The 71,577-nt window shown below is 49.2% G+C and overlaps 1 protein-coding gene, 1 long non-coding RNA gene and 2 pseudogenes across 9 annotated transcripts; 1 reads left to right on the plus strand and 3 right to left on the minus strand.

Moving 5' to 3' along the window:
• The first annotated feature begins 29,827 nt into the window (after positions 1-29,827).
• On the plus strand, positions 29,828-34,820 carry LOC103648060 (uncharacterized). Of its 3 annotated transcripts, none has more exons than XR_563215.4 (3): positions 29,828-30,633; positions 34,287-34,407; positions 34,500-34,820. It is a non-coding gene; the product is annotated as an uncharacterized lncRNA (long non-coding RNA). The 3 variants fall into 3 exon arrangements; XR_563214.4 differs by having other exon boundaries at positions 34,287-34,402; XR_002267451.2 differs by lacking the exon at positions 29,828-30,633 and adding an exon at positions 33,543-34,183.
• Positions 30,716-34,486, minus strand: LOC109939332 (disease resistance protein RGA5). Of its 6 annotated transcripts, none has more exons than XR_004856515.1 (5): positions 33,538-34,486; positions 31,493-33,233; positions 31,304-31,409; positions 31,073-31,130; positions 30,716-30,979 (listed from the first exon to the last, which is right to left on the minus strand). XR_004856515.1 is itself a non-coding variant. In XM_020548670.2 (4 exons), the coding sequence occupies exons 1-3, from the start codon at positions 34,359-34,361 to the stop codon at positions 31,080-31,082; spliced, it is 2,616 nt and encodes an 871-aa protein (XP_020404259.1). In that variant the 5' UTR covers positions 34,362-34,486; the 3' UTR covers positions 30,716-30,979; positions 31,073-31,079. The 6 variants fall into 6 exon arrangements, 4 of the variants coding, with proteins under 4 accessions (XP_020404259.1, XP_020404258.1, XP_020404257.1 ...); XR_004856514.1 differs by having other exon boundaries at positions 31,073-31,188; XM_020548670.2 differs by lacking the exon at positions 31,304-31,409.
• Positions 35,769-36,273, minus strand: LOC103649396 (uncharacterized; annotated as a pseudogene).
• On the minus strand, positions 36,515-38,919 carry LOC109944622 (nudix hydrolase pseudogene; annotated as a pseudogene).
• Between the last annotated feature and the right edge of the window lie 32,658 nt (positions 38,920-71,577).

Raw genomic sequence — 71,577 nt, forward strand, 5'->3', positions numbered from 1 at the left:
TCCCTTGAATAAACTAGAGTAATCAATTTCATCCTCACTAGATTCATCATCACTAGAAGAATCATAAGTATTAGCATTACGAGTGATTACCTTCTTTTCCCTTGCCATGAGGCAAGTGTGATGCTCGTTGGGGAAGAGAGCCGATTTGTTGAAGGCGGTGGTGGCGAGTCCCTCATTGTCGGAGTCGGAGGAGGAGCAATCCGAATCCCACTCCTTGCCTATATGCGCCTCGCCCTTGGCTTTCTTGTAGTGCTTCTTCTTCTCCCTTTTGTTCCCCTTTTCCTGGTCACTTTCATTATCAGGACAGTTAGCAATAAAATGACCAAGCTTACCGCATTTGAAGCATGATCGCTTCCCCTTGGTCTTAGTCTTGCTCGGCTGTCCATTGCGACCCTTTAGCATCGTCTTGAATCTCTTGATAATGAGGGCCATTTCTTCTTCATTAAGACCGGCCGCCTCAATTTGCGCCACCTTGCTGGGTAGCGCCTCCTTGTTCCTTGTGGCTTTGAGAGCAAAAGGTTGCGGCTCGTTGATCGGTCCATTCAAGGCGTCGTCCACATACCTTGCCTCCTTGATCATCATTCGCCCGCTGACGAATTTTCCTAGGACTTCTTCGGGCGACATTTTGGTGTACCTGGGATTCTCACGAATATTATTCACCAAATGAGGATCAAGAACGGTAAAGGACCTGAGCATTAGTCGGACGACGTCGTGGTCCGTCCATCGCGTGCTTCCGTAGCTCCTTATTTTGTTGATAAGGGTCTTGAGCCGGTTGTATGTCTGAGTTGGCTCCTCGCCCCTTATCATCGCGAACCGTCCAAGCTCGCCTTCCACCAACTCCGTTTTGGTGAGCAAGGTAATGTCATTCCCTTCATGAGAGATCTTGAGGGTGTCCCAGATCTGCTTGGCGTTATCCAAGCCGCTCACTTTGTTATATTCATCCCTGCACAATGAAGCTAGAAGAACAGTGGTAGCTTGTGCATTCTTATGGATTTGCTCATTAATGAATGAAGGGCTATCCGAGCTATCAAATTTCATTCCATTTTCCACAATCTCCCAAATGCTTGGATGGAGAGAAAATAGGTGAGTACGCATTTTGTGACTCCAAAATCCGTAGTCCTCTCCATCAAAGTGAGGAGGCTTGCCAAGTGGAATGGGGAGCAAATGAGCATTTGAGCTATATGGAATGCGCGAATAATCAAAAGAAAAGTTTGAGTTAACCGTCTTTTGTTTGTCGTGGTCGTCGTCCTTTTGGGAAGAAGAGGACTCATCGCTGTCGTAGTAGACGATCTCCTTGATGCGTCTTGTCTTCTTCTTCTTCCCATCTTTTCGTCTATGACCCGAGCCGGAGTCGGTAGGCTTGTCATCTTTGGGCTCGTTGACGAAGGACTCCTTCTCCTTGTCGTTGATCACGATTCCCTTCCCCTTAGGATCCATCTCTTCGGGCGGTTAGTCCCTTTCTTGAAGAGAACGCCTCTGATACCAATTGAGAGCACCTAGAGGGGGGGGGTGAATAGGTGATCCTGTAAAAACTTAAACTTATAGCCACAAAAACTTGTTAAGTGTTAGCACAATTATGGCCAAGTGGCTAGAGAGGAGTCAAAACACAATAATCACAAGAAATCAATCACAGAGATGACACGGTGGTTATCCCGTGGTTCGGCCAAGTACAAAACTTGCCTACTCCACGTTGTGGCGTCCCAACGGACGAGAGTTGCACTCAACTCCTCTCAAGTGATCCAATGATCAACTTGAATACCACGGTGTTCTTGCTTTTCTTTTCTCAATCCCGTTTGCGAGGAATCTCCACAACTTGGAGCCTCTCGCCCTTACAAAAGATGTTCACAGAGAATCACGGAGCAAGGGAGGGATTAGCAACTCACACACGACACAAAGATCACAGCGAATACGCACACACAAGGCCCAGACTTGAGCTCAAAAGACTAGCACACTAGAACGGAGCTCAAATCACTAGAATGTCGAACAAGTGCGCGAGATTGATGTGTGAGTGATCAAGAGTGCTCAAGGAATGCTTGTTTTACTCCTCCATGCGCCTAGGGGTCCCTTTTATAGCCCCAAGGCAGCTAGGAGCCGTTGAGAACACATCTGGAAGGCTATCCTTGCCTTCTGTCATCGGGCGCACCGGACAGTCCGGTGCACACCGGACACTGTCCGGTGCCCGATTTGTTTCCATAAACAGCACATCCGACCGTTGCTGTCTGTTGCAGATCTGGGCGCCGTTGGCGCACCGGACATGTCCGGTGCACACCGGACAGTCCGGTGCCCCATTCCGACCGTTGGCTCGGCCACGTGTCGCGCGCCGATCGCGCGGCCGACCGTTGGCCCGGCCGACCGTTGGCTCACCGGACAGTCCGGTGTACACCGGACAGTCCGGTGAATTTTAGCCGAAGTCGCCGGAGAAAAACCCGAGAGCGGCTGGTTTGCTCCGCGCTGGTCTGACGCACCGGACACTGTCCGGTGCACACCGGACAGTCCGGTGCCCCAGCCCGAAGCAGCCCTCCACTCCTCTTCTTCTTCCTGTTTCTAACACTTAGACAAGAATATTAGTACACAAACCAATGTACTAAGGCTTAGAAACATACCTTAACTTGTGATTTGCACTTTGTTCATCCTTGGGCATATTTTCACATTTAAGCACTTGTGTTTGCATTCAATCACCAAAATACTTAGAAATGGCCCAAAGGCACATTTCCCTTTCAGACACCCACTACTGGTCAGGGGTTCGAAGGCCAGCCCCCCGAAGGGTTCCATGGCCGCCTCAGGCTACTCGGGCTCCGCGCCCATTACTGATCAGGGGTTCGAAGGCTGGCCCCCGAAGGGTTCACAGTCGCCTCAGACACCGAGCGAGGGATGACCAGGGGTACGTTCGATACATAACCGAGGCTCGGGCTGCGCTCCCGAGGTACCCTAGGACATTTCCGAGACCAGCGGGAACGATCTTGTAACGGAATCCCATTGGAGGGAGGCATCGAGCCCTCGGACCCCGTCGCCAGGGGACCGGGTCCGACAAATCACCCGCAGGTACTTTTGGGCGTGCCTCTGGGCCCCTAGCCGACCCCCAACGAACGGGGCACGGACGTCCACTCGGATTACCCGCTTGCAGCTCATCGGAGACACCATGTTCGGTGCCCATCGAGGGTAACATGGCGCACTCCCCCCCTCCTCCTTGCGGAAAGGCGACGTAGGGGCGTATGTAAAAAGTCGAGTCTGTCCCTGATCGTCCTCTCGCCCTGTGCAGAGGCTCGGGGGCTGCTCTCGCAAAAACCGGCTCCGGCCAAACCGTTGACAGCGTCAACATACCAGCCCGAGAGCTTGGGCCCCGACCGTGCACCCGGGCTACGGCCAGTTCGCATGAGGGAACGACCAGACCAGCCGAAGCATTACGGAAGGTATTAAGACCTCGAAGGAGTGTAACCACTCCTCCGAGGCCTCGGGGGCTACACCCGGCGGGTGCGCTCGCGCACACCCACCGGAACAAAATGCAACCGAGAAAGGCTGGTCCCCTTGCAAAAAAGTGCGACGAAAGCCTCCAAGCGAGTGCTAACACTCCCTTCGAGGTTCGGGGGCTACTGTCGGGGACCATAATTAGGGGTATCCTCAAGACGCCTAATTCTCAGCTGGTAACCCCCGTCAGCATAAAGCTGCAAAGGCCTGATGGGTACGATTAAGCCAGGGATCAGTCCACACGAGTGACTCGATCACGCTTCACCCGAGCCTAGCCTCGGCCAAGGGCAGCCGACCTCGAGAGACTTCCGTCTCGCCCGAGGCCCCCCTTTTTACGGCGGACATACCACCGGCTCGCCCGAGGCCTTGGCTTCGCTCAGAAGCAACCCTGACTAATCGCCACACCGACTGACCAAGTTGCAGGAGCATTTAACGCAAAGGTGACCTGACACCTTTATCCTGACACGCGCCCCCCCGGCAGAGCCGAAGTGACCGCCGTCACTCCATCGCTCCACTGACCAGTCTGACAGAAGGACAGCACCGCCTGCGCTACTCCGACTGCGGTGCCACTCGACAGAGTGAGTCTGACAGGCAGTCAGGCCTTGCCAAAGGCGCCACGGCGAACTCCGCTCCGCCCGACCCCAGGGCTCGGACTCGGGCTAAGACCCGGAAGACGGCGAACTCCGCTCCGCCCGACCCCAGGGCTCGGACTCGGGCTAAGACCCGGAAGACGGCGAACTCCGCTCCGCCCGACCCCAGGGCTCGGACTCGGGCTAAGACCCGGAAGACGGCGAACTCCGCTCCGCCCGACCCCAGGGCTCGGACTCGGGCTAAGACCCGGAAGACGGTGAACTCCGCTCCGCCCGACCCCAGGGCTCGGACTCGGGCTAAGACCCGGAAGACGGCGAACTCCGCTCCGCCCAACCCCAGGGCTCGGACTCGGGCTAAGACCCGGAAGACGGCGAACTCCGCTCCGCCCGACCCCAGGGCTCAGACTCGGGCTAAGACCCGGAAGACGACGGAACTCCGCCTCGCCCGACCCCAGGGCTCGGACTCCACCCTGGCCTCGGCCGAACGACCTCCGCCTCGCCCGACCCCATGGCTCGGACTCGGCCTTGGCAACAGAAGACAGACTCAACCTCAGCTTCGGAGGAGCCCCCACGTCACCCTGCCTAGGGCACAGACCCGCCACGTCAACAGGAAGCGCCATCATCGTTCTACCCCGAATCGACTCGGGTCACGGAGAACAAGACCGGCGTCCCATCCGGCCAGCTCCGCCGGATGGGCAATGATGGCGCTCCACAAGCTCTGTGACGACGGCGGCCCCCAGCTCTCTTACGGAAGCAGGGCGACGTCAGCAAGGACTCGACCGCTCCAACAGCTGTCCCTCCGCCAGGCTCCGTCGCACCTCCGACAACCACGACATCACGCCAGCAAGGTGCCAAGACCTCTCCGGCTGCCACATTGGCATGTACCTAGGGCGCTAGCTCTCTCTCCGCTAGACACGTAGCACTCTGCTACACCCCCCATTGTACACCTGGATCCTCTCCTTACGACTATAAAAGGGAGGACCAGGGCCTTCTTAGAGAAGGTTGGCCGCGCTGGACCGAGGACGGGACAAGCGCTCTCTTGGGGCCGCTCGCTTCCCTCACCCGCGTGGACGCTTGTAACCCCCCTACTGCAAGCGCACCCGACCTGGGCACGGGACGAACACGAAGGCCGCGGGACTTCCACCCCTCTCACGCCCGACTCCGGCCACCTCGCCTCTCCCCCCTTCGCGCTCGCCCACGCGCTCGACCCATCTGGGCTGGGGCACGCAGCACACTCACTCGTCGGCTTAGGGACCCCCCTGTCTCGAAACGCCGACAAGCACTGTAATTGCCAAGTGGCTAGAGAGAAGTCTTAGCAAAACACAATAACCACACGAGAATAATCACAGAGATGACACTGTGGTTTATCCCGTGGTTCGGCCAAGACCAACGCTTGCCTACTCCACGTTGTGGCGTCCCAACGGACGAGGGTTGCAATCAACCCCTCTCAAGCGGTCCAAAGACCTACTTGAATACCACGGTGTTTTGCTTTGCTTTTCTTAATCCCGTTCGCGAGGAATCTCCACAACTTGGAGTCTCTCGCCCTTACACTTGAAGTTCACAAAGAAGCATGGAGCAAGGGAGGGATTAGCAACTCACACAAGACACAAAGATCACAGCAAATACGCACACACATGACCCAGACTTGAGCTCAAGAGACTAGCACACTAGAACGGAGCTCAAATCACTAGAATGTCGAACAAGTGCGTAGGAATGGAGTGTGAGTGATCAAGAGTTCTCTAGGAATGCTTGGTCTCCTCCTCCATGCGCCTAGGTGTCCCTTTTATAGCCCCAAGGCAGCTAGGAGCCGTTGAGAGCAATTTGGGAAGGCAATTCTTGCCTTCTGTCGCGTGGCGCACCGGACAGTCCGGTGCACACCGGACACTGTCCGGTGCCCGATTTCTTTCCTTAACTGGCGCAGCCGACCGTTGGCAGCCAGAGAGCCGTTGGCGCACCGGACATGTCCGGTGCACACCGGACAGTCCGGTGCCCCTTTCTAGCCGTTGGCTCGGCCACGTGTCCCGCGCAGATCGCGCGGCCGACCGTTGGTCCGGCCGACCGTTGGTTCACCGGACAGTCCGGTGCACACCGGACAGTCCGGTGAATTATAGCCGTACGTCGCCGGTGAATTCCCGAGAGCGGCCAGTTCGCTCGAGCCAGTCTGGCGCACCGGACACTGTCCGGTGCACCACCGGACAGTCCGGTGCTCCCAGACTGAGCAGACTTTGGCTGAACTAAGCCATCTTATTTCCAATTCGATTTTTCCTGTTTCCAGCACTTAGACACAACACATTAGTCCATAAAATAATGTACTAAGTCTAGAAACATACCTTTTGACATGATTTGCACTTTTTCCACCATATTGCATAGATCAACAAAAAAGCACTTGTGTTGGCACTCAATCACCAAAATAATTAGAAATGGCCCAAGGGCACATTTCCCTTTCAATGTGTTGTGGCCCTTGGACCGCAATGGAATCTGTTTACTAGGTGAGTGCCATAGAGTTAAGTAGTTGGGTTCTCCCCCTGCTCTCTCTAATCTGTCTATACTTACCTTTTCTCGTTATTCTTTCCTCTTACACCTGTCCTTTTGACAATCTCCAACTCCTCCAAATCAGTCAAGATCAGAGTCGGCAACATATTCATCAAGTGTGTATCAATGCTCTTGTTAAGGGGGTTAGCCGCTAACCCTGATGAAGACAATGCGATCAACATCAACCAACAAGATCAGAGTGGCGCAGCGAAAGCATGTGTGGGTCCTAACCCACAGGTCCAGGAGATCCTCAAGAATTGCATCAATCGGTCTCAAGCATCTGATGGTCAAAGCAACCAATTCACAAGTCAAGCCGGCGGAGGAAAAGTTGAGTTAGAAAAAGCTATGAAAGACTAATGAACCAATCTCATTTTCTTGCTAGCCTCTTCTTGAATCTCGAGGACGAGATTCTGTTAAGGGGGTTAGGTTTGTAACACCCTGAATTTGGGGGTATAAAATTTCTTTTCTAATATCCACCAAATTCAGGTGTTACTCTCTCAGTTCTTCGCTTTCCTTTCTCTTTTTCCTAAAAATGGAGAATTATTTTGTTTTATATTAGCGTAAACCTAGTGGAATGAGCCCTAGAGGCACTTTGGTTGCTGCATTCATGCTGTTGCATGGTGTTTCTAAGTGCAAAATGTGTTTGAAACATGTTAGCATATCTTATAGAAGCGCTCGGTAAATTTTCATAATTTTCGGAATATTTTTCTATTTTCCGGAAACCAAAATCTATTTATTTGTGGAACTTAAAAATGTTTTTAGAAATTCTAATTATGTTTTTGAGTTCATTAGGTGCCAAAACATTTATAGGATTTTTTCTGGAATTTTTGAAAGTATCTATAATATTTTGAGCACAAAATATGGGTTTCTAGGCTTTTTCGAATTTTAAAAATAGTAAAATCCGAATTTTAATCGAATTTTTATCTCGTTCAAACCCTAGGTATATACATGTCCGGCTTCATCTCGTCGAGACCGTTCCAGAACACGAAACATTTTCTCCAAATCTAATCCCTAGCTCCCGGTATTGCTCGCCGAAGTTCGGGGTGGTTCCAACTCCGGCGAGCAGTTACTCCCAATCCGTGCATCGTCTGCGGAATTCGAGGGTACCGCTGCGTTCGTCTCGTCGAAGGCTTCGTCGCAGCGCGTTCGGTTCGTCGATTGGATCCCCGAATCTCCGGCAATCGACGGATTTCTCCTCGGCTCCAGCGAGAGTCTTCTTCCCCGGTGAAAACCTCCATTGTTAGGCTTAGGGTTTCTTCGTTTCTTCGTTTTCCCGTCCGTGCAGTGCCTCCCCCACTCTCTCCTCACCTTCCCCGGCGGTGGCGCCCCTCCCCCCTCCGTTTCCCCTCCCATGGCGCCCCTTTCCCCCTCCCGGCGGCGGCGGCGGTGGCCGGCGGCGGCTCCCGTGCCCCGCGCCCGCGCTCCCTCCCTCCGAGGCGCGGCCCCCGCCCGCGGGCGAGCGTGCCCTGTGTGGCGTGGCCGGCCCCTTGGCGGAGGTCGAGCTCCTCCCTCCCCCTGCGCAGCCCCCTCTCCTTCCCCTCCTCTCTCTTCAATGGATGGGAGGAGGAAGATGAGAGGAAGAAGACGATGGCAATTCTGTAAATTTAGTCCGCGCGAATTACAGTATGGTTTAAAACATTCATAACTTTTGCGTTTTAAATCCGATTCGATCCATTCAAGTTGCGTTAGATTCGTATTAAAATTATCTTAATTTAGAAATATTTATCCTAATTTTTGCACATTTTATTTAATTTAGTTAAACGTTTGTTTAACAGTGGCTACTAGAACGATGTTTCAATTTAAAAACCTAATTTAGGAATTCGATTTGCGCATTTATAATTAGTCACCAATATGATTAACCTTAACCAAAATGTTACTTATTAATAATTATTTAGTGTAATCACGTTGTCATTTATTTATTAGTTTCGCATGTCGGTCCGCGCGTACCGTGCGCGTGCCGCGGTGCTGTTTCGCGCATGTCGTAGCGTGTCGTCCGCAAGTATCGCGCGTGTTGTTCGTACGCATTGTCGCGTGCTGTTCGCGTGTGTCGCGCGCATTGCCGCGTGCCGTTCGCGCGTATCGCGTGTTGTCCGCGTGCTAAGTTGTTTGTGTCCGCGCGTTGCGCACATCGTGTTTGCACGTCGTGCGTCGTTAATTCGTCTCACTTAGAATCGCTCATATTCATTAAGTTACTTGCTTAACTGCCAACTATTTAAATAGTAAGTTAGTCAAAACTAAGTAGTAGTATTAATTTACATTTGATTAATATCCATTAATATAGAAATGTCGAATTAAATGTTCTAATTAAGTACTTGTTTAACGTAAACGCGCTAACCCCTCGACCGTAGCTTCGACTATCGTGGTTCTTTTCCTCGCGTAACCGTAGAGACGCTCTCTATTTTATATTGCTCGCTTTTATAACATTTTATCTTGTATGGTGTAATGTTCTTATGCATATGTATATGTTTGTTTGCTTGTGCCTGTTCGTCTTCGCTTCGCGTTGCGATTAGATCGCGATTCGCTTCTGAGCTTCGAGGAATCGACGATCAAGCATGGCGACCAAGTGATCGAACTCTTCGAGTTCTACGAGATCGAAGACCCTGAGCATCTGTTTGGTGAAGGCAAGTGTCCTCTGACCTATTATGTCCCATTTACTTTATAATTCATCAACCCGCATACCATGATCAACCTAAGGATTGACTAGCTTTGTATTTACCTTGTCCTTGATTACCTTTTGGGTTACTATGGTTAGCTTCATGTTATTGCTTTACTTTAATCAATGAACATGATGTGAACACTTATGATACGATGTTGTCTCTATGATTATGATGTTGGACTGGTGATACTTTACGGGGCTCGAGCGGTTTCTCGAGTGCCTCTCCGTAAGGACCTGTTCGTTGGATGACTGCCCGGGAAAACAGTGCAACCATGAGGGTGGAATGGGATGTCCTTAGCTGAATAATTAGAGGAACTGGGGTGTAGTTCGCTTCGCCGTCGTGCCGTTAATGGGGCTCGGTGTATGCGGCTCGCTCTGCCAAGGTTGGTTCGCCCCTTGGGGAGGAGTGCGGTGCATTTAGGAAACCTAGCGGGCGGCTACAGCCTCAGGGAATCTTTATAAAGGCTTCGTAGTGAATCCCTGGCCATTCACCTTGGGAGTGAATAAGGGTCTTGCAAGCCCGGGCTAGAGAGGGAATCACGACTTGTGGGTAAAGTGCGCAACCTCTGCAGAGTGTTATGAAATTGATATATCAGCCGTGCTCGCGGTTATGAGCGGCCAAGGGAGCTCCATTGATTAGAGACACATTGATTAGTGGTACTTGATCAGAGATAGTTGGATTAAAGGTGGTGACGAGGATGATGTTTATGACTATGGTAATGGTAAGTTGTATTCTTTCCGTTTGGAAAGGGTACTTTGGGTTAATAACTTGGGTTAATGCTAAAACCTGGCTTTCTACTAGTAATAATAACCTGACCAACTAAAAGCAATTCTTTGACTTAACCCCACATAAAGCTAGTCCACTACAGCCAAACGGGACATTTGCTGAGTACGTTGATGTGTACTCACCCTTGCTTTCACAAAACACCAGGTTGCCTTTGGTGCAATCTATGCTCAGGTAAAGAAGGCGTCGAGGCGGATCTCTAGGAGTTCCAGGACGTCGATGAGTTCGAGGATTAGGCTAGCGACCCCCCCAGTCAGCTGCCTGTGGTGGGTTGTTTACGTTGGCTACGTTTCGATTCTGTGTACTTTGATTTATATTATGTAAATGGCTCTAGTCTGTAATATTATTACTTACTCTTTATTGTAATTCGAAGCATTGTGCTATGATGAGTCATTTATGTAATCGCTGTGTACGTGAATTATTGATCCTGGCACGTACATGGTTCGCATTCGGTTTACCTTCAAAAACCGGGTGTGACACCAAGTCTTCGCCGTGGAAAAGACAATAGAACATTCGCTGTTGTGGGCCTCGGCGTCTGCCCCTGCCTCTGGTTGCATTACCGCCACGACCTTGCCGTGGAGGGTATTCGTGACGACAAGCGGTGTCCCCAGTCGACTGCTGAATGATGATGTTGTGCACCTGGGACTGGGTGTGGTTTTGCCGACCTGAGTCTGATTACATGGTCCTGACCATGTCCTACTGGACTGCGGAGTGTCCTTGGGCTTTCACTGTGACTCGATTTTCCTTTGGTGGAGCTCTTCTGTCTAGGAGTACTTTTCGAACTGTTGATACAACTCTTGCAAGTTTTTGGGTGGGTCTCTTATGCAGTGGCTATATAAAACACCTGTGCGAAGGCCGTTGATTGCATAGTGAATAGCTATGTGGTCATCAGCCGAAGGCAATTGCGACTTCAACATGAGGAATTTCTTATAGTACTCTCTAAGGGTATCTTTTTCTTGCTGCTTGTAGAGTGATAATTCTGCCAGGGCATCTGTGTCTGCCCTGTACCCTTGGAAATTTAACGAAAACTTATCGCAAAGTGCTTTCCATGAGTCAATTGATAATGGCTGCAGTCTTGTATACCATGTGAGGTCTGGGCCTTCGAGTGCTATGATGAAGGATTTGGCCATGGTAGCGTCGTCTCCTCTAGATGATGCGACCACAACTTGGTAGCTCATAGTGTACTATGCTAGGTCAGTATTGTCGTTGTACTTGGTGTAGGTACCTGCCCTGAAGTTGTTGGGCCAAGGTGAGGCTTGGAGCTGTGGAGCGAGAGGGCTTCACTCATCAAGATAGTTTAGTCCTTGGAAAGTAGCTGGGGACATGACTGGTATGTGGAGGGGGTTTTTTATGTAGGTCTTCGCCTTGCATATATGCGATTTGTTGTTCTAGCTCTTTGGCCTTCTATTCCTCGTCTAGTATTATCTGCCTGACCTTGGCCTGCATGGTGATGCGCTGGAGCTTGGCTATGAGTATTTCCTTTTGCTTCTATAGGTGATTGTTCTTGATTGTCACACCTGGTTTTGGAAGGTAAACCGAATGAGAACCATGTACGTACCAGGATCAGAAACTCACGTACACAGTGATTACATAGTTGGACATCATCACACATTGCTCAAAATAAATAGCGGAAAAGGTACTTTATTACATCAAGATGTCCAAGACATCCATAGAGTCATTAACTTAACATTGTCATAAACATAATCAAAGTGCGGAATACGAAACGTAGAGATAAGGCCTTCACAGGCAGCTGACTGGGGGTTTGCCACTAACCCAACTAGAACTCATCATAGTCCTGAAACTCTTCAAAGTCCTTCATGTTGCCTGCATCTCCTCCTGAGCACTGATTGCAATGGGGACAACCTGGTGTGGGGTGATTTTTAAAGCAAAGGTGAGTACACATCAACGTACTCAACAAATGTCCCGTTTGGCTAAAGTGGACTAGCTGTATGTGGAGTTAGGGTTAAAGCAGATGCTTTTAGTTGGTCAGGTATTTATTACTAGAAGTAAGCCAAGTTTTACTAATAAACCCAGTTATTACCCAAAAGTATTCCCTCCAAGAGAAAAATACCAGTAACCAGAGTTATAACCATCCATGCGAACGGGTATCGGACGATCTAGACCGCACGATCACGAATCAACGATCAGGATTAGATATGAGCGCAGGCACGCACGTGGGCGCGCAGGTGAGTGTTGACAAGCGGGTCAGGGATGTCAGCGACTGGGGAGAGGGAACAGGCTGATCAGCCAGGCCCAGCGCTAGGGGGCGCAGGCATCAACAGGCGGGGCCCAGGGGTGGAGCGCGCAGACGCAGCCAATATCTGCAGATCCGATCCGTTGGATCGGTGGGCGGACGGTTGCGATGGGGTGCACGAGGTTTTACAGCTCGGTGACCGGCGTTGTTCCCTCCGCAGCGGCGAAGTCGCAAGAGATGGGGTAGACGCGGTCGCTGGGGGTTTGGGGTCATCGGTGAGGGCTGGAACGGGTGAAGAAGGTCCGACGAATCACTGGCAGGGCTCCGGCCGCGAGAATGAGACCGGAGACGGGAGAACGGCGAAGGGGAGGTGCCTCGAGCGGGTCGGGCAACTTTGGCGAGGAATACCGGTTGCGGGGAGGGGGTTTCGGGCACGCTAAGGCCTGGACTGGCTTCGACAGGGTAAGGGGAACACTACAGACCAACACAGGGGCACAGAGCGAGGCTAAATCGGCCAGGCACCGCGAGGACGCGGCGAACCGGTGCTACCGAACTCCGGCGAGGCCAAATTGGCTAAGACCAGGCGGAAATAAGGTAAACCAAGCACATGAACGAGTTCCTCACCTCGGGACGGAGCTCGGGCGGCTAGGCGCGGCTTGTGGCGGGTTGGATGGCCGACAGCGTGGCTGCGGATCTCCGGCGAGCACGGGCGGCGACGACAGCGCGTGAGAGAGAGCGAGAGTGTGCGAAATGAGGCAGGGGAGAGAGAGTGGGTGCGGGCGGGGCTCAAAGAGAGTTGGGACGCTTGGGAGAGCGACGTGGGCGGTGTACATGGAGCGCGCGGACGTGAGTCATTGGCGGTTGCGGGGAAGACAGACCTGACAGGGCTGGTCCACCGCGCAACGGGAGAGAGCGAGCGCGCGGGCGAACGGTCCACGGCACTGATGAGGCGGGCCCGCGGCGCAGAGAGAGAGAGAGAGTAGGCGCGCGCGAGGGAAGTGGCGTTGACAGATCGGTCCCATCGGGTAGGAGAGGGGGAGCGAGAGTGCACGGACGCTGGCTGTCGCTGACAGGTGGGACCCACCTGTCAGGCAAAGCGGGCGCGCACGCGCGTCCTGGCTAGGCTCGACTGGGCTTAACGGCCCGAATTCGCTTTTCTTTTTTCCTAGGATTTTCCAAATGCTTTTCTTTATTATTTTCTCTATGGATTTCAAATCAAATTCTAACCCAATTCAAATTCAAACTAATTCAAACATGTGCATCAACCAAAAGAATAATTTAGGCTCAACATGATTCAACATTTCATGACTCACATAGGTTTTGCTATATTAAATAAATAGTTAATCCCCTATAAACTAGACATAGTTCTAATAAAAAAGAGAGAGAAGAAGTCTAGAGAGAGAAACAAGTGGTAACACCTGAATTTGGTAGGCATTAGAGAAGAAATTTTATATACCCCCAAATTCAGGGTATTACATTGATGCGAAGTGCTCGCAACTTGAGCTGGTCCTCAGCTGAGATGCCTAGGACTTCACCGTCTTCGATGATGTCGTCAGCCTCTAGGGGGTGAAACCTGGCGGAGGTCCCCGAGGTAGTCCCACAGAGCTGCATGTGCAAACGGTGCCCTCTGGGGTGGGCACGTTCTCTTGGCGATGTCACTTACAATTGACTATGCCATCCTCGATGGCCTCATGAGGGATGTCGCCAACAAGGGCTGCCTTGCCCTTCTTCTCAGCGAGAAGGACTGCCTTCGCTGCGTCGTCGATGGAGGTAGTGGTCTTCGAAGTTGCTTTCTTGGGATCCATCGCGGGAATGATTTTTCGGGGCACGAACGGTGGCCGCCAAATGTTGGAACTCACTGGCACGTGACCGAGCGATTCCAAACAGTGGGAGAATGGGAATGATTAGATGCTTAACAACATGGTGGATTAGAGCAACATTGTTTTTAGCCTGTCCCATCATGACGTAGTGCAGGGGTATTTATAGGTAACCAGGGGACAGTATCACCCTGTTAAGTACAATTATGCCCCTGGTTACCTACGTCATTCCCGGAATATTCGCCCCTCAAGGGTTGTTACAGGTCAATATAGTGTAGTTAAGTACAACGCAAACAGACACACCATCAGTCCTACCCCGTGCTGTGTCTTACAAGTGGGGCCTTGGCGACCCAGGGCGGTCCCACACGAGCCTGCTTTAACAATGCGTGGGTAGTGACAGTAGCCTTCGCCTTAGGGCGCTCGGTCTTCGGGAATCGGCAAGACCTTCGCCTTTCCTAGCCGAACCGGGAGCCTGTAAAGCCCTCGCTTGTCGGGGTCAGTCCCTCCATCCTGAAGCCTTCGCTTGGTTAGAGTAGACTTCACTTTCCCTCCGTTATGATTTATTCTGTTCGCGGTCCCTCCGTCCTGAAGCCTTTGCTTGGTTAGAGTATACTTCGCTTTCCCTCCGTCATGATTTATCCTGTTCGCGTTATAAATGAGTCGAGCGAGAGGGGCAGTCAGCCTTTGCTCCAATAGTCAGTGTGTTGGTGTTGTAGTGGCCTCTGGTGGTGCTCAGGGAGTGTGTAGCCAAGAGGCACGGAAGACATGTTTCTTGCGAGATTGGGCCAGACTTTGACATGTTAGGGTGACTTTAGGGGGTGAATGGAGCGTGATATGGAGTTTTCGAGCTGCAAGTGTGGGCGCTCCCCTTAGGGGTGGGTAGCCTATGGTGTTTTGGTGGAGACAGGTTGTCTTCATGATGATCATTGATGGTTAACGAGGCTACCTTGGCGGGTGATGATTGGGTTGGGTCAGTGAAGGTAACTTTGGCCTTCTTAGTTTTGTCTCAATCGATTATCTTCGCTGCTTCATCTTGGGGAGAGGAGTTGGATCTGGTGTTTGCTTTCTTGGAAGCCATTGTGGAGTTGGCCTTCGAAGCACAAATGATGTGCACCAGATGTTGGCACCTAACACATGGGCCCAAGCACTAGGGAGTAGGTGAGACAAACGATGCATGACAAAACGGTAGGCTAGGAAGGTGGGATGTCTTGTCAATCTTGTCCCATCCACGGGTTGGATGGAGGTATTTATAGGGTAACCAAGGTCCTGGGGCCTAAAATATGCTCATGCCCTTATTTACCTATTACATTCACAGAATATATTGTAGAACAGAGTAATTATGGAACATTACAACACTATTCCCTATGACACCACATATTACACCCTTGCAGGAGGCTGATAGGCAGTCCGGCATGACCCATCCCGTAACAGGGGCAGACCCGTCCCGGGGCAAGTCATGAGCCCTTTGTCTTGATAGTCTTCGCTCTGATCCCCGTAAGCCACCACTGAAGACAAAAGGTACTCCCGTGCCTAGACTCTGTCACAAGGGGATGGTCATCAGTCTCTGCAATTCCTCAATGCTCCCTCACAATGGGTGGGTGCACCTTTGCTTGGTGCTGAGGGCCTTCGCGATGACCCAGCCCCCGATTGTCCTCGGCTGGACATGTCTCTCGTTGAGGGCCCCATTCGAATCATGTGTGTGTGATTAAGTTTCTTTATTGTTAAGATTGATTGAGGTATGGTTTAGTCCTCGTCCCAACACTCCCCACATTTGATGTGGGGTGTATTGTGTGGATGGATAAGGAAGTGGATAAGCGTGTGGATGAGCATGTGGATAGGTGGGTTTGTAAGTGGGTGGGGCACCCACGATATATGTGGTGTGCTTCTAAATAATTATATATGTTTACCTTGCTATTTGTTATGCTTTTGTTTATTTATTTACAATTATTAATCACCCAATGGATGCGCGACACCCAACGGGTGCCCAGTGAGTGCAGGTGAAGTTGTAAAAATCTACAATTAGTTGTTATAGATGCGGGTGTGGCTTGATGTACCAAATATTAACATGGGTGGGTGTTTTCTCCACCCCCTCTACACCCACCCATCGCCATTCCTATCGGAGAGGTCAAACATCGAGAAATGTTTGTCCAGTCATGAACGAGCTCGCTAAGGTCGTCTCCAACAAAGGCCCCTCAATGGTTCTTGTCGGGGACCATAATTAGGGGTACCCTCAAGACGCCTAATTCTCAGCTGGTAACCCCCATCAGCATAAAGCTGCAAAGGCCTGATGGGCATGATTAAGTCAGGGATCAGTCCACACGAGTGACTCGATCACGCTTCACCCGAGCCTAGCCTCGGCCGAAGGCAGCCGACCTCGAGAGACTTCCGTCTCGCCCGAGGCCCCCTTTTTATGGCGGACACATCACCGGCTCGCCCAAGGCCTTGGCTTCGCTCAGAAGCAACCTTGACTAAATCACCACACCGACTGACCAAATTGCAGGGGCATTTAACGCACAGGAGGCCTGACACCTCTATCCTGACACGCGCCTCCGGCAGAGCCGAGGTGACCGTCGTCACTCCACCGCTCCACTGGCCAGTCTGATAGAAGGACAGCGCCGCCTGCGCCACTCCGACTGCAGCGCCACTCGACAGAGTAAGTCTGACAGGCAGTCAGGCCTCGCCAAAGGCGCTACGGCGAACTCCGCTCCGCCCGACCCTAGGGCTCGGACTCGGGCTAAGACCCGGAAGACGGCGAACTCCGCTCCGCCCGACCCCAGGGCTCGGACTCGGGCTAAGACCCGGAAGACGGCGAACTCCGTTCCGCCCGACCCCAGGGCTCGGACTCGGGCTAAGACCCGGAAGACGGCGAACTCCGCTCCGCCCGACCCCAGGGCTCGGACTCGGGCTAAGACCCGGAAGACGGCGAACTCCGCTCCGCCCGACCCCAGGGCTCGGACTCAGGCTAAGACCCGGAAGACGGCGAACTCCGCTCCGCCCGACCCCAGGGCTCGGACTCGGGCTAAGACCCGGAAGACGACGAAACTCCGCCTCGCCCGACCCCAGGGCTCGGACTCCGCCCTGGCCTCGCCCGAACGACTTCCGCCTCGACTGACCCCTTGGCTCGGGCTCGGCCACGGCAACAGAAGGCAGACTCAACCTCGGCTTCGGAGGAAACCCCACGTCGCCCTGCCTAGGGCACAGACCGCCACGTCAACAGGAGGCGCCATCATCATCCCACCCCGAATCGACTCGGGTCACGAAGAACAAGACCGGCATCTCATCCGGCCAGCTCCGCCAGAGAGGCAATGATGGCGCTCCACAAGCTCTATGACGACGGCGGCCCCTAGCTCTCTTACGGAAGCTGGACAACGTCAGCAGGGACTCGACCGCTCCAACAGCTGTCCCTCCATCAGGCTCCGCCGCACCTCCAACAGCCACGACATCACGCCAGCAGGGTGCCCAGATCTCTCCGGCTGCCACATTGGCATGTACCTAGGGCGCTAGCTCTCCCTCCGCTAGACACGTAGCACTCTGCTACATCCCATTGTACACCTGGATCCTCTCCTTACGACTATAAAAGGAAGGACCAGGGCCTTCTCAGAGAAGGTTGGCCGCGCGGGACCGAGGACGGGACAGGCGCTCTCTTGGGGCCGCTCGCTTCCCTCACCCGCGTGGACGCTTGTAACCCCCCTACTGCAAGCGCACCTGACCTGGGCGCGGGACGAACACGAAGGCCGCGGGACTTCCACCTCTCTCACGCTCGGCTCCGGCCGCCTCGCCTCTCCCCCCTTCGCGCTCGCCCACGCGCTCGACCCATCTGGGCTGGGGCACGCAGCACACTCACTCGTCGGCTTAGGGACCCCCCTGTCTCGAAACGCCGACAGTTGGCGCGCCAGGTAGGGGCCTGCTGCGTGCTGACGAACGGCTCCCCGTCAAGCTCCAGATGGGCAGTCTCCAGCAACCTCTCCGGCCCGGGACGGTGCTTCGTTTCGGGACTCTTGAGTTCATGTCCTTCGACGGCAGCTACGACATGACACTTCTTCCACCGCCGCGCGACTACGACAATGGCGGCCGACAACCCGCCCGCCGGCGGCGGAATCGACGACGTCTACCCCGCGTGGTGGAAGAGCAACATTCGGGCTCGCTCCGTTCTCTCCCCCGCCAACGGAGGAGGAGGCGGGGCCGTCAAGGCCAGACGGGAGGCCACGCTTCGCCGGCCGTCGAGCGAATCGACGCCCCCGACGCCCCGACGGAAGGCACGCCGGACGTCGACCTCGCGTTCGAGACGGAGGCAAGCGCCGTCCCCCCGCGGCACGCTGACCCCGAGCAAGAAGACGACGCCGGCGCGCTCGCGGAAAGCCTGCAGGACGTCGCCCTCGAACCAGAGATGACGGCGCAACCAGTCCCCGATGTGACTACGTCGCTCCACGTCGACCAAAAGGTAACGACTAACTCCCATCTTGCGTCATTTCGACTCGGCCTCAACCCGCCAAACGACCTCGTTTTGGCGGGCGCTCTCATTGAGGCGAGTGCAACCCCACTGAGGTTCTGTATGCGGTCGCCTTGGGACCAACTGATGGACGTCTCGACCTACGGGCCCTCCGGGTCCGAGGAAGATGACGATCCCAGCATCGGTTGGGATTTCTCCGGACATGGCAACCCCAGTGCCATGCGGGACTTCATGACCGCATGTGACTACTGTCTATCCGACCGTTCCGACGGAAGCCGCAGCCTCGGTGACGAGAGCTGCGGCCCAAGCCGCGAATGTTTCCACATCGAGCTAGGGGATCCCACCGAAGGCAACCATCTTGGCATGCCGGAGGATGGTGATCTCCCTAGGCCGGTGCCTCGCGCCGACATCCCACGGGAGCTAGCTGTGGTCCCCGCTCCGGCGGGGGGTTACGACCCACAACTCGAGCAAGTCCGCGAGGCGCAGGCCAGGCTCAATGAGGGAACAGGGGCGCTTGAGCCGATCCGTCGGGACGCCGGACAGGCATGGGTGGGCCAACCCCTGGCCGGAGAAATACGTCATCTGCCCCAAGGTCTCCAGCACCGCGTCGCCAACGACGTCAGGATCAGGCCGCCGCCCGCATCCAGCGGGGTCGGTCAGAACCTGGCGACCGCAGCGATGCTCATCCGCGCGATGCCGGAGCCGTCAACCACCGAGGGGCGGCGAATACAGGGAGAACTCAAGAATCTCCTGGAAGGCGCTGCGGCCCGGCGGGCCGAGAGCACTGCATCCCGGAGGCAAGGATATCCCTCGGAACCTCATGCCGCGACTTCCCGATTCATGCGGGAGGCCTCGGTCTACACCGGGCGCACGCGCAACACCGCGCCTGCGGCCCCGGGCCACCTCGGCAACGAGCACCATCGACGCGACCGTCGGGCTCACCTCGACGAAAGGGTGCGCCGAGGCTACCACCCCAGGCGTGGGGGGCGCTACGACAGCGGGGAGGATCGGAGTCCTTCGCCCGAACCACCCGGTCCGCAGGCCTTCAGTCGAGCCATCCGACGGGCGCCATTCCCGACCCGGTTCCGACCCCCGACTACTATCACAAAGTACTCGGGGGAAACGAGACCGGAACTGTGGCTCGCGGACTACCGCCTTGCCTGCCAACTGGGCGGAACGGACGACGACAACCTCGTCATCCGCAACCTCCCCCTGTTCCTCTCCGACACTGCTCGCGCCTGGTTGGAGCACCTGCCTCCGGGGCAGATTTCCAACTGGGGCGACTTGGTCCAAGCCTTCGCTGGCAATTTCCAGGGCACATACGTGCGCCCCGGGAACTCCTGGGACCTTCGAAGCTGCCGGCAACAGCCGGGGGAGTCGCTCCGGGACTACATCCGGCGATTCTCGAAGCAGCGCACCGAGCTGCCCAACATCACCGACTCGGATGTCATCGGCGCGTTCCTCGCCGGCACCACTTGCCGCGACCTGGTGAGCAAGCTGGGTCGCAAAACCCCCACCAGGGCGAGCGAGCTGATGGACATCGCCACCAAGTTCACCTCCGGCCAGGAGGCGGTCGAGGCTATCTTCCGAAAGGACAAGCAGCCCCAGGGCCGCCCGTCGGAAGAAGCTCCCGAGGCGTCTGCTCCGCGCGGCGCCAAGAAGAAAGGCAAGAAGAAGTCGCAATCGAAACGCGACGCCGCAGACGCGGACCTTGTCGCCGCCGCCGAGTATAAGAACCCTCGGAAGCCCCCCGGAGGTGCAAACCTCTTCGACAAGATGCTCAAGGAGCCGTGCCCCTACCATCAGGGGCCCGTCAAGCACACCCTCAAGGAGTGCGTTATGCTTCGGCGTCATTTCCACAGGGCCGGGCCACCCGCCGAGGGTGGCAGGGCCCACGACGACGACAAGAACGAAGAACACCCAGCAGGGGGGTTCCCCGAGGTCCGCGACTGCTTCATGATCTATGGAGGGCATGCGGCGAATACCTCGGCTCGGCACCGCAAGCAAGAGCGCCGGGAGGTCTGCTCGGTGAAGGTGGCGGCGCCAGTCTACCTAGACTGGTCCGACAAGCCCATCACTTTCGACCGGGCCGAACACCCCGACCATGTGCCGAGCCCGGGGAAATACCCGCTCGTCGTCGACCCCGTTGTCGGCGATGTCAGGCTCACCAAGGTCCTGATGGACGGGGGCAGCTGCCTCAACATCATCTACGCCGAGACCCTCAAGCTTCTGCGCGTCGATCCGTCCTCCGTCCGAGCAGGTGCTGCGCCCTTCCACGGGATCATCCCTGGGAAGCGCGTCCAGCCCCTCGGGCGACTCGACCTCCCAGTCTGCTTCGGGACACCCTCCAACTTCCGAAGGGAGACCCTGACGTTCGAAGTGGTCGGGTTCCGAGGAACCTACCACGCCGTGTTAGGGAGGCCATGCTACGCGAAGTTCATGGCCGTCCCCAACTACACCTACCTGAAGCTCAAGATGCCGGGCCCCAACGGGATCATCACCGTCGGCCCCACGTACAAACACGCGTTCGAATGCGACGTGGAGTGCGTGGAGTATGCCGAGGCCCTCGCCGAGTCCGAGGCCCTCATCGCCGACCTGGAGAACCTCTCCAAGGAGGTCCCAGACGTGAAGCGCCATGCCGGCAACTTCGAGCCAGCGGAGACGGTCAAGGCCGTCCCCCTCGACCCCAGCGGCGACACCACCAAGCAGATCCGGATCGGTTCCGGGCTCGACCCCAAATAGGAAGCAGTGCTCGTCGACTTTCTCCGCGCAAACGCCGACGTCTTTGCGTGGAGTCCCTCGGACATGCCCGGCATACCGAGGGATGTCGCCGAGCACTCGCTGGATATTCGGGCCGGAGCCCGACCCGTCAGGCAGCCTCTGCGCCGATTCGACGAGGAGAAGCGCAGAGCGATTGGCGAAGAGATCCACAAGCTAATGGCGGCAGGGTTCATCAAAGAGGTATTCCATCCCGAATGGCTTGCCAACCCTGTGCTTGTGAGGAAGAAAGGGGGGAAATGGCGGATGTGTGTAGACTACACTGGTCTCAACAAAGCATGTCCGAAGGTTCCCTACCCTCTGCCTCGCATCGACCAAATCGTGGATTCCACTGCTGGGTGCGAAACCCTGTCCTTCCTCGATGCCTACTCGGGGTATCACCAGATCCGGATGAAAGAGTCCGACCAGCTCGCGACTTCTTTCATCACGCCGTTCGGCATGTACTGCTACATCACCATGCCGTTCGGCCTGAGGAATGCAGGCGCGACGTACCAGCGGTGCATGAACCATGTGTTCGGCGAACACATCGGTCGCACAGTCGAGGCCTACGTCGATGACATCGTGGTCAAGACACGGAAGGCTCCCTACCTCCTCTCCGACCTTGAAGTGACATTCCGGTGTCTCAAGGCGAAAGGAGTCAAGCTTAATCCTGAGAAGTGTGTCTTCGGGGTGCCCCGAGGCATGCTCCTAGGGTTCATCGTCTCTGAGCGAGGCATCGAGGCCAACCCGGAGAAGATTGCGGCCATCACCAGCATGGGGCCCATCAAGGACTTAAAAGGGGTACAGAGGGTCATGGGATGCCTCGCGGCCCTGAGCCGCTTCATCTCACGCCTCGGCGAAAGAGGTCTGCCTCTGTACCGCCTCTTAAGGAAGGTCGAGTGTTTCGTTTGGACCCCTGAGGCCGAGGAAGCCCTCGGCATCCTGAAGGCGCTCCTTACAAAGGCGCCAGTCTTGGTGCCGCCGGCGGACGGAGAAACCCTCTTGGTCTACGTCGCCGCGACCACTCAGGTGGTTAGCGCCGCGATTGTGGTCGAAAGGCAGGAGGAAGGGCATACATTGCCCGTTCAGAGGCCGGTCTACTTCATCAGCGAAGTGCTGTCCGAGACTAAGATCCGCTACCCACAAGTTCAAAAGCTGCTGTATGCTGTGATCCTGACGAGGCGGAAGCTACGACACTACTTCGAGTCCCATCCGGTAACTGTGGTGTCATCCTTCCCCCTGGGGGAGATCATCCAGTGCCGAGAGGCCTCGGGCAGGATCGCAAAGTGGGCAGTGGAGATCATGGGCGAAACGATCTCGTTCGCCCCTCGGAAGGCCATCAAGTCCCAAGTGTTGGCGGATTTCGTGGCTGAATGGGTCGACACCCAACTACCAACGACTCCGATCCAACCGGAGCTCTGGACCATGTTTTTCGACGGGTCGCTGATGAAGACGGGGGCCGGTGCGGGCCTTCTCTTCATCTCGCCCCTCGGAAAGCACTTGCGCTACGTGCTGCGCCTCCACTTCCCGGCGTCCAACAATGTGGCCGAGTACGAAGCTCTAGTCAACGGATTGCGGATCGCCATCGAGCTAGGGGTCAGACGCCTCGACGCCCGCGGTGACTCGCGGCTCATCATCGACCAAGTCATGAAGAACTCCCACTGCCGCGACCCGAAGATGGAGGCCTACTGCGACGAGGTTCGGCGCCTGGAAGACAAGTTCTTCGGGCTCGAGCTCAACCACATCGCTCGGCGCTACAACGAAACCGCAGACGAGCTGCCAAGATAGCCTCGGGGCGAACGACAGTCCCCCCGGACGTCTTCTCCCGGGATCTACATCAACCCTCCGTCAAGCTCGACGACGCGCCCGAGCTTGAGGTACCCTCGGCTCAGCCCGAGGTACCCTCGGCTCAGCCCGAGGTACCCTCGGCTCAGCCCGAGGTACCCTCGGCCCCCGAGGGCGAGGCGTTGAACGTCGAGGAAGGGCAGAGCGGGGCTACGCCAGACCAAGATTGGCAGGCCCCATACCTGCAATATCTCCGTCGAGGAGAGCTACCCCTCGACCAAGTCGAGGCTCGGCGGGTAGCGCGACGCGCCAAGTCATTCGTCTTGCTGGGCGACGAAGAGGAACTCTACCATCGCAGCCCCTCGGGCATCCTCCAGCGATGCATCCCCATCGCCGAAGGTCGGGAACTGCTGCAAGAAGTACACTCGGGGGCTTGCGGCCACCACGCAGCACCCCGAGCCCTTGTTGGAAATGCCTTCCGGCAAGGCTTCTACTGGCCAACGGCGGTGGCTGACGCCACTAGAATTGTCCGCACCTGCGAAGGGTGCCAATTCTATGCGAAGCGGACACACCTGCCCGCTCAGGCTCTACAGACAATACCCATCACCTGGCCCTTCGCTGTATGGGGTCTGGACCTCGTCGGTCCCTTGCAGAAGGCGCCCGGGGGCTACACGCACCTGCTGGTCGCCATCGACAAATTCTCCAAGTGGATCGAGGTCCGACCCCTGAACAGCATCAGGTCCGAGCAGGCGGTGGCATTCTTCACCAACATCATCCATCGCTTCGGGGTCCCGAACTCCATCATCACCGACAACGGCACCCAGTTCACCGGCAAAAAATTCTTGGATTTTTGCGAAGATCACCATATCCGGGTGGACTGGGCCGCCGTGGCTCATCCCATGTCGAATGGGCAGGTAGAGCGTGCCAACGGCATGATTCTACAAGGGCTCAAGCCTCGGATCTACAACGACCTCAACAAGTTCGGCAGGCGATGGATGAAGGAACTCCCCTCGGTGGTCTGGAGCCTAAGGACGACGCCGAGTCGTGCCACGGGCTTCACGCCGTTTTTCCTGGTCTACGGGGCTGAAGCTATCTTGCCCACTGACCTGGAATACGGCTCCCCAAAGGCGAGGGCCTACACCGAACAAAGCAACCAAGCCAGCCGAGAGGAATCGCTGGACCAGTTGGAGGAAGCTCGGGACAGGGCCTTACTACACTCGGCGCGGTACCAACAGTCCCTGCGACGCTACCACGCCCGAGGGGTCCGGTCCCGAGAACTCCAGGTGGGCGACCTGGTGCTTCGGCTGCGACAAGACGCCCGAGGGAGGCACAAGCTCACGCCCCCCAGGGAAGGGCCATTCGTCATCGCCAAAGTTCTGAAGCCCGGAACATACAAGCTGGCCAGCAATCAAGGCGAGATCTACGGCAACGCTTGGAACATCAAACAGCTACGTCGCTTCTATCCTTAAGATGTTTTCAAGTTGTTCATATACCTCGCACCTACGCAAAGTTTAGTTGTCAAGGAAGGGTCGGCCTAGCCTCGGCAAAACCCGACCCTCCCTCGGGGGCTAAAAAGGGGGAGACCCCCTCTGCGTCGAATTTTTCCTCGAAAAAGGATCTCTTTTTAGCAGGATTTCTTTCGTGCTTCTTGACTACTTCGGAAAGCGGATCCTGGAAACGACGAGGTACACGTAAGCAGCCAAGGCTGACCGAGCCGAGGGACTCCTACGCCTCCGGGATACGGATACCTCACTCGTCCCCTTCTGCGATAAGTAACTTGCGCTCGGATAAAGCGACTCCGTGGACCGAACGAGTCATCACGTTCGGAAGCTCTCCTGCCGAAGCAGTCCTTCAAGCTTTCTCGACTAAGTCGGGGACATGGCCTCATGGACGGGTGAAAGTACGCGTAAGCGGCAAGGCCGACCGAGCCGAGGGATTCCCACGCCTCTGGGATACGGATACCTCACTCGTCCCTTCCGCGAAAAGCAGCTCTTGCTCACACAAACATCCCTGTTACCGGCGAAGTCCAGATGCTCGAAACAGGAGGAAAAAAGGCGCAGCTTCGCAAGTGCAGCGAGGGTGTTTTCTTCTGGCCTCGGCGGCCGCAGGAAGCACACGCTACAAGATGATCGGATCCTGCAGGCTCGGGTCTTCACGCCGAAGGGAGCTGTAGCACCCTCGGCATCAATGACGTCTTCAGCAAAGCCCGACCCAGCCTCGGGCGGCGCCGCGGCCCAGGGGCTCCTCCGGGAATCCGGCCCGAGCAGGCGGCTCAACCGGTTACCCCTGGGGCCTCGGTCAACCGGCTCCCAAGGGCGCCAGCCCGATCCGAGGCCTCGACTGATCGACTTTGGCGTCGGCCCCGCTGACGGACAACACGGCTAGGCTCCGGCCAACCAGGTTCCCATTCTCGAGCCAACTCCGCCTCTGTTCATACTGATATCGCAACCCCCGGCCTCGGTCCACCGAAGGGCGGCCGAGGGGTCTCTTCAACTAAGCTAGAGGAACCCCAGGCAACAAGGCCGAGCGGGCCGAGGGATTCCTACGCCTCCGGGATACGGATACCTCACCCGTCACTTTGGCACGGGGCAACTCATGCTTGGTAAAGCGGTTCAGATAATCAAATAGGCGAGACCTAGTGCTCGAAAATGAGGAAAGAACACGGCTCAGTGCCGAAATTACATACACGTTCAGGCCTCGACAGCCACAATGAACGAACAACCCCCCTCCGAAGGGGAAGGCCTGCGGAGTAGCTGAAGAACGATGGGCGGCTCGCTGCCGCCCGTTCCAACCGCGACGGCCACCCCCCCTGCCCAAGACAGCGAAGCAGCGTAAGCAGCAGCCTTGGGGGAGGTGTCACGGCAGAAGGGCTCCCCCCCCGCTGAGGACGAGAACCAGCCATTCAGGCAGGGAGATGGGGACCCAGGGCCCCTAGCGCCCTGCATATCCTGGCATGGCTGGAGGAAGTCTCCGTGGGGCTCAAGGACGCCCTTCACCCCCGGGCGCAGGGGGAAGAAAGGGGCAGCCGACCCACGCGGAGGCGGCCCCCCGACTCGCCTCGTCTTCCATCTTGGCCTGGATGACGAAAATCCTTGAGGCCGGGAGAGGGGTAGAAGCCGCGGCCTGGCCCATTTTCCCCACCGTCGAACTAGAGGTCACCATCTTGGGTGACCGCCGGTGGCGGGGTATGGCCAGGCTGCGTGATGAAAATCCTTGAAGCCGAACGATGGCTGAGAGGTACCAACTCCCATGGAGTTGCGTTCCTCCAACGAGGAGGCGGAAAGGCGGCGGATACCCCCCATCCGGGGGCTTGGAAGACGGGAAGACCCGACGCTTAAGGGAGGAAGAAGACATGGTTGCCTTACGAAGGGAGCCTCCCTCCTTTTAAAGACAACTCCCCCTACGTGCGCCCCCAAGCGCCGCGGGCCGAGTCTTCTCCAACACGCTCCAAGGCCCTCCCCTGCGACTCGGGGGCTGGGTCCCGCATGTCATGCAAGCCGGCTCAGGGCAGAAGAAGCCAAACCGCCGCGCATGGTGCGCACGACCGTCCAGCGGTTACAGGCGACCCCCCATTTTCGCCCAGACCAACGGGCGGAAGGGGCGGGCAGCCATGCAGGCGGCATGCAACCGCGCCAGATGGACGCGCTTCTCCGACTTCTGACACGCCAGCCTGGAACCCAGGCCCACGCGTCGAGCAACCGGCACGCCAGTTGCTGCATGCAAGCAACCGCATCGCCACTTGTGCCACCATCGCGCCTCTTCGGTTGCGAAGCCTGTGCCACGACTCGAGGCGACCCAACAGCGCCAGACTGGCGCATCGGTCAAAGCGACCGAAAGTGGGCCAGCAGTAATAGCGGTGGCAGGCGGGCGGGCACAGCAGTCACGTCGTCAGCCAGGCTCACGTCCCATCCTGAGACAGCAAGGGAGCCTCCTCTCACGGCGTGAAGACGGTGCACTCGTGACCCATTCCTCGAACGGATCGCACGCGCGCAACGGCCGCTCCGCCAACCACTCACCCCGTCGCATTAACTCCGCGGCGAGACACGCGGCGCTTCTGGCAGGAGGAGCGCGCAACGCTTCACCTTCGCCGTAATAACCACGTCAGAAAAGGTACGCCACGTCGTCCGATTTCGTATCCTTTTCCGTTTTCCTCTTTCTCTATCTCTTGCAACAGGGACCGGGAAAGGGGGATACCCCGAAAGGGATCCTTCTCCGCGAAGGAACCGGGCTCCGAGCCCCCCATTACTGATCAGGGGTTCGAAGGCTGGCCCCCCGAGGGTTCAACAGTCGCCTCAGATCGCGTGGGCCCGACACCCACTACTGGTCAGGGGTTCGAAGGCCAGCCCCCCGAAGGGCTTCATGGCCGCCTCAGGCTACTCGGGCTCCGCGCCCATTACTGATCAGGGGTTCGAAGGCTGGCCCCCGAAGGGTTCACAGTCGCCTCAGACACCGAGCGAGGGATGACCAGGGGTACGTTCGATACATAACCGAGGCTCGGGCTGCGCTCCCGAGGTACCCTAGGACATTTCCGAGACCAGTGGGAACGATCTTGTAACGGAATCCCATCGGAGGGAGGCATCGAGCCCTCGGACTCCGTCGCCAGGGGACCGGGTCCGGCAAATCACCCGCAGGTACTTTTGGGCGTGCCTCTGGGCCCCTAGCCGACCCCCAACGAACGGGGCACGGACGTCCACTCGGATTACCCGCTTGCAGCTCACCGGAGACACCATGTTCGGTGCCCATCGAGGGTAACATGGCGCACACCCCCCCTCCTCCTTGCGGAAAGGCGACGTAGGGGCGTATGTAAAAAGCCGAGTCTGTCCCTGATCGTCCTCTCGCCCTGTGCAGAGGCTCGGGGGCTGCTCTCGCAAAAACCGGCTCCGGCCAAATCGTTGACAGCGTCAACGTACCAGCCCGAGAGCTTGGGCCCCGACCGTGCACCCGGGCTACGGCCAGTTCGCATGAGGGAACAACCAGGCCAGCCAAAGTATTAAGACCTCGGAGGAGTGTAACCACTCCTCCGAGGCCTCGGGGGCTACACCCGGCGGGTGCGCTCGCGCGCACCCACCGGAACGAAATGCAACCGAGAAAGGCTGGTCCCCTTGCAAAAAAGTGCGACAAAAGCCTCCAAGCGAGTGCTAACACTCCCTTCGAGGCTCGGGGGCTACTGTCGGGGACCATAATTAGGGGTACCCTCAAGACGCCTAATTCTCAGCTGGTAACCCCCATCAGCATAAAGCTGCAAAGGCCTGATGGGCATGATTAAGTCAGGGATCAGTCCACACGAGTGACTCGATCACGCTTCACCCGAGCCTAGCCTCGGCCGAAGGCAGCCGACCTCGAGAGACTTCCGTCTCGCCCGAGGCCCCCTTTTTATGGCGGACACATCACCGGCTCGCCCAAGGCCTTGGCTTCGCTCAGAAGCAACCTTGACTAAATCACCACACCGACTGACCAAATTGCAGGGGCATTTAACGCACAGGAGGCCTGACACCTCTATCCTGACACGCGCCTCCGGCAGAGCCGAGGTGACCGCCGTCACTCCACCGCTCCACTGGCCAGTCTGACAGAAGGACAGCGCCGCCTGCGCCACTCCGACTGCAGCGCCACTCGACAGAGTAAGTCTGACAGGCAGTCAGGCCTCGCCAAAGGCGCCACGGCGAACTCCGCTCCGCCCGACCCCAGGGCTCGGACTCGGGCTAAGACCCGGAAGACGGCGAACTCCGCTCCGCCCGACCCCAGGGCTCGGACTCGGGCTAAGACCCGGAAGACGGCGAACTCCGCTCCGCCCGACCCCAGGGCTCGGACTCGGGCTAAGACCCGGAAGACGGCGAACTCCGCTCCGCCCGACCCCAGGGCTCGGACTCGGGCTAAGACCCGGAAGACGGCGAACTCCGCTCCGCCCGACCCCAGGGCTCGGACTCGGGCTAAGACCCGGAAGACGACGAAACTCCGCCTCGCCCGACCCCAGGGCTCGGACTCCGCCCTGGCCTCGGCCGAACGACTTCCGCCTCGACCGACCCCTTGGCTCGGGCTCGGCCACGGCAACAGAAGGCAGACTCAACCTCGGCTTCGGAGGAAACCCCACGTCGCCCTGCCTAGGGCACAGACCGCCACGTCAACAGGAGGCGCCATCATCATCCCACCCCGAATCGACTCGGGTCACGGAGAACAAGACCGACATCTCATCCGGCCAGCTCCGCCAGAGAGGCAATGATGGCGCTCCACAAGCTCTATGACGACGGCGGCCCCTAGCTCTCTTACGGAAGCAGGACAACGTCAGCAGGGACTCGACCGCTCCAACAGCTGTCCCTCCATCAGGCTCCGCCGCACCTCCAACAGCCACGACATCACGCCAGCAGGGTGCCCAGATCTCTCCGGCTGCCACATTGGCATGTACCTAGGGCGCTAGCTCTCCCTCCGCTAGACACGTAGCACTCTGCTACATCCCATTGTACACCTGGATCCTCTCCTTACGACTATAAAAGGAAGGACCAGGGCCTTCTCAGAGAAGGTTGGCCGCGCGGGACCGAGGACGGGACAGGCGCTCTCTTGGGGCCGCTCGCTTCCCTCACCCGCGTGGACGCTTGTAACCCCCCTACTGCAAGCGCACCTGACCTGGGCGCGGGACGAACACGAAGGCCGCGGGACTTCCACCTCTCTCACGCTCGGCTCCGGCCGCCTCGCCTCTCCCCCCTTCGCGCTCGCCCACGCGCTCGACCCATCTGGGCTGGGGCACGCAGCACACTCACTCGTCGGCTTAGGGACCCCCCTGTCTCGAAACGCCGACAGTTCTCTACCCTAAAAAATTAGAAGATGCGGTCGTCCTCTATATCTGTAACAACATACTCTAAACGGTTCTCTATATATAGAGGACACTGTTAGATCCTATAGAGGACACTGTTGGATCCTCTATATATAGTTTCTTTCTCCTCTATCCATTATACTCTCTCTGTCCTAAAATATATTTTGTTTTAGACTAAATATACATTCATCAATTAACTTATGAATATAGTTTGTATGTATGTCTATATTCATTATCATTCATTTGAATGTGGACAGAAAAAATGTTAGAAAAAACTAAATTTTAGGATAGGAGTAATATTTTAAACAACGGATTTAGTAAAACTAAAATTTATATGATAAAATATTAAAAATACATACCTCTAAAAGTTAAAAATAAAATAGGTCTTTAATAAAATATTTACATATAAAGGACGAGATATGATGCCGTTAAAGAGAAATGAGATAAGAAATGAGATATAAATGAAGAGTTTTTTTTAGAGAAAACCATAAAAAAACGAATTTAAAGATGGAATTTTGGTGATATCGCGGGAGACTCTAATGTTGGGCCATTAACTTCATAGTTTTGGTTCATTAAATCTTACGTATTAGTTTTTCTCGATTCGTCGGACAGTCAGGCTCGGGCTTCGTTTCAGTCTTACAGATATCAATCGCAATTCGCACCTCCTATCAAAAAAAAAAAAAAAATCGTTCGCACCTCCTTTGTGCCGCCGCCGCCGCCGCCGCCGAAGAGCGAGTGTCCCGCCGACTTTGCGCTGCGCACCACGGGGCGCCGGGAGCGTGCTTCACTAGACGCCAGGTACTGAACTTTCGAATCCTCTCCTCTGGCCTCTGCAATCTGCATTTTTGGTGAAACCCAGACCACCAGTGCCACCAGTGTATCACAAACATCACGGAAAAGTATTCAATCACGCCTTCTCGGTCAAGAAAGGGAAATATTTTGTCGGCTACAAGCTTAAGACTACTGTATGAGTATGAACATGGCGAATTTACAAGGTAGATATTGAGCTCTTTTTTACAAACACGCGCGTAGACATTTACTGCAGTTACATTATCTGCAGAAAATTCATGACTTCAGAGAGCTTATTTGCCACTAGTACCCATGCGACCTTGAGAATGCAGTGCCAATTAGAGAAGGGAATATGCTGCAAACATATTATGAGAACTTAAAGAATTAGTTACCAGCTAACATTGGGAGGGTACAACGTGAGACATAAGCATAGATGTGTAACACGTACCAGTTTATTAGCAAGGCGATAGAGAATGTTTATAATCCTTCAGTAGCAGGGATGCGGCCTGCATTAGCGAACAAAATTGCTGCTCTTATTGCTTGTGCATGAGACCTAATCTTCCTCTATGCAAAAGAGAAAATTACAAATTAATTTGTCATAAGGAATGCAAAGAAATACGAAAGAAGGCAGCTAATAATGATGTATGGCTGTTTTCAAAGTCTGAGCTAGTATATTTACTTTTATCGGATACTTATAATCTACTATCAACGTGGGCTTGCCAGGATTCATGTCCAGGGATTTCTGAAATTCATCTTTTACGGCCTCCACCTCCTCGGGCATGATACTGTACATTGTTTTAACAGAGACATGCTCCAGTGACATGAGGTGCTCCAAACCAAAGTTACAATCACCATACTTATGCATTACCTCTTTCACCCCGAACACTAAATGAAGTTCTTTGAGGTTTTGCATACTTCCTGGTGCGAACACCACCGCCATGGATTCATAATCGATTTGCATCTCAGTTAGGCACCGGAATGGATAACACTTGCCAATGACCAATCTTTCATCTCTGGTTTCCTTCACATGTATACTGAGACAACGTAGAGATGGTATGCTCCCAAGGACATGAAAATCCTGTGCTCCCAGAGCTAATAGTTCAATGTTTATGCTAGACAAGAAGCAGAGCGATGACATCCATCTTGGCACTGCAGTCGACTCAATATCAATGGAGCAAAGATGTTGAGGACCAGGGTACAATTTGTCACATTCGGAACATAGGCTGCTCACCATGGTACCTTTTATTTCCATGGATTTGAGGCTGACAAGGTTAGATAGACATTGGATGAAAGGTTCCTCATAGCTCTCATCCCAATCACAAAAGTCGATGGCCAAGGTCCGGAGATTGGTCAGACACCCCAGATTATGCAGCATGCTTGGTAACTTGATAGTTATGATCCCTTTAACTTCTTGTAGAGAGGTTAGTTTTCCGAATCCATCTGGCAGTCTTATGCCCCACATCGGCCTAAAACAAAGACGCAGTAGCTGTCGCAAGTGAATAATGGTTGGCATCTTTACTTTGTGCCCAAGATTACTTATGTCAAGTACTTGCAAAAATTGTAGATTCTGAATCTCCCGTGGCATCTCAGTAATAAATTCCGCATTGAGACTCAAATATCTCAGGTGAAACATATTGCAAATATCTTTAAAGTGGTGATTCCTCACTCCCTTACATTTCTTTAAATTCAATACACGTAAGACCAGAAAGGCCGAAAGTTTTGGCATCAACTGGAACACTTTAGTGGACACAGTAAGTGATCTTACGTGGGAGAAACTCATTGTAGCCAGCTGCTTGACTTCCTCTTCCTGGCTAATTTGGAGGGATAACCGGTGGATCTTTTTAGGCAGATCAAGAGATATGGGCTGTTGCTCACCTACTTTTGTTAGAAAATGCTCCTCATTTGACAAGAAACTGATAAGATCAAGGACCATATCATGTATCCGACAAGAAACAGTCTTACCATCACGGCCAATATCTACAGGTTCCAACATACTTCTGTTAATTAACTCTTCGATGTAATCCTCACCTACTTCATATAAGGTCTTCCCCTGTTCTTCATGGACAAAACCTTCACCAATCCATTTCCATATGAGACCTCTTGTTTTAATTCTGTAGTCTTCTGGAAACAAACTTAGGTATAGCAAGCAAGTCTTTAGATGTGAAGGTAGGTCATAATAACTAACTGATAGTATCCTTCTCATATTCTTCACATTAGTACTGCCATTTAGACCAGAACCCATGGATTGGTACACATGTGACCAATAGTTATGTGTATTTATTTCCTTTCCAGTTTTATCGGCTAGCATACTTGCCATGGTAATGATAGCTAATGGTACACCACCACATTTCTGTAAGATTTTACCAGCCACTTCAGCTAAATTATGTGGAGGACATTTGTCTTCACTGCCAAAAATTCTTTGGCAGAATAACTTTGTTGAGTCACTGAGAGAAAGAGGTTCCATTTGATAAACACTTCCAGCTTGTTTTGCAACATCAATATTACGAGTTGTGATAATTATTATACTTCCACATTCATTGTGCATCAAAGAACATTGGATTGTTTCCCACACAGAAGTATTCCATATGTCATCAATGACAATGAAGTACCTATATATATAACACCAAGAGACAAGTATATATCAGCAAAACTCTACCACTTGTTTTCTTTCTGTGGCTATTAAAGTCAAATAATGCAGCTAACAAAACGAAAACTATAATTGGCTTTTAGACAACACAGCTGCCTAGGCACCAGATCTGCGCATAGGGGGAGATAATTGCCCTGTGGTAACCACCAATAGCTGCAGACTGAGTAGTGAGTAGCAAATGATTGCAAATGAAGAGGGAAATTAAAGGAGGGCCCATCCTTGCTTTCCTTTCAGCAGCGATGAGGAGGCGATGGCCACATACATACCTCTTGTGCAGAAGGAACTTCCTCAGTTCCCAGATTAGTTGTTCTTCACTCCATGTTCCTTGATTGATGTCCCTGTATTTGTCTCCATCAAGCTGGTAGAGCATGTTTTTGAAAACCTTGACGACATCAGGATTATGAGACACATAAACAAATGCCCCACAGCCAAATTGCCCTTTAATCTTCTCATACACAAGATTAGCAAGAGTAGTCTTGCCTAACCCTCCAAAGCCAGCAATAGACAGTACAACTGGCTGCTTGGATGCCTCCTTGTCGCCCTCCATGAGCCTTCTCACAAGGTCACTGCTCTTCTCTTCGGCGCCAACAAGTTCTGTCGCCTTTCTGTAAAGAGCCGACAGCCGCAGGTTGTCGATGCTTCTGCCAACAGGCTTGGAAGGAACCAAATCAACCTTGTACCTGTCACGCCGTTCACTCACATCCTTTATGCGGCTCCTGATCTCCTTGATGTCTATGCCGATGCTGTGTTGAATCCTGCCCCTTGTCAGCAGGTGGAGGCTTCTATCAATGAATCCCTTGAAACTATGTGGCTTGCCATCGCCAACTCGCACCATGAATCTGTCGATGCTGTCCTCGAGGTCGTAGGACAGCTCTCTCACCTCCCTTGTCCAGAGCTTGACTTGGATGTCAGGTGGGTGGTCGATGGGTGCCTCGGAGACCTTGATGAGAGCAGCCTCCATGCTCTTGAGCTCAGCCTCCAGGAACATGATCTCACCCCTCACCTTCTTCTGCAGGTTATACTCCTCCTTGATCAGGTTGGCCAGCTTGGGCAAGAGAGTGCCCATCGCCCCGGTGACTATCTCCGCCATGGTTGCTCAGTCAGAGCTCTTACCGACCAGCACCACTAGTTGTAAAGTATTTTGTTAATGAAGAAAGGTTTATCTATACATTATTCTTTGTTTGGTTGGCTCAAAGCTTTTACTGTTGATTCATGATGATATGAGCAGGTGGCTAGCGATAAAATTCTATAATGGATGGAGACAGAATCCGACCAGGGATAGTGGTCTCTCGTGGAAAGCTTCGAATGTCACATCAGTTGGACTTTATCTATATACACCAGCAAGACTAGCTGTAAAGTATTTCGTTAATCAAGAAAGGTTTATCTAAATACAGTTTTACTTTACATTAGCATATCTAGAAGACTGGAGCAAGGATGTTGAAGTTGCACATTTTTTTTAGATTTGCGTGTTTTTATTTACCCGAAGTTTTATCGTATGCCCGATTTGATGAGGCAATGAGTGCAAAATAAAGCAAACGACTTTGACTTAGGGATGTTTGGTTACCACCTCTGACTACAGTTTAGTCACTTTAGTCTATAAAATACCAAACATGGTGATTAAAATAGGTATTTCAAATAGGATTTATAGTGACTAAAATTTAGGAGGGTGATTAAAAGATCCAAACATCCTTTTTTGTCTTCAAAAACATTTTTTTCTATTGGATTTTTTATGGAGCCATATATATCATGGTAGTACATCAAAGGAATATTTTTCAACGAATGGTATGGTGACCTAAGGGCGGTTCGGCTTTGGTGCCTCTCGGGCCATGTTCCAACCTCTAGAACTAACTAGGTGTGTGCCCGTGCGTTGCAACGGGAACATATAATATCATTGATAACTTATGTACGTTGGAGACGATGAGCATCGACACATATCTGACCGGATGTTTTCTTCCTTGAGGATCTGGAGAAAAGCCTGCTCGGAAGCCAAACAAAAGTCTGCTCGGAAGTCAAACATGTTAAGATCTGATCATATGCTTCCCTTGTGTCTCTAATCATCATCAGCACACTGTTCGACGCTTATATGAGTCTTGTTAATTTGCATGCCTCGTGCATAGTCTCTCACCATCATTTCACTATGGTATACAGAATCCGTGTGACAGACATTATCAAATTCACATAAATTATTTTAAAGAGTCAATATAGAGTTTTATATGATAGAGAAATACATGTGGATTAAAAATGCTAAACAAAAGATCTAAAATATAACAGTTCGATCAAGTTACATAAGATGTATAATTTTTCCAACTGCTTCTGCATTTGGAAGTCTGACTTAATAGAATCCAAATAGTATTGAACACTAAGAAAAATACAAAATCAGATGGAGTTGGGTTGACTGAAAAACATATGTATGTAGCATTTGCAATAAAAAAATACACATCAAACCGCTTGCTGCTTGCCTACTTGTTGGACCCAAATTTCCGTTGAAATCCCAGTGGCGCGTTTGCAGGGACGCCGCCTTCGGCTGCCGGCGCGGCGTGGATCTCCTGGGACATCGTTTCCCCATTGGCATCCCCGACCAGCTTGGTCACGCCGTCTAGGAACTCGATAAGCACTGGGTCTTGCACCGGCGAGGACTGCACACAGCAAACCCGCTCAATGCCGGTCTCCTCCATGCTCCCAGTGTGCGGTCCATCCGACCACTGCACCGTGAACGGCACGCGTACCGCTCCAAGCCATCAGCGATCTGGTGAGCTGCTGTAAACACCTGCATCAGCGTGTCCAGCTCTCACGGTCTCTAATCTCAAATGCCAAACAAAAAATAAAACAATCGGCGTTGTCATTTGCATCTACGTATTATGTGCAATGATGAAATGGGAAGAAACGCACCGAATCGAGGACGACGTCGTAGAACTTGAGGTTGACGTCGTCGAGCGAACAAGAGACGCAGAGCCGCACGCCGGCATGGAGATCGCAGCACTGGGTGTCTTCCAGGGGTGTGGACGGCACACAGAACCTGGCGCGGAGCTTGGCTACGTCCCACGCGGAGGAAGCAACGAGCGTGGCAGGGTCGTAACACTCGTCCTGCTACTCGAGGAACGTTGTAGTGGGATTTCGTGGGGTAGTTATTAACCAGGTGAATAGAAGTTTTGGCCAGTTACCGGTGATGGTAGCATTCGACCTCCAGTAGCAGGGTCCAGCAGTGTCATAAGATCAACCATATCTTCTATATTCAGCTTTATACCGGTCTCTTCTTCCACCTGCCATCAATTAAGGATCACCGCCACAAGAATGTATACATTTATCAGTGGCAGACCTAGAAAAAAAGTTAGCTGGAGCGAGATTTAGCTGCAACTTAAAAACAAATGCGCGGAAAAGAACTCATACATATTGCAACCACACAAGCAAACAATAGTATTAAAGTGGGCACATCTAATTTGAAGAATGAATATTGTTCTTGTACCAAACATTCAAAATACACCAAAAGAAAATTGTCCAGCTGGCTATCCTGCATTAGTACACAAATTTCGGTGCATGCTGTATTCAGAAGCCAATATACTAACCTCATGGACTGCGGTGCCAACAAAATCACCTTTTTCGTCATCTAGCATCCCAGCAGGCGGCTCCAACAGGAATTTTCCAATAGGAACTCTAACCTACAGTTTTAATAGCAGCCAATAGGTGAATTTGCTTACTGAATATCAATTCATGTGCTCTCAATCATGGTACACTATACCTGTTCGGTAAGCACAGCATATGTTTCTCCATTCGACTCCAAAAGAATCAACACAGCAACCGCGGGCCCTCTTGCAAAGACAATTCCTGGAACCTAAATATACTGTTAAAAGATTATATGAACTAAACATTGTCCTGTTGGTGCTATACACCTTACAAACACCAATTTAAAGTCAAGGAATTCATCAGTAGATGTAAAAAAGGTATATCACAAAGATTTTAAAGGTCAATGGAAACCATACTTCAGACTATCATGACACGTGTAACATTCCGTCCCAAAAGCAACGTCATCACAAACTACCAAACACTCGATGCATATGTGGCCATGTGGGGTTCTGCTCCTCTACATATGAAACGCCAAACACATAGCTAGTGTGGTGTAGCACAGGAGGAGGCACAGCAGCAGCGGTCCAGTCCCGCTCCCGCAAGCCCGGCCGTGAACCACCGAGCATACCACCCGCTGCTGCCTGCCGCGCGCTGGAGTGGTGAGTGACAGAGCCCACTTCGATGTGGATGCAGGCACATGTTTCTCCTTACACAGGTTTATACCTCCATCCTTTACCTCAAAATGTTTGATAATTTCCAAATTATATTAACAGAAAAAACAAACAAGTTTCGAGAGTAAATTGGGGTCTGGAGGGGCAAGGTGGTGCACTTGTGGAGAAATAGGTGGAATTGTGGCCCATGGATTTGTCTGTTGCTCGATAAAACACAGTCTGATTCAAGCACTTGAGCAGCTTTTGCAGAGAAAGGATAGGTAAAATACAGTTATTCCTATATACGCCAGATACCTTGGATTCAAGTGAGGCCTAGTTTATGTATCATTTTTGTCATTTTATCTACCTGTTGACTGTTGGTATGGCATCCCATTTTTGGCTCACAACACCCTTCTTATTCATGTGAGGAAGGGTTCCATGCATGTGTCTATCTTATCCAAATTCTTTGTTTTGAATTCTGAAGCACTTTGTGCTTTCATACTGAAAACGTCTTCTATTGCCTTGTGAGACTTGTCCATCATTTAGTTCAAACGTTCTTCAGAGGTATGATAATTATGGCATAAGGAAGCAATAAGATCCACACCTTTCTCAGTTTGTTTGACTGAATTCAAGCAAACAAACAAAAAACATAAACTATGGGCCATTTGCTAAATGAATAAATTAAAAAATGGATTCAGAAGGAAGAATTACTTAAGTGAGAAGAGCCTTCAATCGTGAAGGTCCTAAATTTAGATGGCACGTGAACCAATAGTATGGCCTGCATTTCAGTAAGCGATTTCGTGATCAATTAAAAACACAAGTAGCAGCACACAGCACTAAAGCAACCAAAGTCCAAAAATCCATAATGAAACAAAGGAAAGAGGAAATAAGCAAACTGACCAATACAACAACTAATCCATGGATGCAGGACACCAGGTCCTTGAATAGTTCTGGTGATCTCGAATGAAGCGTTAAGAAGAGATGCCACCCAAAAAGCATTTCTAAATGGCATATTAAAGTAATGCAAAACTGAAAGGTCGGGAGGCATCGATCTAGTTAGTCTACTGCCTTGTAGGCATCTACCATAAAAAATACTATGAATCAGTCTTATTTATGATTCGAAAAAGTTTCATGAAAGCTAGAATTTTCTTTCACGCAAATGCGTAGGTAAAAGCATCACTGACCAATCAACTATGAAATAAATGTGCAAAAAAGTGATTGAGGGCTTGATTAGGCCTTACTGGATAGTTTGAGTTTTTATGTCAAAAAAGAAACAAGAGCTGATTGAGCAAAACATGCTCGTTGAAAGAAATAGTACATAAGTCCAGTTTACATATAAAAAATTTAAACCCACACAAGAAAACAAAATGAAGCATGACCATCCTTGATGCTGATTTAAATGCAAACAGAGATATTCTCTGGGTTTACTAAATGAATCCAGATTTTTTAAGGCAAGGAAACTAAGGTAACTGTCATGGGCATCATAGGGAGCGGTCACTCATGTGGGGCCGCACCTATGTGCGCCAAAAGCGAGAGGCCGCAGGAGGCGCTGGCAGCAGCGCGCGCAAGGAAGGCACGGGCGCTGGCAGCAGCGCGCGCAAGGAAGGCATGGCAAAGGAAAGCGCGCACAAGGAAGGCATGGCAAAGGAAAGCGCGCGCAAGGAAGGCATGGCAAAGGAAAGTGACTGATTTGGTGGCTAAATTGATAGACCTAAATTGTAGGGAGATTGTTGGGTCTATGCTTCGTCGCCGAAGGTCTTCAAGGGAGAAGCGGCTTTATAATGAGTGAGCAGGTATCTTCGGACTTGTATCAGAAAGGGAGAAGCTCAAAAGATACAAAGGTTGACACAGCGCCGAAGCTGTGAAGCAGGAAAGCTTCGGCATGTTCGCAGAAAAGGGAACCGACTTAAAGATGAAAAGGCCATTTAGACCTCGATAGAGTGCTATAGAATTATCACCAAATGTAAAGGGCATGTATGTAATTTTGTATGGGTTGTACCCCGTGCCTATAAATAGGTGAACAGTACCCCCGTACTGTTCACGCTGACTTGGCATTTTGCTTTTGCGTCATCCTTGTATTTTCATCTCCTTCCAAGCCGAAGGTACATTTATAATTTGATATTGTTCTTATTTCTCTATGATGATATAATAAAGTTAAATGAATAATGTTATATGATTGTTCATATTATCTTTTATGTTTCATATGCTTCGTCTTTTATTAATATATACTGTGATGGTGAAGGTTTGTCCTTCATGACCTTCGTCCGAAGATCGTTATATCCTAAGGGAAATAATGCTTCAAAGGACGAAGGACTTTATCGTTTAACATTCTCTGTGTTGCCTTGTTCTTAACTCATAGCATTTGAGAACAAGTCCCCAACATTGGCGCCCACCTCCGGTGAACTCACTTCCACTTTTTGAGCTGATGGCTTCGTTCAACAACCAAGCTGGAGCTGCTTCGGACCCGAAGCTGGTGCTACCGATCACAGGTGGCTCGTCCTCAGAGCCAGCTAACAAGAAACAGAAGAAGGAAGCACAGAGAAGGGTACAGCATGTTGGGGTGCAAGGACCCTTCATCAAGACAAGATGGTCTCACATTCCTATTACCTTCTCCCAAGAGGACCTTCAGCTCAAAGATTACCCACACAACGATGCCATGGTTATCTCTTGTGTTATCAAAGGATTTCTGGTCCACAATGTCTTAGTTGACACAGGCAGTGCAGCTGACATCATATTTGCTAAAGCCTTCAGACAAATGCAAGAGCCAGAAGATAAGATTCATGATGCTACACATCCTCTCTGTGGCTTCGGAGGAAGACAGATTGTAGCACTGGGCAAGATCACCATGTCAGTGACCTTCGGATTCATCAACAACACCAGAACTGAGCAAGTTGTGTTTGACATTGTTGACATGGAATATCCTTACAATGCAATTATTGGTCGTGGTACTCTTAATGCCTTCGAAGCAATCCTTCATCCTGCTTATCTTTGCATGAAGATACCTTCGGATCAGGGACCCATTGCTATCCATGGAAGTCAGGAAGCCGCAAGAAGGGCCGAAGGTAACTGGACTGACTTAAAAGCAATCCATAATATAGATGGAGCCGAAGCTTGTGCACAGTACAAATTCAGAAGGGAGAAAGCAGCTTCAGCAGATCAGCCGAAGCCTATGCTCTTATGTGAAGACATAGCAGAGCAGAAGGTGCTGTTAGGCTCTCAACTATCCGAAGAGCAGGAAAAAACCTTGATAAGATTTTTGTTCAATAACAAAGATGTTTTTGCATGGTCAGCCAATGATCTATGCGGAGTTAATAGGGATGTTATTGAGCACTCGCTCAATGTCGATCCATCCTTCAGACCCAGAAAGCAAAGGCTTCGGAAAATGTCAGATGATAAGGCCGAAGGTGCTCGCAACGAAGTCAAAAGACTCCTCAGTGCAGGTGTTATTAGAGAAGTGAAGTACCCAGAATGGCTGGCTAACACTGTTATGGTAAAAAAGGCCAATGGTAAGTGGCGAATGTGCATCGATTTTACAGATCTTAACAAGGCTTGTCCGAAGGATGAATTCCCACTACCAAGGATAGACTCTTTAGTTGATGCAGCAGCTTCGTCAGAGCTCATGAGTCTGTTAGACTGCTATTCAGGCTATCACCAAATTTGGATGAAGAAGGAAGATGAGCCGAAGACTAGCTTCATCACTCCAAGTGGCACATATTGCTATCTTCGGATGCCTGAGGGGCTCAAAAATGCTGGAGGAAGTTTTAGCCGAATGACTGCGAAGGTTCTTCAATCTCAAATAGGCAGAAATGTGTTAACTTATGTTGATGACATCATTGTCGAAAGCACGAAGCAGGAGAATCATATTGCTGATCTGCAAGAGACCTTCGCCAGTTTCAGGCAAGCTGGCTTGAAGTTAAATCCAGAAAAATGTGTCTTCGGAGTGAAGAAGGGAAAATTTCTTGGATGCTTGGTTTCAACAAAGGGAATTGAAGCCAATCCAAGTAAAATTGAAGCTATACTTCGGATGGAGCCACCAACTACAAAGAAGGGGGCTCAAAGATTGACAGGAAGGTTGGCATCTCTCAATAGATTCATATCCAGATCGGCAGAGAGAAATTTACCATTCTTCGAAGTGCTGAAGTCGGCCGAAGTCTTTCAATGGGGACCAATCCAGCAGAAGGCTTTCGAAGAACTGAAACAGTATTTGATAGATCTAACAACATTGACTCCACCAATGCAAGGGGCTCCTTTATTGTTATATGTGGCAGCTTCGCACTCAGCGGTAAGTGCAGCGCTTGTTCAGGAGAAGCTCGATGGTCAAGTCAAAAGGCAGGCCCCAATATATTTTGTTTCCGAGGTCCTTAGTTTATCAAAGAAAAATTATACAGAGTTGGAGAAGATACTGTATGCTGTCTTGATGGCCTCCAGGAAGCTTCGGCACTATTTCCAAGCTTACAACATAATTGTTCCTTCATCACAACCTCTGAAGGATATTATGAGGAACAGAGAAGCTACTGGAAGGATTGGAAAATGGGCTGCAGAGCTCAATGAATTTTGTATTGAATATGTTCATAGATCTTCGATTCAGTCGCAGGCACTGGCAGACTTTATTGCTGATTGGACACCAGGGGCTCAGGAGGAGGAAACAAATAAAGATAACGAAGCCTGGACAGTGTTTTGTGATGGATCTTGGGGAACCTTCGGAGCAGGAGCGGCTGCTGTGTTGGTTTCACCTTCCAAAGTCAAAACCTGTTATGCGGCAAAACTTGATTTTAATTGCACAAATAACATTGCTGAGTACGAAGCATTGATTTTAGGCCTTCGGAAATTAAAAGCAATGGGAATCAGAAGGGTCATACTTAAAACTGATTCCCAGGTTGTTTCGGGTCATATTGACAAAAGTTGTAAGGTTAAGGATCCGAAGCTTGAAAAATATCTGGATATGGTTCGAAGAGTCGAAGCTTCCTTCGAAGGGTTTTCTGTCAAGAATATCCCTCGAGGACAAAATGAGCATGCTGATCTGCTAGCTAAGTCAGCAGCACAGGGGCTGCCTTTACCTTCGGATGTGTTCTTTGAAACAATAAAAGCACCTTCGGTGGAACTCCTTGAAAGAGCAGTTCTTAATATATCTCCTATTTTTAGTGAGGATTGGAGAACTGAGATCATCTCTTACCTTCAGGGTAAATTTCTTTCAGATGACGAAGCTTATAACAAGAGAATGGAGGCAAGAGCTCGTCCATATGTCATGATAGAAGGGGAGTTGTACAAACATGGAGTTTGTGCTCCGTTACTCAAATGCTTATCCAGAACCGAAGGTATAGAGTTAATGAAAGAAATACATGCAGGCCTGTGTGGATCTCACATCGGATCCAGGCCGTTACTTGGAAAAATTTTCCGTCAAGGATTTTATTGGCCGAAGGCAGCTTCGGATGCAGCAGAATTGGTTCAAAAGTGCGAAGGTTGTCAGAAATGTGCAAGAGATCAGAAACAACCTTCGTCCTTGACACAGCTCATACAACCCACTTGGCCATTGCAAAGGTGGGGCCTTGACTTGTTAGGTCCGTTACCACCGGCCCAAGGGAACTTGAGATATGTTGTGGTAGCTGTGGAATATTTTTCTAAATGGATTGAGGCGAAGCCTTTAGCCACAATAACTTCGGCTACCGTCCAAAAGTTTTTCTGGCAGAATATTGTTTGTCGTTTCGGGGTGCCAAAGGCTATCACTGTGGACAATGGAACACAGTTTGACTCCGAAGCTTTCAGGGATTTCTGTGACCAAATTGGTACGAAGATCCATTTTGCATCAGTCAGGCACCCGGAGTCAAATGGACTCGTTGAAAGAGCCAACGGCATTATAATGACAGGAATAATGAAGCTAATCTTCAATCAGCCTAGAGGAAAATGGCCAGATCAGCTAACCAAAGTGGTGTGGAGCCACAACACGACAACATCAAGGTCCACAGGCTTCACTCCATTTAAGTTATTATTCGGTGACGAAGCAATAACTCCAGAGGAAGCTAAAGCCGGATCAATAAGGATAGTAGCTTCGGCAGAATCAGATTCCGAAGCTGCTTATTCTATAGAAAAAGATGCTTTAGAAGGGATCAGACTGCAAGCCGTGGAGAATATTAATAAATATCAAGCTGAAACAGTCAAATGGCGGGATAGAAAGGTTCGGCTAAAAAATATTGAGCCAGGGCACTTGGTACTTCGGAGGGTGGCCAACCCGGAAACAGTGGGCAAATTGCAGTTGAAATGGGACGGGCCTTTCTTAGTAGCATCTTCGTCAAGGCCCGGGTCATACAGATTGAAAGATATGGACGGCAATGACATTTCTAGGTCTTGGAATGCGGATGAGCTTCGGCGATATTATGTATAATTCGATGTAATTTTTCACATTTTTATTTTTTCTTTCATGGCACCCTTTTCCTTTCCAAAGGGGGAGAAAGGTTTTTAATGGGGCCAGCATATGTAATTTCCTTTTTTAGTCTTATAAGAGCAAAATCCCCCAAAGAATGTAAATGTAAAAGCTGAGAGCGCACCATCGAGTGCCGAAACGTAAAAACGACGAAGCTCCAAAGACGTTCCTAAGGGAATGCAGAGCTTATACCGCCTAAGTAAAAGGCGAAGAAGCTCCAAAGACGTTCCTAAGGGAATGCAGAGCTTATACCGCCTAAGTAAAAGGCGAAGAAGCTCCAAAGTCGTTCCTAAGGGAATGCAGAGCTTACAGCGAAAAGTCAACGCTGATTCCGCCAAAAGTAAAGGCGAAGAAGCTCCAAAGTCGTTCCTAAGGGAATGCAGAGCTAAGGTGTGATTGTTTTTAAGAAAATAATGGCTATGAATATAGCTTCGGATACGTGTTTGGCCATTCATTTGCACAACACATTACATCATAGCATTTGCATTCATAAACATTCATCTGGGCATATGTAGGATAATCATCTTCATAGCATAAAATGATTGCTTCGGCAAGAAGAGAAAAAAGAAAGGGAAAAAGAGCTTCGTGCACAAAAAAGAGGGGAAACTATTGTTTTTATGGAGAGCTTCGGAAAAAAGGAAAATGATGTTTTCTATGCTTCGTTGCGTACGAAAAGAAGGGAAGGTGTTTTTTTCGCCTTCGGCTCAAAAAAGGAAATTTCGTCCACATCAAAGCATTTCTCATACATCAGTGAGAGATTAAGGATATATTACAAGGTATGAACAGTATACATGAAAGTTTTTGTTTACATTTACAAGAGTTATCTCAAAAGTTTTTCAAGTACTGTCTGCAGTCTACTATCTAAATCTCCAAGGAGCTTCGGCTTCGGCGTTATTTTTGATCATCAGCTTCGGCTTCGTCATCCTACATGAATAAGGCCATTGAAAGTCAGAATCAAGTTTATAGGAAAAGGTAAGCACAAGGTATGATTTCTTACTGGATCAAGGTGGCTACGAGCTTCGTCTCCAGCTTTCTCTCGACCACCTTTTGTCCATATCATTTTTACAAATCGATTTGAGATGCTTCGTGCGAGATCAGGGATGTCATCCAGGATTGATGGTGACAAAGTAAAGTTTGGCCTATTGACAATTTTCCCATGATCACAGCCAGCCTTCATGAAGGCTGCAGCAGTCCCTCGAGAAGCCACCCAGGCACAAAAGTCACCATGCCCAGCTATGACTTCGTCGAGTTCGTCAATCTCCCCCTCAATGTGCTCGAAGGTTTTTGGCAGATCTTCAGCTGAGGGGGTAAATTTTCCACTACTGGCTCCAACCGAGTAAAAAATCTTTCTTAGTCGTTGAATGCACTTGTTGCTAAACTCCAGGCATTTTTCTTGAAGATTTGTCAGTAGTTTTCTCAAATCCGAATTTTGCTGAGCTTCGACTTCAAGTTTTGCATTGAGATCTTGTTTTTCCCGTTCGAACTGCTCAGACTGGCGGAGAAGCTTCGAGTTTAGTTCTGATATTTTTGCTTCAGCTTCCGCCAGTAAGCCTTCGGCTGCCTGGAGCTCAAAGTTCTTTTTCTCAAAAGCATCTGATTGCTCTTTTATTTTGTTTTCCAGGTTTCCGATTATAATTTCATGCTTTTTATCTTCGAGATCTTGCTGCATTTGCAAAGCTTTGCTCAATAGCATGCTCTACATAAACACAACCTTCGTCAGACATGTTTTTATTAGAAACAATAAAAGTTAAGGGACAAGTCATTTACCTTGAAGTTGGAGTAAAACAAACTACCAACGACATGCTGTCGTCGGTAGCGGCTGATATCTGCTTCTAGCTTCGGGAATCCAATACTCTTGGACAGAGTACTGATAACTTTGGCCCCTGTTTGGTCCCGAATACACTCTAATTTCTCATCATCAACACCTCCGAAGAGGAGTGCCCCAGGTTTGTATCCACAGGATTGGGCATACTCTTTAAGCTCTTCTATTTCAGCTTTTGTTAGATGTTCTCCAACTAAGTTTTGGAATGCGAAGGCTTCGTCTTCTGAAGCTTCATCAGCAATTTCTTTTCCTTTCTTTGACGCTGCGGTCACGGTCTCTTCGGCAGCAGCGGCAGCTTCTTCTGCAGCCATGTCTAGCAGCATTTGGTCAATATGTTCAATTGTGCTCTCTAAATTCAAATCTTCAGCTGAGGTAACTTCGGCGACTGCGGCCTCCGAAGGTGCAATTTCAATATCTGCTTCCTCTAAAGCTGCTCGTGTCTTTTGGGCCGAAGCTCTTGGCGGCGTTTTGTCAATTACCTCTGTTACGGTAATGATTCTTTGTTTCTTTGCCTTGATTGTTTTCCTCGATTTCTCAGGCTCCTTGTCCTTCTGAAAAAACTTTGTCAGTTGTGGACCCAGTGGACTTAGCTTCGCAGGTAAGGATTCAGTCATTACCTTCAGAATTTCCTCAACAACAGCAGCAGAAGGTGATGCGGGAGTTTCTTCTGCTTCGGATATTTGTTGCTCCGGAGAAGAAGCCTTCCTTTTCTTTGGAATTTTCTTCTTTATTGGCTCTTTTTCGCCTTCATCTAAGGCTTCAGTCCCCCTTTTCCTTTTTTGGCCTCCGGCACCTTTGTTCAGATCTTCGTAGTCTGGGTACTCGAAACCCAAGGCGTCCAATACTCGATTTAGCCTTCGTTTCGGTCGAGTGCCGAAGGCTGCGGTCATCAATTGATCTTCTTTTTTCGAATAATTGCCAAGTATCTCGTTGCACATCACTTCAATCATATCCAGCCACTCTCGGCAGGGAGTTTTAAAGTATTTCTTAAATTTGAAGTAGTAAGGCAAGCGTACAAGTTCACCCTTTTTCTTTTCCCCCTCCAGCTTCGGCATCTCCCACTCTTTTACACTAGGGAAAACCTTGAAAGCCAAGAATTCCTGAACCAGGTCCCTTGTACTGATATTCTCTGCAATTATTTTGAATTCATACATTGCTTTTTGGGTCGGACCCTCTGGTAACATGTGGCACTGAGGGCGGGTTTCTCCGAAGGTCAATTCAAGTGGACTCTGTACAAGCTTTTCCTTATCGTCATCAACCTTGACGTAGAACCATTCCGATTTCCATCCTGCTGCCCATTTGCTTCGGTAGCTGATCACAGGATACTTCGTAGTTTTCCGATAAGCAAAATTATAACAACCAAAATTCTCATGTAATCCATCTTTTCTAGCCTTTGTCTGATAGTGCAATTCGTGAACACGGCAAAAGCTGTCCGCAAACGGTTCCACCGCCTGGCTTCGAAGTGCCCAGATATAAACATTGAGCCTAACGATAGCGTTGGGGGTCAACTGGTGAAAATAGATTCCAAAATTCTTTAATATCTCTACAATAATCCCATGAAGGGGGAATCTTAATCCAGCTTTTAGGAAGCTCTTAAAAATAACAATTTCATCTTTTTCCGGCTTTGGGGTAGTCTCTTCTCCCCCGAAGCGTAATAGCTTCTTTTGATTTTCAGTAAAATATCCTGACTTTACCATCTTGGACAAATCAGCCTTCGAAACAGTAGATTTCCCGAAGTCCAAATGACTGGGTTTGCTTGGTGTGGCAAGGTGATAATCATCTTCGGAGTCAGTTTCCTCAGCATCTTCTCCTTCTGCTTCAGCGATTGCTTGTTCTGCATCAGCAATAGGAGCCTTCTCCGAAGTCACTAGCCCGGATCGTCGCATGGCTTCGGAGATAGGGACAGTCTCCGAAGTATCAGTTTCGTCCCCCTCACGTTCAACCCTAGCGGTAGAACGGACTCTGGCCATTAAACTATGAACTTGTGAAACTTTAATACTTTTTTCTCCGAAGCAGGCTTCAAGATGGAGCTTCGTTCAATTCTAACAAACAAGCTTCGGCGATGGTTAAGAATTTTGGCAGCAAAACAGTGCAAATAGCAGTAAATGCTGTGGTAACTTCACACCTACTCGTCTGTTTATATAGTGCCGCAGGTAAGAAGGCGAAGCGCCAGAAGTTTTACACCAGGCGGGCACCCGCTCGCACTCGCTGAACGGTGGACCACAGAGACCGAACAGTAATTCTGCAAGGTGGGGCCGCTACGCGCAGGGAGAGTGAATCGTTTCTCGGCAACGAGCTCAGGGAAGGTGTTTTTTGGACCTTCGGCTCCCCGAAGCTTAAGAGACTTTTTTCACGGATCAAGCTCGTTACGAAAAACGATCTAGCACCGCGAAAGGGGCTACTGTTGGGTCTATGCTTCGTCGCCGAAGGTCTTCAAGGGAGAAGCGGCTTTATAATGAGTGAGCAGGTATCTTCGGACTTGTATCAGAAAGGGAGAAGCTCAAAAGATACAAAGGTTGGCACAGCGCCGAAGCTGTGAAGCAGGAAAGCTTCGGCATGTTCGCAGAAAAGGGAACCGACTTAAAGATGAAAAGGCCATTTAGACCTCGATAGAGTGCTATAGAATTATCACCAAATGTAAAGGGCATGTATGTAATTTTGTATGGGTTGTACCCCGTGCCTATAAATAGGTGAACAGTACCCCCGTACTGTTCACGCTGACTTGGCATTTTGCTTTTGCGTCATCCTTGTATTTTCATCTCCTTCCAAGCCGAAGGTACATTTATAATTTGATATTGTTCTTATTTCTCTATGATGATATAATAAAGTTAAATGAATAATGTTATATGATTGTTCATATTATCTTTTATGTTTCATATGCTTCGTCTTTTATTAATATATACTGTGATGGTGAAGGTTTGTCCTTCATGACCTTCGTCCGAAGATCGTTATATCCTAAGGGAAATAATGCTTCAAAGGACGAAGGACTTTATCGTTTAACATTCTCTGTGTTGCCTTGTTCTTAACTCATAGCATTTGAGAACAAGTCCCCAACAGAGATAATTCCAATTAGTCACTTGCCTAATTAGTGGTTGCCTAGTTGGTCAACCGGTGGCCTATATATAGGCCTGTACGCAGGAGACAAAGGAAGGGGGAATATATTATCAAACCAATCTCTCTCTCTTGAAATGACTCTCAAGCGCCTAGGGCTGCTACCCTAGAACCAAGCCTGCGGCAGAGGGGTATAACCTCGCCGGAGAAGACAGCTATCCCCATGGACCGAAGGTCCATGACAGTAACAGTAGGAAAGCAAAGTCAGTCAGTATTAGACTGCTCATTACCTGGAGCTTGGCCTCTTCCCATTTTAACCCAACTCCTTTGCCTAGAATTTGCCTACCAATTTGTTCATGAGCATAAGATTCTTTCCCAAATAACCATCTGCTGGAGATGGACAGGCTTGAAAAACTAAGTTATATCCCTCAACTGTGCACTGCAGTGTATTTTTATATACATCATAAGGTCTGCTTCATGAAAGAGTATGAAGTCAATAATCAACAAATATAGCTAGACTTACAAGTTCCTTGAGAGCAGTGACAGAATCTCATGTTTTCCTGGAATTGTTCTCCTCCATTTTCATAAAGCGATATTCCTCAGAAGTACTTGAAAGTGGCAACATATCATCCCTAGTATTTCCAGAGTAACCAAAGATTCTCTGTTGCTACCGAAAACATCTTGTTTCATATCAGTCAACTTATTTGGATCAGATGACAAGTATTTATCTGCAAGTAAATTTACTATGTCAAAAAACAGACTATTGTACAAAGTGTTGCAGCAATGCACAAATGAAACAAAGCTCTACACCTGAACCAAAAGGTTGTCAGCAAAGAAATTAAAGCTCAAGCAAATGGGCAAGTATGTTACTATAACTATCAAAAAGCATGAGGTGGCTATTGCTGAAACATGCTCAAGATAAAATATTACAAGATGTTTGATGATGCTCTAGGAGAGTATTCAATAGGAAACGTCAGGGGCTCAGGGCACTGTATGCTACCAAAGCACAGTGGAGTCATTGCAGATTTCTCACTCTAAAATGAAGATACAATACTAAATGCATTTAAGAAATAATATTGGCAAAACATATGTTTTTGAAAGGCTGCAAGTTGATGTAAAAGGATAATTTATGATTGTAAGATGTCCAAAAACTGAGAAAGGAAACATTGCATTTAATCTGGAGTTACAAGTAGCCAAATTTAGGTATGACACTTAAATCTGGAACAACCCAAACTGTAGTTCCTTAGACTCCTGGTAACATGTAAAAGGATGATTTACTCAACACGTCTTGATTTGGGTTTATGCTCACTTGCTTATCATTTGTGTAGGTTATAAAATTTTATTTGATGCACTATGCACTGATATATGTTTATGAGAATCAGGTTGCTGTATCAAGAAGGATGTCATTATTCGAGGACTGTTATCAGCTATTGTTTGAGTGAGTGATGCCTCCCTTGATGCAAAATGAAAAACTATTGTTTTGATAATTGTACTGATATTGTTTTATGCAGACTGCTTGATGCTTCGTTGAATGCCTGTTTTGTCCATTCTAGGAGAAGCATACCAAGTTCTCAGTGACCCTACACAGCGCCAAGCTTATGACTCGCATGGGAAAGACGGCATCTCAAGGTACGTTCAGTTACAAATAAATTACTTCCTGCCGCTTTTCAATGGAACCAGGGCTTGCTGGAACATGGGAAAGTTTCTTATTTCTATGTGAATCAAACTGTTTCAAACCAGTCCAGTGCCTTTTTTTGGCACTGCTGCTGCTCTCAGCAGGAAAATAAAACTTGAAGTGCTACCAAGTGGCATGATTCGGATGCATCTTATTAGTAGGAAACAGAGGTTGTACCAAAAGGGAGGGTGTCAAGCTCAGAGAGTCAGGATTCATGATTAACCATCATGTATATTGTATTTGGAACTTTAGAGAAAATTATATCCCCTGCTGAAGAGGCTGTTCAAAAGGATCGGGAAGAAAAACTTGCAGAGACACTGAAAAACCGGCTACACATCACTGTGCAAGGAAATAAGGCAGAATTCATCCAGCATGCTGAAGCGAAGCAGAGGTGCACTTCAGGCTATTCTTCTCATCTGTTCTTTTCCAGGTAAGAAGCTGTGCTCTGTTAACTGAAGTTTTTGGGTGTTCCATTTATTGCCGAATGGTTTAGGGACAAAGGGCATTTTATCAAATCCCAAGTAACAGCTGCCACAGGTTTTAGCCATTACTAATCAGCCCTTCTGTCCCTCGATGCTAAATATGTTTTTTTCTTTTGATTCTATGCTGTCCGTGTTCTTAGTTGGCATATGGTATTGAATAAGTTTTTCTTGTCTCTTTTATTTATTATATGGTTCAATATATAGTTAAATATCTTCGACGGGGAGGGGATTATTAATCCTGCAACAATTTTTGCAATTCTGTTTGGTAGTGAGCTTTTTGAGGAATATATTGATCAGCTGGCAATGGCATCAATGGCTTCACTTGATAATTTTGGTTAAGATGAGCAGATTGATGCAAGAAATCTGCAAGAGAGAATGCAGGTACGTTCCTTTAGCCGGATTGTTCTATAAACTTCCAGATAGTTGGTTAATAACTTAATATCATCATGGTTGTTGGTTGGTCAATATCACATATTCCTATCCCTGTTTTTTTTCTTTTGCATTTCATACTCTTTCTGCAATAATATCAAGCTCGATGAAAAACTAAAACTGTAGGCTGTTCAAAAGGATCAGAAAGAAAAACTTAGAAATGCAGAATTCATCCAGCATGCTGAAGCAGAGGTGTCCAAACTTAGAAATGCAGGTTTTAGACAAAAAATTGATTATCAACATCTTCCAATGCATTTCCTAACAACCTCTTCTCTGCATCAACCATTGAAACCCTCCCCCATACTACCTGCAGTTCAGTGACATTTAAGTGTTACATTCCACAGAAGCAAACATGTACCAAAAATTAATAGAATAATGTCAGAGAAAAGAAAGCAACATATACAAGAAATGGCAAGAATCATTTGTATCAGTGAAACTTTAGAAGACAGTGTTCAATGTGTTCCATAAAGCCTAAAACAAAAGTTTAAGCTAAATTAAAAGCCTACCCACATTTAAGTCCATTCAATGCAGAAGTAATCTCACTTATAGCTCTTGAAAACTAATCCAGCTGCTTTTATATCATTTCAGCTTCCCTCACATATTGGTCTTTCTTTTTATTTAATCTCTACTCTCAGTGTTATAGCATCCAACCTTCCCATGTCTCACCGTTGTTAACCCCCAGTGCCTTAACAACTAATGGTCCTAACTCCATTGTTTCATTTAAATCCCATTGTAGCTTCATAAAGCCTGTAAGAAAAACTCTTAATAGTAGACATTTAAAATAAAGTACTCTATACATGTCAGACTGACAATTTTGGTCACTAAGATGGGCATCATAAAACCTATGAAGAATCCAAATTGCCCTTAAAAACTGTACTGATTCAAGATCAACAAACTATTTGGTTGATTTATGTTATATAGTTAGCAACTTAGCATTATTTGCTCTACTTTAAATAGACACTGTTGAATCACATGGAATTGAATCTATAGATCATAATGTCCTCCTGCTTAATCTTGTCCATGCCATACACAATGGCAGCCTTAGACAAATAGGCTCTATTAAAGTTTCCGGCGACAAAATGGTTGATCTATTAGTGTTCTAAATACCCACTAATGCACCATTTTCTTTTTTAGCAGAGTTAAACTCTGCTGCTTTATAAAAGCGTATAAAAGTACAAACAATGTTTAAACTCACACAAAAACTACGGTCGGGGTTACCAGCTTACAAGATTTGCAGGCCAAAAGAGCAGGAGATGCACCATTTTCAACAATCACAAGAATTGTCAAGGCATGATTACATGTTTACAGATAAAACAAACTAAAGCACTTGTAAGGGGGTGCGAGGGAGTACCTTTTTACTGTGAATTTCACGCCCAACAAAAAGAGAGATAGAATGTACATGTAATAGGTGTGCGAGAGAGATGCGTTGATATAGATAGAATATCGACCATCATGACCCTGTGCAAAGAATTTCAAGCAAACTAAATAAACTATTACAAAATGGTGATGGTACAACAGACATAATACAAACTTCATGTTTATTAACTGCAATATTAGATGATGGGTATATTAAGAACCACACCTGTAAAAATTTCTCCCACAACTTATCAAAAGGCAATGAACCCGGTGTTAAGAACATAAAGGCAATGTTTGGGTTCTTTGACACAGCCATAGGCATCGAAAGAACATCCCTAATAACCACCGATGAAACTATCTCTTCATCAGTTCGCTCCCGAGCAACAGCAGTTGTGGTCCAAGGATACCTAGATATAGATGTGTTTGGCGCATGGGGCTGAGGAGCGTGAGGGAAATATCTCTTCATATGTTTGGCGCATGTCGGCATGGAGCGACAGGATGCGGCGAGGTAGGGCACACGCAGGTGTGGGCGGAACTATCAAGGAGCTAATCGCCGCACCAGCTCCCGCGCGCGGTGAGCGTACACCACAACCTTGCCGTCCCACTCCCACCCATCCACCAGCTGAGGCAGGACGCAGCCGGATCGGAGAGGCGGCGAGGGGGAGAGAGGGGTGGCTCGGCGGCCAAAAGGAGGGACACGATGAGGGGGAGTGAGAGCACCTAGAGGGGGGGGGGGGTGAATAGGTGATCCTGTAAACTTCAAAACTTAAGCCACAAAACTTTGATTAAGTGTTAGCACAGTTAATGCCAAGTGGCTAGAGAGAAGATCTTGCACAATAGGATAATCACACGGAGTTCAACACAGAGAAGACACAGTGATTTATCCCGTGGTTCGGCCAAGTACAAAACTTGCCTACTCCACGTTGTGGCGTCCCAACGGACGAGAGTTGCACTCAACTCCTCTCAAGTGATCCAATGATCAACTTGAATACCACAGTGTTATGCTTTTCCTTTCAATTTCCCGTTTGCGAGGAATCTCCACAACTTGGAGTCTCTCGCCCTTACACTTGAGATTCAACAAGAAATACGGAGTAAGGGAGGGAAGCAACACACACAAATCCACAGCAAAATGCGCACACACACGGCCAAGAATCGAGCTCAAAAGACTATCTCAAAGTTCTCACTAGAACGGAGCTCGAATCACTTAGAATGACAAACGAATGCGCAAAGACTGAGTGTGGATGATCAAGAATGCTCTAAGGTTGCTTGGTTGTCTCCTCCATGCGCCTAGGGGTCCCTTTTATAGCCCCAAGGCAGCTAGGAGCCGTTGAGAGCAAATCTGGAAGGCTGATCTTGCCTTCTGTCGTCGGGCGCACCGGACAGTCCGGTGCACACCGGACACTGTCCGGTGCCCGATTTCCTTCCTTAAACAGCGCAGTCGACCGTTACTGATCTGGGAGCCGTTGACGCACCGGACATGTCCGGTGCACACCGGACAGTCCGGTGCCCCCTTCCGACCGTTGGCTTGGCCACGTGTCGCGCGCAGAATCCGCGGCCGACCGTTGGCCCTAGCCGACCGTTGGCTCACCGGACAGTCCGGTGCACACCGGACAGTCCGGTGAATTTTAGCCGTACGCCGTCGGCGAATTCCCGAGAGCGGCCTGTTCGGCCGAGGCAGCCTGGCGCACCGGACACTGTCCGGTGCACCACCGGACAGTCCGGTGCCCCAGACCGAAACAGCCCCTTGGCTGTACACAGCCACCTTTTTCCTTTTCTTTTTCTTCCTGTTTCCAATACTTAGACAAGTATATTAGTACACAAAACCAATGTACTAAGACTTAGAAACATACCTTTGCTCTTGATTTGCACTTTGTTCATCCATTGCATAAATTCACATTTTAAGCACTTGAGTTGGCACTCAATCACCAAAATACTTAGAAATGGCCCAAGGGCACATTTCCCTTTCAATCTCCCCCTTTTTGGTGATTTATGCCAACACAACATAAAGCAACTAGAACAAGTGCAAAACCACTTCAAATAACACTTAAATTTATTTTGATTCATGTTTGACATATATGGATCATCCTTTGCCACCACTTGGTTTGTTTTTGAAATCAAACTCAAATCTCTATCTCTAAGTCAAACACACATGTTGAAGCATATAGAGAGTTATTCCAAAAGAGATTGATCAAAGATTTCAAAAAAAATCCCCCTATTTCCCATAATCACCACTTCTCCCCACAAGAAGCCAACTTTTGACAAGAGACACAACAAAAGAGTTTTGCTAAAACAAAAAGCTCTATTCTACTATTTTTCAAAATCTCTCAAGTGGTAGCTGATCCATTTATCGCTTTGGCCTTTATTTTCTCCCCCTTTGGCATTAAGCACCAAAACGGGATCAATCTTGGCCCTTTAACCCCATTGCCTCACCAAAATCTTCAATTAAGAGTACAAAGGCAATAAGATCATAGAGATGAACTTGGAATAAGTTACCCTCTCATCGGAGTGCAGTGGAAGTCTCGCATGGTCCAAGTTCACCTTTCCCTTTCAATCCACCTTCGAGACTAAATCAAGCAAACTCAAGCAAATGGTTAGTCTCAAAGGGTCAAGTTGTAGCACATCTCCCCCTAAATGTGTGCATCACTTGCAAAAAGGACTTATGAGGTCCAGGGAGTGTTTGTACAACTTGAGCACCACAATAAGCAACAAAATGCAGAATGAACCTGATCAAAGGCATAAACACATGTATGCTACAATTCAATCCAAGTTCCGCGAATCTAAGACATTTAGCTCACTACGCAGCCTGCAAAAGGTCTTCTCATCTAGAGGCTTGGTAAAGATATCGGCTAGCTGGTTCTCGGTGCTAACATGAAACACTTCAATATCTCCCTTTTGCTGGTGATCTCTCAGAAAGTGATGCCGGATGTCTATGTGTTTTGTGCGGCTGTGTTCAACAGGATTTTCCGCCATGCGGATAGCACTCTCATTATCACATAGGAGTGGGACTTTGCTCAGATTGTAGCCAAAGTCCCGGAGGGTTTGCCTCATCCAAAGTAGTTGCGCGCAACACTGTCCTGCGGCAACATACTCGGCCTCAGCGGTGGATAGGGCAACGGAGGTTTGTTTCTTAGAGTTCCACGACACCAGGGACCTTCCTAAGAATTGGCACGTCCCTGATGTACTCTTCCTATCGACCTTACATCCAGCATAGTCGGAGTCTGAGTATCCAACCAAGTCAAAGGTAGACCCCTTTGGATACCAGAGCCCGAAGCAAGGCGTAGCAACTAAATATCTAAGAATTCGCTTCACCGCCACTAAGTGACACTCCTTAGGATCGGATTGAAATCTAGCACACATGCATACGCTAAGCATAATATCCGGTCTACTAGCACATAAATAAAGTAAAGACCCTATCATTGACCGGTATGCTTTTTGATCAACGGACTTACCTCCTTTGTTGAGGTCTGTGTGTCCGTCGGTTCCCATCGGCGTCTTTGCGGGCTTGGCGTCCTTCATCCCAAACCGCTTTAGCAAGTCTTGCGTGTACTTCGTTTGGGAGATGAAAGTGCCGTCCTTGAGTTGCTTCACTTGGAACCCAAGGAAGTAGTTCAACTCGCCCATCATTGACATCTCGAATTTCTGCGTCATCACCCTGCTAAACTCTTCACAAGACTTTTGGTTAGTAGAACCAAATATTATGTCATCGACATAAATTTGGCACACAAACAGATCACCATTACAAGTCTTAGTAAAAAGAGTTGGATCGGCTTTCCCAACCTTGAAAGCATTAGCAATTAAGAAATCTCTAAGGCATTCATACCATGCTCTTGGGGCTTGCTTAAGTCCATAGAGCGCCTTAGAGAGCTTACACACGTGGTCGGGGTACTGTTCATCCTCGAAGCCAGGGGGTTGCTCCACGTACACCTCCTCCTTGATTGGCCCGTTGAGGAAAGCGCTCTTCACATCCATTTGGTACAACCTGAAAGAATGGTGAGCGGCATATGCTAGCAAGATACGAATTGATTCTAGCCTAGCCACAGGAGCAAAAGTCTCCTCGAAATCCAAACCTGCGACTTGGGCATAACCTTTTGCCACAAGTCGAGCCTTGTTTCTCGTCACCACCCCGTGCTCGTCCTGTTTGTTGCGGAACACCCACTTGGTTCCCACAACATTTTGCTTCGGACGAGGCACCAGCGTCCAAACTTCATTTCTCTTGAAGTTGTTGAGCTCCTCCTGCATGTCCAACACCCAGTCCAGATCTAGCAAGGCCTCCTCTACCCTGAAAGGCTCAATAGAAGAGACAAAGGAGTAATGCTCACAAAAATTAACTAATCGAGAACGAGTAGTTACTCCCTTGCTAATGTCACCCAGAATTTGGTCGACGGGATGATCCCTTTGAATCATCGCTCGAACTTGGGTTGGAGGTGCCGGTTGCGCATCTTCCTCCATCACAAGATCATCTTGTGCTCCCCCTTGATCATCCGCCTCCTGTTGATGAACCTGTTCATCGTCTTGAGTTGGGGGTAGTACCGTAGTTGAGGAAGATGGTTGATCTCGTTCATCTTGTTCCTGTGGCCGTACTTCCCCAATCGCCATGGTTCGTATAGCTGCCGTCGGAACATCTTCTTCATCTACATCATCACAATCAACAACTTGCTCTCTTGGAGAGCCATTAGTCTCATCAAATACAACGTCGCTAGAGACTTCAACCAAACCCGATGATTTGTTGAAGACTCTATACGCCTTTGTATTTGAGTCATAACCTAACAAAAACCCTTCTACAGCTTTGGGAGCAAACTTAGAATTTCTACCCTTCTTCACTAGAATGTAGCACTTGCTCCCAAATACACGAAAGTAAGATACATTGGGTTTGTTACCGGTTAGTAGCTCATATGACGTCTTCTTGAGGAGGCGGTGAAGGTAGACCCTGTTGATGGCGTGGCAAGCCGTGTTCACGGCTTCCGACCAAAAACGCTCGGGGGTCTTGAACTCTCCAAGCATAGTCCTCGCCATGTCGATTAGTGTCCTGTTCTTCCTCTCTACCACACCATTTTGCTGTGGTGTGTAGGGAGCGGAGAACTCATGCTTGATCCCTTCCTCCTCAAGGAACTCCTCCACTTGAAGGTTCTTGAACTCGGACCCGTTGTCGCTCCTTATCTTCTTCACCTTGAGCTCAAACTCATTTTGAGCTCTCCTGAGGAAGCGTTTGAGGGTCCCTTGGGTTTCAGACTTATCCTGCAAAAAGAACACCCAAGTGAAGCGGGAAAAGTCATCAACAATAACTAAACCATACTTACTCCCTCCTATGCTCAGATAGGCGACGGGTCCGAAGAGGTCCATGTGCAGCAGCTCCAGGGGTCTTGAAGTGGTCATCACATTCTTGCTGTGATGTGCTCCTCCCACTTGTTTACCTGCTTGACAAGCTGCACAAGGTCTATCTTTTTCGAATTGCACATTAGTCAAACCTATCACGTGTTCTCCCTTTAGAAGCTTGTGAAGGTTCTTCATCCCCACATGTGCTAAGCGGCGATGCCACAGCCAGCCCATGCTAGCTTAGCTATTAAGCATGCATCTAGACCGGCCTCTTCTTTTGCAAAATCAACTAAATAAAGTTTGCCGTCTAATACACCCTTAAAAGCTAGTGAACCATCACTTCTTCTAAAGACAGACACATCTACATTTGTAAATAGACAGTTATACCCCATGTTGCATAATTGACTAACAGATAGCAAATTATAACCAAGAGACTCAACTAAAAACACATTAGAGATAGAGTGCTCATTAGAAATTGCAATTTTACCTAACCCTTTTACCTTGCCTTGATTCCCATCACCGAAAATTATTGAATCTTGGGAATCCTTATTCTTGACGTAGGAGGTGAACATCTTCTTCTCCCCCGTCATATGGTTTGTGCATCCGCTGTCGATAATCCAGCTTGAACCCCCGGATGCATAAACCTGCAAGGCAAATTTAGGCTTGGGTCTTAGGTACCCAACTCATGTTGGGTCCTACAAGGTTAGCACAAATATCCTTAGGGACCCAAATGCAAGTTTTGTCTCCCTTGCATCTTGCCCCTAATTTTCTAGCAACTATCTTCCTATCCTTTCTACAAATAGCAAAGGAAGCATTTAAAGCACAATAAATTGTAGAAGGTTCATTTACTACTTTCCTAGGAGCATGAATAGTATTCTTTCTAGGCACATGATGAATAGCATTTCTCCTAGTCACATTTCTACCATGCATATAGGAAGAACTAGAAGCAGTCATGGCATAAGAATCATAAGCATGTGAATTAAAAGCATCATAACTTCTAAAAGCATTTCTAGAATTTTTCCTATCATGATACAAGAAGGCATGGTTCTTTTTAGCACTAGTAGCCATAGGGGCCTTCCCTTTCTCCTTAGCGGGAATGGGAGCCTTATGGCTTGTCAAGTTCTTGACTTCCCTCTTGAAGCCAAGCCCATCCTTAATTGAGGGGTGTCTACCAATTGTGTAGGCATCCCTTGCAAATTTTAGTTTATCAAAATCACTCTTGCTAGTCTTAAGTTGGGCATTAAGACTAGCTACTTCCTCATTTAATTTAGAAATGCACTCTAGGTGTTCACTACAAGCATCAACATTAAAGTCTTTACACCTAGTGCAAATCACAACATGTTCTACACAAGATGTTAATTTACTAGATTTTTCTAGCTTAGCATTTAAATCATCATTTATGCTCTTTAAGCTAGAAATTGTCTCATGGCAAGAAGATAATTCACAAGACAGCATTTCATTTCTCTTAACTTCTAAAGCATGGGATTTTTGTGCTTCTACAAATTTGTCATGCTCTTCATATAAAAGGTCCTCTTGTTTTTCTAGTAATCTATTCTTGTCATTCAAGGCATCAATCAACTCATTAATCTTATCAATTTTAGATCTATCTAATCCCTTGAATAAGCATGAGTAATCTATCTCATCATCATCACTAGACTCATCCTCACTAGAAGAAGCATAAGTAGGGTTTTGAGTACATACCTTCTTCTCCCTTGCCATGAGGCAGGTGTGATGCTCGTTGGGGAAGAGGGATGACTTGTTGAAGGCGGTGGCGGCGAGTCCTTCATTGTCGGAGTCGGAGGAGCAATCCGAATCCCACTCCTTTCCAATATGTGCCTCGCCCTTGGCCTTCTTGTAATGCTTCTTCTTCTCCCTTTTGTTCCCCTTTTCCTGGTCACTTTCATTATCGGGACAGTTAGCAATGAAATGACCAATCTTACCACATTTGAAGCACGAGCGCTTCTCTTTTGTCTTGGTCTTGCTTGGCTGTCCCTTGCGACCTTTAAGCGTCGTCTTGAAACGCTTAATGATGAGGGCCATTTCCTCATTATTTAGCCCGGCCGCCTCAACTTGTGCCACCTTACTTGGTAGCATCTCGTTGCTCCTTGTTGCCTTGAGAGCAATGGGTTGAGGCTCATGAATAGGACCGTTCAATGCGTCGTCCACGTATCTCGCCTCCTTGATCATCATTCGCCCGCTTACGAATTTCCCAAGAACTTCTTCGGGCGACATCTTGGTGTACCTAGGATTTTCACGAATATTGTTCACCAAATGAGGATCAAGAATGGTAAAGGACCTTAGCATTAGGCGAACGACGTCGTGGTCCGTCCATCGCGTGCTTCCGTAGCTCCTTATTTTGTTGATAAGGGTCTTGAGCCGGTTGTATGTTTGAGTTGGCTCCTCGCCCCTTATCATTGCGAACCGTCCAAGCTCGCCCTCCACCAACTCCATCTTTGTGAGCAAGGTGACATCATTCCCCTCATGAGAGATCTTGAGGGTGTCCCAAATCTGCTTGGCATTGTCCAAGCCGCTCACCTTGTGATACTCGTCCCTGCACAAAGAGGCTAGCAACACAGTAGTAGCTTGTGCGTTTTTATGAATTTGTTCATTAATAAACATGGGACTATCCGTACTATCAAAGTGTATTCCACTCTCTACAATCTCCCATATGCTAGGATGGAGAGAGAACAAGTGACTTCACATTTTGTGACTCCAAAATCCGTAGTCTTCTCCATCAAAATGAGGAGGTTTACCAAGTGGAATGGATAATAAATGAGCATTAGTACTTTGAGGAATACGAGAGTAATCAAAAGAAAAGTTTGAATTAACCGTCTTTCTTTTGTTGTGGTCGTCGTCATCCTTTTGGGAGGAGGAAGATTCGTCGCTGGAGTAGTACACAATTTCCTTAATGCGCCTTGTCTTCTTCTTCCTCCCGTCTTTTCTTTTGTGGCCCGAGCCTGAGTCAGTGGGCTTGTCATCATTGGGCTCGTTGACGAAGGACTCCTTCTCCTTGTCGTTGATCACCATCCCCTTGCCCTTGGGATCCATCTCTTCGGGCGGTTAGTCCCTTTCTTGAAGAGAACGGCTCCGATACCAATTGAGAGCACCTAGAGGGGGGGTGAATAGGTGATCCTGTAAACTTCAAAACTTAAGCCACAAAACTTTGATTAAGTGTTAGCACAGTTAATGCCAAGTGGCTAGAGAGAAGATCTTGCACAATAGGATAATCACACGGAGTTCAACACAGAGAAGACACAGTGATTTATCCCGTGGTTCGGCCAAGTACAAAACTTGCCTACTCCACGTTGTGGCGTCCCAACGGACGAGAGTTGCACTCAACTCCTCTCAAGTGATCCAATGATCAACTTGAATACCACAGTGTTATGCTTTTCCTTTCAATTTCCCGTTTGCGAGGAATCTCCACAACTTGGAGTCTCTCGCCCTTACACTTGAGATTCAACAAGAAATACGGAGTAAGGGAGGGAAGCAACACACACAAATCCACAGCAAAATGCGCACACACACGGCCAAGAATCGAGCTCAAAAGACTATCTCAAAGTTCTCACTAGAACGGAGCTCGAATCACTTAGAATGACAAACGAATGCGCAAAGACTGAGTGTGGATGATCAAGAATGCTCTAAGGTTGCTTGGTTGTCTCCTCCATGCGCCTAGGGGTCCCTTTTATAGCCCCAAGGCAGCTAGGAGCCGTTGAGAGCAAATCTGGAAGGCTGATCTTGCCTTCTGTCGTCGGGCGCACCGGACAGTCCGGTGCACACCGGACACTGTCCGGTGCCCGATTTCCTTCCTTAAACAGCGCAGTCGACCGTTACTGATCTGGGAGCCGTTGGCGCACCGGACATGTCCGGTGCCCCCTTCCGACCGTTGGCTTGGCCACGTGTCGCGTGCAGAATCCGCGGCCGACCGTTGGCCCTAGCCGACCGTTGGCTCACCGGACAGTCCGGTGCACACCGGACAGTCCGGTGAATTTTAGCCATACGCCGTCGGCGAATTCCCGAGAGCGGCCTGTTCGGCCGAGGCAGCCTGGCGCACCGGACACTGTCCGGTGCACCACCGGACAGTCCGGTGCCCCAGACCGAAACAGCCCCTTGGCTGTACACAGCCACCTTTTTCCTTTTCTTTTTCTTCCTGTTTCCAATACTTAGACAAGTATATTAGTACACAAAACCAATGTACTAAGACTTAGAAACATACCTTTGCTCTTGATTTGCACTTTGTTCATCCATTGCATAAATTCACATTTTAAGCACTTGAGTTGGCACTCAATCACCAAAATACTTAGAAATGGCCCAAGGGCACATTTCCCTTTCAGGGAGAGGGGGGGCATGACCTACCCGTGTCATCGGTGAAGAAGCGGGCACGAGCGAGGAGCTCCTACGATGGAAACCGGCAGTGGTCGGGGGAGGGGGTGCCGATGTCGAACGGGGGCGGGGTCACGTTGTAGCCCCTATGGATGCCTCTAGCGCTTACGCCACCATGGAGCGGTCACAGACGGAGGCCGGGGTTGGACGGCGACGGTCGCGGATCCGGGCATCGCCGATGGGGGAGGGGAAGGGGAAGGGAAAGGGGAAGGAGGGGGAGGCCTCGAATCCCGGATACATCCACGGGGGTGTTCTCGTCGGACGCGGCACGGGGCGAGGGGAGCAGGGCGGCGGTCGCGGACGACTTTGGGAGACGGGGGCGGGGACAGGCGAGGGCGCGACACTGGAGCAGAGGGGGAGGCGGGCGTGCGAGAGTCGCGAGCTGGCGGTGTGGGTACCGGAGGGATGCCTAGGTGCGGATTTCGCGGCGGCGGCGACGGCGGGCGTGTGGCGTTGAGGTAGCGGAGGGTTTCGCTGGGGAGGGCGTTGCGGGCTTGAGGGCGTGCGAGACGACGGGATTTGCGGGGAATGCGTTGCGGCGGACAGGCGGGCGTGCGGTAGCGGGGGAGGGGGAGGGGCGGGGGCAGTCTACAATCCATCCTTAATAGTTAGTAGAGATTGTTAGACCCTGTTTCAATCTCACATGATAAATTTTAGCTTCCTGCTAAACTTTAGCCATATAAATTGAAGTGCTAAAGTTTAGCTCCTTGAGGTGTTTAGACTACTCTAATAAAGTTTAGCACATAAGAATAAAAAGACACCTATGCCCCTAATGCGGAGAGAGGGAATGAGGTTGGAGGGTATGAGTGGAAAATGGGGTTCCTTGACCTACGTTTAGCTACTTTTAGTACCCCTTGAGCAGCTTATGAGATAATAAGTGCTAAATTTTATCACACATCATTAGCTCTTCTGTTTAGATCACTAAATGGCTAAAAGTAGCTAAAAATGCTGCTAAAGTTTATCTAGTGGGATTGAAACAGGGTCTTAGTCGGCTAATAAGTTGTTAGCTAAATTAGCTAGCTACCTATTAGCTGAGGATGTTTCAAACCTATTCTGAAAAGTTAAATGTTCTTACTATCCATGTCTCTTTTTCTTTGTTTTTGGCTCATATTTCTCGCTATTACCTAACGTTGGTACGAATATTTGGAAAATAAAAAGTTACAAATACAAAATTCAAATATTATAAGTAACATAGAAATTGGGAAAAATCGAGCGGACAGGCAGAAAGGGTCGGGTGCAATTTAGTCCTCAACCACCTACTAGTTAAGTTTTAGCTGGGTTCGCAGCTAACAACTAATGGGTATTTAGGGGTATAGCTAATAATTAGCTGGTCTATTAGTTGACCCATTCTAAACCTACTTAGCTAATTTCTCTACTACTTATTAAGTCTGTAAGAGTATTCTACCGTTCTGCGATCTCAGCCGTTGGATCCCGCCCGCTAGCTCTAATCGTGATGTCATCGTGCCTCGATCCCTCCTACCAGCCCCAGCACCAAAGTCATCGCGCCCCGGCTTCTCCTTCTGCGATTCCGTCGCTTGCATATGTCGACACCCGATCGCAAATGCTCCTCTCTCCACTCCCCCACGCCACCACATTCTGCAGCCGTCACCCAGCCCGCAACAACCGCCGCCGACTCTAGCGCTTCGCCTAGGTCCATCTGCCTCGCTCGCAACCTCTCGCCTGCGCCAGCCCTCATATGATTCCCCCACCATGAAAGCCACGACGCATCCAATCCACCAGGCCACCACCACCCCGCCAGATCCGATCGAACCGTGCGTCGCGGTCGGTGGAGGAGTTGGACACGAGCAGGAAGAGGATGAGCTCCCTACAGCCAAGGCGATGGTGGGGGCAAAGCTAGATGTGGGTCGGGGGCGGTGGAGGGCGCATATCTGAGAGAGCTGCAATGGTCCATAGCTACGCCATCACCTTCGTGTCCACGCTGAGGAACGTTCTCAGGTTGAGTGCCATCTCGCCGGAGCTACCCGCGTGCCTCCGCGTTGTCGTGCTGGACCTGCCGTAGGTGGAGGGCCTTCTGGACGGCGCAGAGTCGATTGCCGACCTCCCGCCCGAGAAGGTCGAGCTACTCAAGGAGGCGTTCAACGATCTCGTCGCGTCGTTTGCCAGCTTCGTCGTGGAGTCCTCCGCGGGTGTTTGCCGGGCCAGGCGTACCTCCGGCGCGGCGGCCTCGGCCTCGGTCGCCAGCCTTGTCGGTCTCCATGGGTGTGTGCCAGGCAAGGTGCACCTCCGGCGTGGCGGCCTCGACCTCGGTCAGTCAGTCACCGGCCCCGCAGGCCTCCACAACTGTGTGTCTCAAAATTAGTGAGTAGCATATGAAAAAAATAGACCATACTACATATTATGCATATGTTTTTTCATTATGTATATCCACCACAAGAATGACAGTATTATCTATGTCATTACATGAAAACATCCTAGTTTTTCAAACAAAAAAATGAAAGAAAAAGTCAAGGTTGAAGACATGCATGATTTGTTTTATACCTTGGCGGCTTGGAATTAATCTAGCATTTTCAGCTAATATTGGCAGTACATTTAGCACAAACCATTGCTTTCCTAGTTGCTCTTGGTAGTTCCCACCCAAGGAAGAACCCATCTTATGTCCTGGGGCTTTAGATAGCCTCATACGGCATGGTTTGGTTGTGCAGATATGTCAATCCTGAATTAGCCAATGTTATGCATAATCAGGTTTAAATTGATGGGTTTTATTAAGTGATGACTAGTATTACTTTTCCTATATCTTGTCTGTGCCTGACTTATTTTGTGTTGGGCAGATATGCTAGTTGCTCTACATGGTTTATGGGAGTGATGTTACACAGAAACATGGATATTTCTTTATTCTTGTGATATGTTAATTGTTGGTATAAGAACACTATGTTTAATTGGAACATGGAGCATGGAACAACAAAACGAGAAAACTGTTCAACCATAAGAATTATTATGGCTCTGTTCTTGGCTATTAATTAGGGAAGCGCGTTGTGGGAGTATAGTCCTGCTCTCGGGTTGGCCTGCTCTATGGTAGCTTTTTAGCCAAGTGAGCTCTATGCTTTGCTTCGTCTAGAAAGCTTAGCAGGTTATCATCGTACTAGTGAATCTTTGTGAAGGTCTTGTAGTGGATCTCTAATCATTTACCTCGGAAGTAAATATGAGTCTAGCTAACTCAGGTTAGAGAGGGAATCACGACTTGCGAGAAAAGTTGTACAACCTCTGCAGAGTGTAAAACATATATATCAGTCGTGCTCATGGTCAAGAGCGGCTCGGACCCTCATATTATTAAACTATTGGAATTAAATCAAATGGACATGCAGGTCGTTTATTGTTGATAATTTATTTATGATTTTTTATTTAATTAGGATGGTATAAACTTATACTTAGTAATTGCTAATAAAATTTTTAGCAACTTAATTAAAATGTGGAATGATATGCTCAATCTTATTCTTGGTTTGCCTTACACTATATTTTTCTTACACACTTGTGGTGTACCAACCAAAAGTATGTTCATTCTCGCTGAATTTGTTGCTCAAACCATGATCAACAGGAGGACTATTATAAAGACTGAGTTGTAGACCTTCATGCTCGAGTCGACTACCTCTGGATCATCGTTGGGATTGTCGTCGTTATCATTGTTGTTTAGTTTTCTTTTATTTAGTTTTAGTTACTTAATTTATATAATAATGTTACGACACTGGTAGATATACACTAAGATCATTATATGTATGTTAATTGATCTTAATGCACGTATGAGATGCACCTAGCTTTATCTTCGAAATCCGAGAGTGATTATTAAAACTATTTTAGTTTTGAGATATTATTTTTACTTTGTACTTAGATATATGTTATATCGAGATATATAGTAAAAGAAATATACGTACAAAAAGTAAAACGTCTTATAATTTGAAACAACTAGATTAATAGATAAGTTATACAAGAAAGCCATAATCATAAACATCAGATAAAGACAAATTACTAACTAGAGGCCTAGGAACAATAAAAAATGTAAATTTTGTTTTTTAGACATTTCGGAACATAAATAGTCACATGACCTATTTATCTATGTTGCCCTGATACGGGATACAGATACGTGATATGCCAATACCCCGATACGCCATTTCTAAAAAAATACTGATACGACTATACGCAATATATATTATAAATAAAATTAAATGCTGAAATACCCCTCCTCTTCCTCTTCTCATTGCCCTCAACTGTATAGATAGCCAAACGGGTCGGCACGGCCCGACACGGCCCGTGTTCAGCACAGCCCGCCTCACTAACCATGTCGTGCCTAATAGGCCAACGTGCCGCGGTAGCGGCCCAGGCATGGCCCGTCAGCCTGCTAGTCGTGTCGGGCCGGCCCGGTGGCACGTTGGTCCATCTGAGTATATTGTATAATTTAGCAAAAAATATGTAGCTGCGGGGGTTTGAACCCACAATCTAGTATATGAGAAACTTAAACGCACCTATCTAACTAGTACGACTGCAATTTTATTGTATTATATGTTGAATTCTTATGCTAAATATATGTAATCTATTATTTTTAAAATAAAAAAATGTAACTGTGTCGTGTCTGTGCCAGCACTACGGGTCAAGATGGTGGCCCAGGCACGACACTATAGTCGTGTCGTGCCAGACACTAGCACTATACTAGTCGGGCCGGGTCATGCCTGGGCCGTGCTTTTTCGTGTCGTGTCTGGGCTGGCTCATCGTGTTAGTGCCAAATGACCATCTATACTCAACTGGAAGTAGGATATCTATAGGCATGGTTCTATCAGCAACAGCACTGGCTGCAGCAACTTCAGCTTTCAATTGTTCAAGATGTGCTTTAACTCTAGAATAGCTTCCATTCTAAACATGGTTACAATAATTATACCTAATCTCTACTACTTATTAAGGCGGTAAGGGTAGCCTGCCGTTCTGCCTTTTTTATTTCTTGTTTTGCCCTCATCCCTGTTATGGCTCAAAAAATGAAATCTGCAAGAATTGTGAATCGAACTCAAGACCTGCTGCTAAATTAGAGATAACATATCCACCACACCACGTCTTATTTTGATGTTATAGTAGAAGATATAAGAGTTATTAAGGCTGTAAGGGTAGCCTGCCTCTCGCTGTTCTGCCACCAGCTGTGGCCTCCCTCCCGCGCGACAAAAATATGTGGCGAGCAGGAATCAAACTGTGACCGATTCGGTAGAGAAGCACACGCTTAACCAAGCCAACTACAGTTGTTTTGTGTTACATGGTGGTCGTTTATTTTATTTTTACAGCCGAACGTTGGCTTCAATCCAGGCAAGAATTTTACTTGCTCCTCGGGTAGGTTGAAACCCACTCGTGTTTCTTTTAGCGAAAACAGTGGGGGAAAATCCTATCGAGTATGAAGATAAATTATAGAGAAAAGAACAACATAAAGGGTAAGAGATCCAATGTCGCTCCACTTTTATTGCAGCAGTGGCTTTTGAAGCATTTTTTAATGTTCATATTACTGTTCTTTGTCATAGTTAATATACTCCTGTTTTGGGATGAACTCCTGTTTTATAAACTGGAGCAACTCTTTGTGGGTTTGATAACTAACACCAGTCATATTTTCTTGCAACATATTTAGTTTTTTATATTTTACTTATGATGAAGCTCAAGTATAATAAAACTGGCAGAGAGAATGACTGCTTGCCTAAAGTTGGGCATTGGAATATGATGAACAAGGTGCTTACCATTTACTGAATAGTATTTTGTAAAAATCAATATAACCAAATAGTTAAACATATTGTCTAAATTTTTCTTGCCATGATGTTCCTTGTAGGCAAGCCAAGCTGACATCTTCTAACAATTGGATGGAGTCTTTTTGTGGGTGCGAAACGGCTTAAAGCATGTGACTCTGTCTTATTTATCAGGTCAGCATTTAAACTGAGTAACATATATGAGACTATTCTTTGTCTTAAGCAAATGCACATGCCACTGTTGAGAAACTAAATCTATCCGATTTTGTATAGTGTTTTCCCAATATTATCATATCAAGGGGTTACAAAAACTGATCACCTTGTAGAATCTTTCCTTGACTTAAATACCATGTGAATTGTATGCTACTTGATTAGTAAATCTAGCATGTTAGCTGGAGTTTGATTTGTAGTGGTAATCCGATACGCTGGTTGATTTGTTCGTTTGTTTGCTAAGATTACAAGGGATGGTGATGTGTAGCTAGCTGTAGTGGTGCCTGCTGTCTCGCGTTATTTGTACATTGTAAAACAACCGCTGCTCTCCATTTGACCGATTGAACGAATGATGTTTTTAGGTCTACTCTTATGTGAAATATTTTTTTTGCCGTGGTCGAGCCTCCACCGCCGCCAGCAGCCTCCCGTGCGCATGGGGCCATCGTCGTGTTGTCTAATGTCCTCCACCCCTTTTCAGGGACCGACGAGGAGGGACGCGGCAGCGCTGGACCCGGAGCTGCTGCAGCTGGTGGAGCTTGCCCCAGGCGCGCTTCGTGACAACTCCATCGCTGATGTGTTGTATTCGCAGTGGCTCGTGCTACCCGAGACGACCAAGCTGGTATCCCTTCAACGCGCCCTTTCGCCTCCTCGCTTGCTGCTTTGGTTTGTGATTCAATTTCCAAGGACTCTAAAACACTTCATTTCTAGATCGTTGGTTACACTGCCCAGTGCGTCGTCCACGTGGTCTGTGTCGACTGTTTGCAGGGCCATTTATGGCCTATTGGCCTAAACTGAATAGGTTTCCGTTGTTTGCTGTTTAGGCGCTCGATTGAATCTGAGCAACGAGGATGCCAAGATGTCGACTGGCAGTGTGTGGGTTTGTTGTGTGTTGGCAGAAGTTATGTGTTTTTGTGGCTGGACGGGGCAGATTTGGGGGTTTGGCAGTTGTGTGAGTGCAAAACCTGAAAAGGAGTAGGTGGGTTTCTTATGATTAACAAATTATTGTGATTTATGAATGGATGGTGTTGTATGATGAAGTCTGGACTCTGGAGATGTCTCACTTGTTCTTACTAATTTAAGTTTGTGATTTGCAATGTTTTGTGGTTGTGTGTCTCGTTAGTTTGGTACTATGTCATCTGAGATGTAATGCCAAGTTTTTTTAGTTTTTATCCCTTGTCAATCAGGTTGTTGTGTGCCACTAGCATTAAGTAGAGAATAGCTCAAGGACAAGTACTTGTATGAAAATGCTAGGACCTTTTAGTTGCAGGATTCATATGGGGGTTCGTGATGAAGTGATGCTTATGTTGTTGTTTGTTTTGCTAATACAGTTGGGATCCACTGCAATTGGGTTGAAGACGAAGGATGGTGTTGTTCTCGCCATTGAGAAACGTGTGACTTCACCACTGCTGGTACTGAGTCACTTCTTATCTGGTCATAGTGTTAAATGATATGGCTGCAAACATCAGGATATTTAATTAAGAACATTGCTTGCTGGCCAAAGTTATTTTTATATGATTATTCTATTAGTTGGTCTATGATTGAATTCTCATATTTCTTGTACAAGATTTATCTTTAGATGGCTCCTCTTTCACACACTTGTTATTTTGTTGGTACAGCCCCGCACTCTTGCACTTTTTTTGTAATATATTGTACCCCATCGGATGGAGTCTTCATGCAATTTTGTGGCTTGATTACATGAGTACTTTTATTTTTCTTATTTCCATCTTTTGTGTATCTGTGGATCAATCGATAAAGGCATCGATATGAGTATATGACTCTCGTTACCAAAGCCTAATAAATAGAAAAATAAAGAATAAAAGATCTAATTCATCTAAAAAGGAGACATAAGATAGGTTTATTGTTATCAAAAATAAAATCAGACCTTCCTACATTTCTTTGTGCCTGGATTGAGCAATGCTCCCTTTGCATATAACACACTTACACACATTGAGGTTGATGATAGTATATGTATTGTTTATTTATCGTTGCGTACTAACATTTCATCCAATATTTGTATGCTGTTACAACACACGAGTATTGTACTGTCATATTGTCGGGGACCATAATTAGGGGTACCCTCAAGGCTCCTAATTCTCAGCTGGTAACCCCCATCAGCATAAAGCTGCAAAGGCCTGATGGGTGCGATTAAGTCAGGGATCAGTCCATTCGAGGGACTCGATCACGCCTAGCCCGAGCCTAGCCTCGGACAAGGGCAGCCGACCCCGGAGGATCTCCGCCTCGCCCGAGGCCCCCCTCCAGCGGCGAACATATTTCTGACTCGCCCGAGGCCCTGTCTTCGCCAAGAAGCAACCTTGACCAAATCGCCGCGCCGACCGACCAAATCGCAGGAGCATTTAATGCAAAGGTGGCCTGACACCTTTATCTTGACGCGCGCCCTTCAGTCGACAGAGCCGAAGTGACCGCCGTCACTTCGCCGCTCCACTGACCGGCCTGACAGAAAGACAGCGCCGCCTGCGCCGCTCCGACTGCGGTGCCACTTGACAGAGTGAGGCTGACAGGCAGTCAGGCCCGGCCAGAGGCACCATAGGAAGCTCCGCTTCGCCCGACCCAGGGCTCGGACTCGGGCTAAGCCTCGGAAGACGGCGAACTCCGCTCCGCCCGACCCAGGGCTCAGACTCGGGCTAAGCCCCGGAAGACGGCGAACTCCGCTCCGCCCGACCCAGGGCTCGGACTCGGGCTAAGCCCCGGAAGACGACGAACTCCGCTCCGCCCGACCCAGGGCTCGGACTTGGGCTCAGCCCCGGAAGACGACGAACTCCGCTCCGCCCGACCTAGGGCTCGGACTTGGGCTCAGCCCCAGAAGACGACGAACTTCGCTTCGCCCGACCCTAGGGCTCGGACTCTGCCCTGGCCTTAGCCGACGGTCTCCGCCTTGCCCGACCCAGTGGCTCGGACTCGACCTCGGCCACGGAAGACAGACTCGACCTCGGCCTCGGAGGAGCCTCCACATCGCCCAACCTAGGGCGCGGGCCGGCCACGTCAACGGGAGGCGCCATCATTACCCTACTCCAAGCTGACTCAGGCTACGGGGAACAAGACCGGTGTCCCATCTGGCTCGCTCCGCCAGATAGGCAATGATGGCGTCCCGCACGCTCCCTGACGACGGCGGCTCTCGGCCCCCTTACGGAAGCAAGAAGACGTCAGCAAGGACTCGACAGCCCCGACAGCTGCCCTTCCGCCAGGCTCCAGCGCTCCTCCGACGGCCACGACATCAC

Source organism: Zea mays, chromosome 2 (genome assembly GCF_902167145.1).
Source record: "Zea mays cultivar B73 chromosome 2, Zm-B73-REFERENCE-NAM-5.0, whole genome shotgun sequence".
In the NCBI taxonomy this organism is placed as follows: domain Eukaryota; kingdom Viridiplantae; phylum Streptophyta; class Magnoliopsida; order Poales; family Poaceae; genus Zea; species Zea mays.

Excerpts from the sequence above, each read along its gene's own strand:
- LOC109939332 (XM_020548667.2), bottom strand. The coding sequence starts at position 34,361 with ATGGCGGAGATAGTCACCGGGGCGATGGGCACTCTCTTGCCCAAGCTG. Across the intron at positions 33,234-33,537 it reads AAGTTCCTTCTGCACAAGAG|GTACTTCATTGTCATTGATG; the intron begins GTATGTATGTGG and ends TTATATATATAG. Across the intron at positions 31,189-31,303 it reads ATTATAAGTATCCGATAAAA|AGGAAGATTAGGTCTCATGC; the intron begins GTAAATATACTA and ends TCTTTTGCATAG.